A 62,382-nucleotide genomic window follows, 5' to 3' on the forward strand; every position below is an offset into this window, starting at 1 on the left:
GACCTTTAAACTTAAGCAAAAAACAAAACCAAAAAACCTCCAAGCCACCGTGCTCAGGGACAAAGCAGACTTCTCAGGCACACACATCTCAGATTTCTTTCAAAATGGACTGTTCCTTCAAGACTACAGCTGTAGTTGCACTTGCAAACCTATCTGATGAACCCTCTGCATGCTTGAATTCCCAGTTGAAATTCTTCCCCTCTGGGAACCTCTTCAAGGTGGCCTCTGCTGCTCTGACAGCTTTAATGTGAAAAAATGAAGAGATGAACCTTCCTTTTCCACTCATCCAAGAATTAACAAACCTTTAGGAAGCATTGACTATTCAGACAAATGACCCCAAACCATTTTGTCAATTAGGGAAGGGCAAGTCATCTCCATGAATGCTAATTTCTCGGGTTCAGAAAGTGAATTCTCTCTCAATATATATCCTCAATAGGAGGGTAGGTAAAGAACCTAGGGCTAGGATATGCAAAACACCAGTGGAAACAAGGACAAGCAGAACAATGGTGAGGGAAAGAGAATCAAGAGGCCAAGGAGGTCCCTAATTAGGAAATAGGGAAGACCTTAAACCTCTTAATTCTAGCCAAAGGTCTTAAATCTGTTTGCCTCCATTCCCTGTCCCGGGGCCAGATGCAAACCCAGTGGAAAGAAAATCAGGACCTGGACTCTCCTCATTCTATTATGTCTTTCACCTGAGACCTCTGGGACTGTAGCCATTCTTATTCTCCTTCACAACCTAGAATACTGGCTTTGCCTCACTAAGATCGAGGAAGCACTGAAACTCAAAGTTATCAAGAAAGGCACTTTTAACCCAGCTCCACCTACTCAATCTCTGGTTTAGAGAGTGTTAATAAGTCTAGCTTGGTCTGGGACTCACTTTCACTCACCTACACCAGCCACGATCTGACTTTGGCCTGATATAGTTAACCAGTCTACAGAGTCACTTATTCCCTTTGCACTACTAGCACTGAATTCCACATCAAGAACTTGCTATTCCAAAAAGTAAACAAGTGGTACTTCTCTCTGACTCACATATCAGTTCACATTCTTTGTTCCTAACATTCTGATCTAGTACTGAGAACTACGGTAATATCTCTGTCACTCGTGGATCAAATAACTGGTACAGTATACGACCAGGCTTCTAACACCCTAGGCTTATGGAAAACTCATCACGGGCTTCCCTCTTTCCTTCCCCCTTTAACAGGGTTCCACATTTCAAACAAAGGTTCTCATTTGGATTTATGCTTTTGGCATTAAAATTTGTATTGTTTTTGTAGTTAGTACATTTTTTAGTGCTTTGGGGACAGGAATTTGAGGTCACATGTAACTTCTGAGGAGAAGAAACCCAGTGTTCTGATATTTCCAAAGATCCTGATTAGAAGCCACATTCCCTGGAATGATTCTCTCTTTCCTTCAGGCCTGTCCATTTTATGTGTTATTTTATATGCCCTCACCAACATACCTGGAGTGTTTTCATTTTACACAAAGCAGAACTGGGGGCATCAAGGTGACCCTAGCTTGTGACCATATTTATAGGTTCCCTGGGCTGCTTTCCCCAACTCCCATGAACCAGTCCCCACACCAGCAAGGCAGGGTCCAACAGTCAGGCAAGCACAGGTTAGACAGACAGGCAGACACATCAATAAGGCAAGGTCCCAGAGTTATCTAAGCACAGATAGGCAGATAGCACCAGTGAAGCAGGGTATGGAGAGCCAACCAAGCATAGGACAGACACATATACACACAGATATTTGGTAGACAGCACTATTGAGGCAGGGTCCAAGAACTGGCAGAGAACAGACAGATAAGAGAAGCAGGAAGATTCAGTTTTCAAACCTACCTTTGAGAAGGTGAAACACTAAAAAACAGGAGGGGGCAGTGGACGTGGAATTAAAGAAAAAAATGAGACAGATAGGAAAAGATTAGCAATAAGTCCCTAAATCCACTGTAAGTTCTTTGCAATAGGCCTAAAGAGAAAGATGTAAACATATTACTTGTTGAACATAGATCATCCCCTAGTCATAGGCAAGGATGGCCCCCCATAGTATAGGAATTTAACCCTCAGGGACCTACAAGCACAGCAATGGTGACTTTCTAGACAGTGTCTTTAAGGGAGGAACATGGTTTGGTTAAGAAACAACAGGGAGTATAGTAATGGGACCCAGACTTTGAAGGCCACTGATGTACTCTAGTAGTTTCAGTAGCTTCTAACTAGCCTGAAAGACACTTCACAGTCTGTAAACAATGACTGAAGTTACCTTGGACTTTCCCCTAGAAACCAGTCCCATCTCTCAAGCCCAAATTAACTTTAAGTCCCCAGACAGAAGGGATGAGTCAAAGGTTGTCCATAGTCTCCTTTTGCCCCACCCCCACCTTCCTCCCACAGATGAGATATATGACCTTTGGGTTGTCACCCTCATAAAAAGAATAAACTTTTAATGATTTTGATTTAGAAGGGCCTTGGGACTGAATGGGAAGATACCCAATAGTCTTTAGGCTTGCTAAGAGAAGGACATTGAAATAAACTCAGAGCCCAGATACACAGACAAGATCATTTCATATGTGCCTACCATTCCTCATACAAGCTCAAGCTTCCTGTGTTCAGTATATAGATATTGGTGTCACACTCCCCAATATGTCAACCTACCCTTATTTGAGAGGAAATGGGAGAGGACGAAAAAGGCTGCCCTTGGCTTTGAGGCATGGACTAAGGAGCCAAATCAACTACCTCACCTCTTATGCTTGACAGTGATGCCTTTCTGCTTCAGAGCTGTCTCATTGGCCATATGCAAGAGCTGGATCTCCTTCCTGGAGAAGAGACGGATGGCAAAGGATTTGTCCAGTAGCTTCTCAGGGGATACTGTCTTATCAATGTCTTTGACAAACATACGGATATCGTGCTTCACATTGTCTGTTTCCACAGGCTGCGCAGCTCTTGCTTTGCAATAGAACTTGAGAATTGCCAAAGCAACTCTGTAGAGCACCTTGTAACCCTCAACCAGGAATACATCAAAGACTCGGGCAAAGTAATTGAGTGGCAGATCCCCAAAGAGCCACCGATGCCAGTCACAGTAGACCTGCAATACATCCTCTGACAATTCTACCAACAGTCTGTGGGCTGCCTGGCAGTATTTGTTAACAAGGTCCCCAAATGTCATACAAGAAGACTCAAAGGCAAGGAAGCTCTGGTCAATAAACCTCTTGCTGGGGTCATTGCAAGCCAACATATGACAGGTTTTCTCAAAACACTCTGCTTCATCAATGCTATAGTGCAGAAGTAGAGCAACAATGGCTGGAAGTGTTGGGCAAAAGGAAATGTCAGGAAACTGGTTAGCAATACACAAGAGGATCTTTCGAACAGCTTCTTCTCCCTGTGCATTCAGGCAATAGCTTGGGACCAGACTATTGTCCACAAACTCGGGCAGAGGGAGGTTAGTGCTGGTGTGTTTGCCCACAATCTTTCCCACAATGTCACTGTACACACTGGCATCTGGTGTGACTGTTCGACATGGAATGTCCTCAATCAGCTTCTGGTAAATCTTCCCCCTGAGAGTGTAGCTTCGGGACCAATAGCCCTGGCGAGCCAACTGTTTTATCTCCTGGAAGTCTGTGCTTATCATCTCCTTGGGTCCTTGGTCTGGGAGCATAAGTTCCATCTTCTCTGGATCCACAAAGCGGTTGTACTCTGGAGCATCCATGACTGAGAGAAGTTCCACAACAGAGGTAGTAGGGGGAATGGCCTTATCTTAGTAGCACAGCCTTGCACCTGGAGAAGAAAAAACAAAGGCTCTAAAACTCCACCCATCTTAGAGATTTTTCTATTTGCCCCACTGTAGAGCCCACATATTTGGGGGGAATTTTTAAAGTCTTGAAGATAGGGTTTGTTTATTTAAATGTCAGATGTTTAAAAACATTTAAAAATAAAGATGGCTTTAAAATGAGATTTTAAACCTCATAGATCTCCTTATGAATATAGATAACTATGAAGTCATAAAGTATTTGGTACAGTATATTTTGAATAAAATAGGACTGGAACTAGTTTATTTCATTGGTATAAAAGAACTCCCAAGCGAGAAAACTCTCTTTACCAATTCTTAGTCAATATCGTTCTCTGCAACCTTATAGTCTTAGATAAGTGTGCCTATCAACACTGATAGGTTAAATGGCTTGTCTAAAGTTTATAAGTTAGTATTGACGAGAAGAAGGACCTTAAACTCAGATCTTCTGAGACGTTCAAGTCTAGTTCTCTATCTACTATATACACTACCTCCCATATTTATGAAAAATTTCCTAAAAAGTGCTAGCAGCAAGTCACAACAAAAGGATTACCACAGTCTCCTCCACAGGTAATTGAGGAAAACCAAAGAAAATACCTCTACTTGATTGAGTATAAAAAATTTCATTAGGCAAAAAGATGCTTAAGTTAGTTTGTAAACTGAAACATTAACTTTAATTGTGCTGGGGGGGTAAATGATTTGACATTCAACCAGTTGAGTATATAACATCTAGATGTGGAACATTAAAGTATACTGAACTTTGGGAGCATATAGATGGATTTCAAATTAGATTGATCAAATGACCTTTGTTTAACTTCTATCACACTTGGTATAGATTTAGTTCTTTCTTTATTCCATTCAGGAGCTCTACTTCTGTGAATAATGAAGCAGTTACTTTTGGCCTAGGAATTATAGAATCACATATATAGTTGGAAGGAGCTTTTGGAGTAAAACAAAACAGAAAACTAAAGAGATTATTAGTGTCAGTTTCCAAACTATGGATGTTGTTGCTGGATATAACATGCTCACTCATACAGTGATGAGAAGACAGCTGAGCTTTGCCTTATCTGTTTCTGCACAGAAAATAAAGCCTTTATCTCTTAAAAGGTAAAGTTTCAGGTAGGAGATGTAGACAATTATCACTACTCTTTCCTTAACCCCTAATAATTTGGTTTTGTTTTTTGTCCCCCATGCAGCTGAAACTGTTATCTTCAAAGTCACCAATAACTTCTTTAATTACCAAATCTAATAGTTTCTTCTCCACCCTCACACTCCTTGACCTTTCTGGAGCATGAGCCTATTGACCTCAGCCCTGTTTTCTGTGTTTTCTCCAAAGGCAATCTCATCTACTCTTATGGCTTCAATTATGACCTTGAAGTAGCTAACTCCAAAATGCATATATTCACTCTGACCTCTACCCTGAGTTTAGGTCCCGTATCTCCAAATGCTTTGTAATTACCTCCAGCTGGATGTCCCAATATCTGAACCTTACCACTTCTAAGATGAAATTTTTTATGTTTTTGCTGTAGGTTAATTATTAGCCAAATATTAAGTTCTATATGTTAGCTAGGTGCCTTACAGACATTATCACCTCATTTGGGTCTCACAACAAGAAGTTAGGTATTTTGATATCATTCTCATTTTAGAGTTAACAAAAATCAGGCTCAGAGAGATTAAGTGACTTGTCTATGGTTATTCAGCTAGTGTCAGAGATAGAATCTGAACTCAGGTCTTCCTGATAGCCTCTCCAGGACTCATTCCTTCCATTATGCCACTCTGTCTATCCTAACATGTTTATTTTCAGGACTTTAAGAGCTCATCTGTGGATCTTAATAGATACAGATTGCAAGCCATCTATGCCTCCTTACCTATGCAATTCTCGTCTGTGTTCTTGCCTAAGTCTTCCATAAAATATCTACCCAGTGCTGTCTTTTACTATTTCAGTCACACCAATATAACATTCAGACTATTCATCTGATGCTCTCCATACATAACAACTCTACGTTCTTTCTGTTCACACATAATCCTGTTGTCTTTGACTCTACTTGCTTGTAAGTCACCACGGGTAATATGCCTCAAGTATCAACACCAATTATATGATTTTTATATTGTCTATTAGATGAAGTATACCCTTTTGATTATTGATAATGTAGGTATTAGTCTTAATTTGTTACCATCATATCACTGGGATAAAAAAGTTTTATATAAAACGTTGCTTTGGCGGGAGGGCAGCCAAGGGTGGAGCAGTGGATAAAGCACCCGGCCCAGGATTTCAGTGAGGACCTGAGTTCTAATCCCAGGGCCTCAGGACACTTGACACTATACTAGCTGTGTGACCCTGGGCCAGTCCTCTTACCCCTCATTGCCCCCCCCCCACACCAAATAAAACCAAATAACATGTGCTTTGGCATCAGGGTAGCCTTGCTCTATCAAATGGCATTTGTACAGTTTTCCAAATATGACCTAGCACCTTTTCATTTATTCAACATGGGTTTATTAAGTTCCCATTACATTTAAGGTATGGTGTTGGTTGGCAATAGGTATACACAGATGAAATGTAAAACAGTTCCTGCTCTCAACAGGCTTACATTCTAACATTTTCCTATTCAATTCTAGGCCCACCCAACTCACTGTCCATCTGCAGCACTTATTTAATACAAAGAGTTTCTCATCTAACTTCAAAAGTTTGGGCAATATACATTTTCCTGTGTGGAAAGGAAAATTTCTTTAGGGTGATCCTGGATCCCATGGAGGAGGCCCTGTAGAATTCTAGGGTTCAGTGCAATCTGCACAGTTATCTGTAAACAGGAGCATATAGACCACTTCACTATCTACAGGGTCCATTAAGGCTTTGACAGGACATCTTTCCTAACACCTTTGTGGAGAGCAGGCCTATTTTGATAGTTACTTTATACTAACAAGATAATTAAATAAAAATTCTGTTTGTGGTTATAGCTATCAAGGAATCTTAAATGATCTTAACATATGCATGGGACAATACCTTGTGGGAGAGTCTTTAAGGGTATACTTTCTCCTACTGAGCCAAATATCTTTTGCAAACAAAAAAATATATATATATAAAGTGGGGTTTTGTATTCTCTATACCCAAATCATTTGTATGACTGATGATGTGATCTACTAAAAAGAATCATCATTTGGTACTGACTAAGAAAGAGGGTGGTGGATCAATGGACTAGATTAGGCACAGAACACACAGTAGTAAATCACTATAGTAATGTACTGTTTGATAACCCCAAAGACTCCATCTTCTGGGATGGGAACTCAGTATTTGACAAAAACTGCTGGGAAAACTGGAAGATAGTATGGCAGAAACTAGGCACAGACCAACATCTTACACCATATACTAAAATACAGTCAAAATAAGTACATGATTTAGACATAAAAGGTGATACCATAGGTAAATTAGGAGAGGAAGGAATAATTTACCTCTCAGATCTATGAAGAGGAGAATAATTTATGACCAAACAAGAGAGAGAAAATATTATGAAATGCGAAATGGATGATTTTGGTTACATTAAATTAAAAAGGGTTTGTACAAACAGGAGCAATGCAGTCAAAATTATAAAGGAGGCAGAAAGTTTGGGAAACAATTTTTACAGTCAGTATTTCTGATAAAGGCCTCATTTCTAAAATATTTAGGGAACTAAATCAAATTTATAATAATGCAAGTCATTCCCCAATTGAGAAATGGTCAAAGGATATGAACAGGCAGTTTTCAGATGAAGAAATCAGTTATCTATTGCCATATGAAAAAATGCTCTAAATAACAATTGATTAGAGAAATGCAAATTAAAACAACTCTGAGGTACCACCTCACACCTAAAATGACAAAAAAAAAAAAAAGGAAAATAATAAATGTTGGAGAAGCTGTGGAAAAATTGGAACGCTAATGCATTGTTGATGGAGCTGTAAACTGATCCAACCATTCTGGAGAGCCATTTGGAACTATGCCCAAAGGGCTATAAAGCTGTGCATGCCCTTTGACCCAGCAATACCACTATTAGGTCTTTATCCCAAAGAGATCATAAAAAAGGGAAAAGGACCCACATTTACAAAATATTTATAGCTGCTCTTTTTGTGGGTGGCAAAGAATTGGAAACTGAGGGGATGCCATCAATTGGGGAATGGCTAAACAAGTTGTGGTATATGAATGTAATGGAATACTATTGTGCTGTAAGAAACAATGAATAGGCCTATTTCAGAGAAACCTAGAGGACTTATATGAACTGATGCTGAGTGAGATGAGCAGAACCAGAACATTGTAATCAACATTGTGTGATGATCAACTGTGATAGACTTAACTCTATAATTCCAAAGGACTCATGATAGAAAATGCTCTCCACATTCAGAATCTAGATACAGATTGAACCATATTGTTTCTACTTTTTTGTTTTTGTTTTTTGTTTTTTGAGGTTTTTCTCTTTTGTTCTGATTCTTCTTTCACAACATAACTAATGCAGAAATATGTTTAACATGATTGTATGCATATAACCTATATCAGATTTCTTGCTGTCTTGGGGAGGGAAGGGAGAGAGGGAGAAAAATTTGGAACTAGAAATCTTATAAAAACAAATGTTGAAAACTATCTCTACATGTAACTAGAAAAAATAATAAAATACTTTTGACCAAAAAAAAAGGTTTTTGAGAGGTCATGAGGGAAAAAAAATCATCTGCTACAGCATGCCTATTGCCTCTTCATATTTTTCCATCAATGATAACCTTGATGCATAAATGGACCATTCTTATATAAATCTTAGAGAGATAAGTAGGTATATGAATTGGTAGTTAATAATGTCTTCTTAGTCACTGTTTTCAAAAAATGGATTGTCTATGATCTTTTCCATTCTTTTGGAATCTTCTCCTTAGATATCATTAAGAAAAAAAATCCCTGAGTATCTTTAAAATCATGTTACCTCCAAATGGATTTCTTCTTTAGTTATTTGATCGGGTCCAGCCACAATTCCTAATTTAATTTTCTATAGTGCTATTTCTGATTCCTCATTTTCTTCCATAATATTTTTATTACTTCTACTACTTCATTACTTAAGAGGTACCAAGGTGGTGGCAATCCAAATATTATGGTTGTACTCTCCCAGATTAAGAGAATAAATCACTATTGAAATTCTGGAAGACTGGTTCGATCTTACATTTATTTGTTGTCTTCCTTCCAACTTTTATCTTCAATGCTCTTACAATGTTCTGCAAATGCTCTTAGAATAATCTGGTTTGGTTGGGTTTCAAACCAAGTTTTCTGAAAGTCTGCTATCCTTTTCTTTTTTTCTGTTTTATTAAATGATTTTTCTTGTATTTTCCCCCTATTATCTTCCTCTCCAATAGTTTGCAAACAAGTTAGTACTCTGGTGTTGCACTGGGTTACCATGTCTCTGAATGGAGAGGTGATCTGGTGTTTGTTGACTAAAGGCAAATGTGTTATATTGGTTAAACTTCTAAGTAATAGTCATAATGAAAAGTAGTGATTTTACTTATGCCCATTTCTACTTTTTCAGAGGCAACAGATTGTCAAAACAGGTTTGGAGCTGTGTAATCATAACTCATTTTTATCCTTTTTTTTTCCAATCTCTTAATTTTGATCTATGTTTTAATAAATGATCTGACTCCAGATTGATTCTGAAATGACCTCCATAAAAGTAACCAGTCATTTCTTATCTGTTAAGATGTCAATTTCAGGGTTTTGGTTTGGTGTGTGTGTGTGTGTGTGTGTGTGTGTGTGTGTGTGTGTGTGGTGTGGTGTGCTCATGTGTATACTCTTCAGGTTTATAACACCTTCCTGCTTAAAAATATTAATTTTGTTCTATCATCAGTTATTTTTGGATATAATATACAAAATGAGCTCTTTCAGGGAACAAATAAGAAACAGTTAAGCAAAACCAACAAACACATGAATTATGGCTGCCAGTGTATTAAACATTATACACCTGATTCTGTGGTCCTCCTGTGGTCCTCCACTTCTCTACTAAAAGGAAGGAAGTACTTCCCTCATCTCTTTTCAGGAAGCCAAGATTGGTCATAATAATTACTCAGCATCTGGCTTTGTTTCAGTGTTCTTTTCATTTACATTATTGTAGCCATCATATACATTGTTCTTTTGATTCTGCTTACTTCATTCTTTATCAGTTCATATGAGTCTCATGTTATCCTGAACTGCTCACCAGTTTTGAACTTTGGGGGGGGGGGCGGGGCAATGGGGGTCAAGTGACTTGCCCAGGGTCACACAGCTAGCAAGTGTCAAGTGTCTGAGGCCGGATTTGAACTCAGGTACTCCTGAATCCAGGGCCAGTGCTTTATCCGCTGTGCCACCTAGCCGCCCCCTGCTCATCAGTTTTAAAGCAAAATGATCTTTCATTTGATTTAATCAACTACAATTTGTTCAGTCACTTCCCAGTTGATGGCACTCAAAAAAGTTCCATTCTGAACATTTTGGTATATATATATATATATATATATATATATATATATATATATATGAGGCCACTTTTTCTGTCTTTTACCTACTTGTGGGATATAGTCCCAGTAGTAGGAGCTCTGGGGCAGCTAGGTGACAGTGATGGCTAGAGTGCCAGACCTGCAGTCAGAACAGACCTGAGTTCAAATCTGACCTCGGACACTACTTACTAGCTCTGTGACCCTGGGCAAATCACTTAACCCTGTTTGCCTCAGTTTTCTTATCTATATAATGAGCTAGAGAAGTAAATGGCAAACCACTCCATTATCTTTGCCAAGAAAACTCCAAATGGGGTCACAAAGAGTTGAACACGACTGAAAAATGATGACCGAACAACAACAAGGAACTCTGGGACAAAGGGTATGAATAATTTAGTGATTTTTCTCACATAATTCAAACTGTTTTTCAAAATGGTTGGGTCAAACCACAGCTCTAACAGTATATTAGTGTGCCTTTCTTCCCATGGCTCCTCCAATACTGACTATTTATTTGTCTTTTGACATCTTTGCTAATTTGCTAGGTTTGAGATGAAACCTCAGAATCATTTTAATTTTTATTTTAGTATTTAGGAGCAACTTTCTACATGATTATGGATTTGAGGATTGCGAAATTCTTTTGAAAACTGTATCAAGGAGGAAATGGTTCCAATTCTCTTGTTAAAGAAAGCATACAGTATATAAAGATATATATATATATGTATTCATATTTATGGGTGGGGATTTCTGAGTTATCTATCTGTAATCCTTTGGCCTCTTTCTTTTCTTAATTCCAAACCATATTTCCAATATATTTTTGCCATTCTCCGCTTTTGCCCTTCTTCACACTGAAGTCACCAAAATGTCAAGGTATATGTTGACTTCGTTTGGAAGTTTCATCAAGTTCTTTGCTGACTCTATTACACAATGCCTCTGCAACAGATGTTGGTACATAAGCCACAACCACCTTCATGAAGATCATGAAATTACATTTCTTTTTCTCTGTGGGTGCAAGATGAAACCAACTTCACCAATTCCTTTATTTGTTTTCTGAGGAGAAAATAGCTGAGACACTCTTTCATTTAGCTATAACTTGTTTATATCATTGTATTTGAAATTTATAGTGAGAATGTCAATGTGCACGTGGCTTAGTTCCTCCAATAATGTATCAACTCAACTTTTCATTGGATTCGAAGTTTTACATTTAGGAGTACCAGTTTAAATTAATACTTATGGATGCTTAGTTAAAAATGTATTTTTGTATCTTTGTTCCTATCTTAGTCACTTCCTTGCAGGATACTAGAGAGAGCTTCAGAGACCCAGGCACCAGTTTTGTAGTTTTATCTGTGTCATATTTTGCCATGACTGCAAAAACCCTATTCTGTTGCTTATCATAGCACAGGAATGACCTGAATTCCTTTTTTCCTTAATTCAATTTCATTTTATTTCTAGTTCTGAAGCCTTCCTTTTCTCCTCTCCCTTCCAGACTAATTGAGAAGGTAAGAAAAACAAAACCCATTCCAAATATTATAGTCACGCAAAACAAATCCCCACATTAGCCATGAATGGCCTGAAATTCTGGAAGGCTGGTTATTCTAACAGAATTAAATCCCCAGGTGGTCTACAAAAGTGAAGAGGCTTTGGGTTTAGAGGCAGCCAGGTGGCGCAGTGAAAAAGCATTGGCCCCTGGATTCAGGAGGACCCGAGTTCAAATCCAGCCTCAGACACTTGACATTACTGGCTGTGTGACCCTGGGCAAGTCACTTAACCCTCATTGGCCCCCGTCCCCCGCCCCCCCAAAAAAAGAAGTTTTGGGTTTCATCTCCATGTCAGACCCTAACTGAGCACCAATCCAGCTAAGTATGGAGAAGCTCATTCAGAGGCTGGCCACCAGACAATTGATTTCTTTGGCATAAAATATTCTATAGACATTCATGACGATGAAACTTTGAAACTGACCTTTTGAATTGGGAGATTGTTAACTTTGTCCAATGGTGTTATAAATAGCGGTTTCAGTTAGCTTCAGTAAATAACCAGTTCATCTTTCAGATTTCTGATGTATCTTGGAAGTTCATCTGAAAAAATTAAAAAATCATTCCACTGTTAAAATGTTTTGCTTTCTAAAAATGAAGCCAACATTTCTTTCCTTCCCTTCCCTTCCCCTCCCACAGAACCTCCTTCTGATCTCAGAAGATAATGAATCATGGTTATATCAAATTCAAGAATGTATTTTCTTATAAAAATTTTATCAAAATTGAGGCATACAGACTAGTGATTGAATAAGTTTTATTTTAAATCAATTTGTCTTGAAGTCCTTCTGAAAGAAGTCCAGCAAATTTACCTATACTTGATGCTAGGACAAGAATTATCTGGCTCACACCAAAAGAGCCTTGAAAATAGTCAGTGTGTATTTCTTTTATGTATCTGTATTTGGGATAAAATCAGGCTGAGATTTTCTTTCTCTCAGCTCTTTGTTAAATGTGTGTGTTTTGGGGGGGCGGGGATCTGGTTGCCAAGCCCAGAGACCCTTTAGGCTGACAGCCAAGGTACTGTAGGTGAGGGAATAATAATAACTGGGAGCCTTACCTCAAGGCCAAAACTATTGTGGAGGTATTGGTGGCTAAGGTAGTGGACTCCAAAGTGGGGACCATGGAATGATCCTCAGAAGCATGTATTCAACTAATGAAATAGTGGGAGTAGGAGAAAATGATCATATTCTACCCTTCCCTTGATAACCTAGCATGGGCTTGTCTCTAACATAAGAACCACTCTCTTTTCCATTCTCACTCACAACTCCCCTACTTTTGCCCCCTTCCACCTCAAAACTTCCCAGCTCTAGCTCCTTCTACTTCTGGCCCTATTCATCTACATCAGCTGCTTTGCTGCAAGCAAAATGTCCTATTCTATTGCCAGTATGCCCACACCCTGCCCCTCAGTTCACATCGTGACTGCTACAGGAACTCCTCAACTGGCAGGCTCTGAGCTTTGGAACAGTAGCCGCCGAATAAGAACTACTCCTGGGGGGCAGCTAGGTGGCGCAGTGGATAAAGCACCGGCCCTGGATTCAGGAGTTCCTGAGTTCAAATCCGGCCTCAAACACTTGACACATACTAGCTGTGTGACCCTGGGCAAGTCACTTAACCCCCATTGCCCCGCAAAAAAAAAAAAAAAGAACTACTCCTTCCTATCTCCTGTCTTACTCTCCCTAACTTTTGTTTTGGGTGGAATAAGTGAGTCACTCAATATTCGCTGACATAGGTGGCCTGTGATTGTCATTACTGATCTTGTATAGTCTGCTCCTCTCCCCTCCCCTCATCCAAGCCACTTCCCTCTTTCAAACTGTCCCCTTTCTGTGAAGATACCATCAGTATCTTTCCAGTTACCCAGGTTTTAAAACTTTGTATCATTCTTAACTACTTGTTTTCCCTCACTCCATATATCAAACCTGCTATCAAAATGTGTCATTTCTACCTCCATGTTTCTCAAAGCCACCCCTATTCATGCAACCACTACCCTGATTTGGGCCTTCATCAGCTTTACCAGGGCTATCACCAATAGCTTCCCAATTGGTTCCCTTGCTAAAGTTTCTCCCCATTGCAATCCATCCTCTACACAGCTGCAACGAATTGATATTCTTAAAGTGTAAATCTGACCATGTCTCTCCAGTGGCTCCCTATTTATTCCAGTATCAAATATTGTTTTGTCTTTACCTCATCCTTTTTAATCTGTGTGTGTGTGTGTATAAGTTTTATAGGGATAGGGACTAGACTGATTTTATTGTCATAGGGAACTTCCTGACAAGCAAACTCTTCTGCCAATAAAGGTTGGCACCTTTTCTGCACCTACCAGTATTAAGGAGTTACCTAGAGTACAGTGAAGTTAAATTCCCAAGGTCACAAGTATGTGCCAGCATGTGGTAGAGGTGTGAACCCAGGACTTCCTGGCTCTAAGGCCACATATGTATCCACCAGACCAGTGGTTCTACAATTTTTTGGACACAAGACCCTTTTATACTCTTAAAAACTGGAAACTCCTCAAAGAGCTTTTGTTTATGTGGGTTATATCTATTGATATTTACTATATTAGAAATTAAAGTGTCTTAGTATTATGAAAAATTTTTAACTTCAGGGACCCCCAGGGACACCTGGACCACTTTTTGAGAATTGCCAAACTATGCCATGTTGCTTCTCATAAATTTTATAATATACACAATTATTAGTATAATAGTGAATTCTATAACTTACAAATAAATATATACATAATAATATATACATAAATATACATAATGGAAGATACATAATAAAATTTTGTTACTAATGAGGGAGCATGATCAAAAATGTTACAGACTATTGGGCTATAGGTTGGAACCACTCAGGGTAGAATTGCCTACTCTTTGTAAAGTGTAGGACTATCTTTTTTCTCTATTTACAAGAAGTCTCAGTTCAGCTTAACAGTCTTATTTTAACTTTATTGCTTCCATTCTCTTCCCACCCCCACCCCACCAATTATTCTTCATAATGGCAAGCATATTTATAAACAAGACAGGCACTAGCCAGAAGAGTATTAACCTTCACCCAGCTCTCCCCAGATTCAGGTTGAATATTAAACTAGAAACTCCAAAGCCACTTATCATCCCTTAGAAGTCTCCTTTAAAAAGGAATGACTAGGGGGCGGCTAGGTGGCGCAGTGGATAAAGCACCGGCCCTGGACTCAGGAGTTCCTGAGTTCAAATCCGGCCTCAGACACTTGACACTTACTAGCTGTGTGACCTTGGGCAAGTCACTTAACCCCAATTGCCCTGCACAAAAAAAAAAAAAAAAAAAAAGGAATGACTAGAAGAAGCAAAGCTGGAACTGTGCTTGCCAGAGTATAGGCAAGTCAGGTAACCTGTTTGCAAGGACTTGCAAATGGCACGGAGAAGTTATCCAAGGCCTTCTTGTTATCCCGGACTTTGTTCTGCTATCCAGGTAATGTTCTTTAGGCAGGCAGGGACAAGAGATTTTAGATCTTCTGTGGTTTTTATTAAGGGGAAAAAAAGAAGGAGGAAAGCTTGAGATCGCAGAGAAATGCTATTAGTGGACATGTCATCTGGAAGCAAGAAATTATCCTAGCTCTTTTTTGTGTTGGCTAAGAATAGGAAACTAAGGGGTTGCCCATCAGCTGGAGAATGGCTGGAACAAATTATGGGTACATAATGTGATAGAATGCTATTGTGTAGCAATAAACATGGGGTGGGTGGTTTCAGAGCAATATGGAAAAAATTTCTAGGAATTGATGCAGACGGAATGAGCAGAACCAAGAGATACAATTTCTACAAACACCAACACCTTGGCAAAAACGAATGACCTTGAAAAACTTACAGAATAGTGGATCATATGCATGACCCAGGCCGGAGATTCCAGAGGGACCTCTGTGATTTTCATGAGGAAATATGCTAAATGCTCCTGACCAAAACCTAACAGATTCAGGGTACAAATTGAGACAAATATTTTTTGGACATGGCCAATGCAAGAATTTGTTTGTCTTGACTATAAATATTTGTCACACACATAAGTGATGCTCACAGTCATCTAGAAGTGGCTGAAAAAAAATCCTAGCTCTTGTTTATTTCCATATTATTCTTCCTACAGAAGATAATACTGGTCTAATAAACCTCAAACAAGCCTAAACCTACTTTTTTTTTTTTAGTAAGGCATTTGGGGTTAAGTGGCTTGCCAAGGGTCACACAGCTAGTAAGTGTTAAGTGTCTGAGGCCAGATTTGAACTCAGATACTCCTGACTCCAGGACTGGCGCTCTATCCACTGCGCTACCTAGCTGCCCCCTAAACCTTCTTTTGATACTCAGGCCAATAATCCTCTCAATTTTGAAGGAAGTAGAATTTAACTTACTGTTTTAATATAAGCACACAGACTTGGCAAAGTGCCCAGACCTGGCACAACAAACAAGGAGGCATGGAATGTGAAAAAACATTAAAGTCAAAAGAACTGGCTTCAAATTTTACGTCCTATTGCTTACTGCCTTTGTGACCCTGACCAAATCGTTGACCCCCCCTGTGCATCAGTTTTCTCAACTGTAAAAATGAGATAGGTGGCATAATGGATAGAGGGCAGTGCCTGAAGTCAGGAAGGACTTATCTACCTGAGTTCAAATCCAGCCTCAGACACTTACTAGCTGTGTGACCTGGGAAAGTCACTTAACCCTGTCTGCCTCAATTTCCACCTCTCAAAAATGAGCTAGAGAAGGGAAATGGCAAACCACTCCAATATCTTTGCCAAGAAACTCCCAAATAGGGTCATCGAGTCAGACATGACTGAAATGATTGAACAACAAAATCTTTTATAGTTCTAATCTATGACCCGGGAGGCAGCTAGGTGGCACAGTGGATAAAGCACCAGCCCTGGATTCAGGAGGACCTGTGTTCAAATTTGGCCTCAGACATTTGACACTAGCTGTGTTACCCTGGGCAAGTCACTTAAACCCTCATTGCCCTGCAAATAAATAAATAAATAAATAAATAATAAATCTATGGCCCTAGGCTCAAGCTTATTTCTTAGAACCTTCAACTTGGCTCAGGCAATTCCTACCCTAAATCCTTAGCCATGCTACCCCATTCCTGCCATAGTCTAGGCATTGCTTACAAGAAAACAAAAAGGGGAGGAGAAAAAAAGGGCTTATTTTAAACTTTTGTTTTGCCAAATGAAGCAGATTTCTTCTCTTCCATCCCCCAGAACACCCTTGTATTCAAGTGCCGTATACCCTCACAAGTTGGTTATTCACGGTGCAGGGACAACCTAGGGACCCTAGACTATACTGGGCTGCTTTGTCAGCCTCCAGACCTATCAAGTTCATAACTAAAGATAAAAAATATAAAGATCAGTGAAAGGTATCATAAGAAGGATGAAATATACCTCTTTTGTTAGCTTACAGTTATTAATGCTTAAATTCTTCCACCCTAAATTAAGGGTATCTATGAGAAATTTCTATATGAGAACTTCTTTATAATGGTTCTCTGTCCTATGAAAACAGTTCTTTATTGGCAAGATTTGGACCAGAAATTAAGAACCTAGCTGCTTTTCTACATGTTACACAATTAGAGGTTCAAAATAATGTGGCAACATGGGAGAGGTAGTTTTAATTTCCTGCAGCTGACAAGATTCTAGGGGACCGAAGGTCAAACAGCCAGATAACTCAGTAGCATACATCAAGGGCAGGTACAAGAAACTTCCCTACATTTTTGTCCCTCAGGCACACAGGAGTCTAGGACAACAATGGGCAAATTTCTAATCAGATGCTGTGAGGGTTAAGAAAAAGTGTCATAAGCAAACCTTCCCCAGGTTCCTCTGTCATCCTTTCTTTTCACACATGAGTGTTGGTATTTTCATAGTTTATCACCAACTGCAGAAACTCTCAATTCATAACCATACCCTCTGTCTATGCATACTCCTAACTGCCTAATTGTGATAAGGTTGTTAAGAGTTACAAGTACATCTTCCAGTGTAGGGAAGTAAACAGTTTGACCATATTAGATCCCTTATGTTTTCTTTTCCTGTTTACCTTTTAAGCATCCCTAGAGTCTTATATTTGAAAATCAAATTTTCTGTTCAGCTCTGTTCTCTTCATCAGAATGCTCGAAAGTTCTCTATTTCATTGAATATCCAATTTTCTCCCCCGAAGGTAGACGATTCTTGGTTGTAATCCTTGCTCCTTTGCATTCTGGAATATCATATTCCAAGTCCTCCCCATCCTTTAATGTAGAATTTGTTAAATCCTATGTAATCCTGACTGTGGAATTGTTTCTTTCTTGCTGCTTGCAGTATTTCTCCTTGACCTGAGAGTTCTGGAATTTGACTATAGTATTCTGTGGAATTTTTATTTGGGGATCTCTTTCAGGAGGTATTGGTAGATTCCTTCAATTTTTATTTTATCCTCTGGGTTCTAGAATATCAGGGCAGGTTTTTCCTTGCTAATTTCTTAAAATATTATGTCTAGGCTCTTTGTTTTTTATCATGGCTTCAGTCCAAAAATTCTTAAATTATCTCTCTTGGATCTATTTTCCAAGTCATTTGTTTTTCCATTTCTCATTGGAAATTTAATTTTCTTCTATTTTTTTCAATCTTTTGATTTTGTTTGATTGATGCTTGATGTCTCATAGGTTATTAGTTTCCACCTGCCCAATTCTAATTTTTAAGGAATTATTTTCTTTAGTTATCTTTTGTACCTCCTTTTCCATTTGGCCAATTCTATTTTTATAAGTTGTTTCTTCCGTGAAATTTTGTACCTCTTTTTTTTTTTTGTGCTTCCTAACCAAACTGTTGATTCTTTTTTCACGATTTTTTGCACAGCTCTCATTTCTTTTCCCAATTTTTCTTGTACCTTCTTATTTGATTTTTAAAATCCTCTTTATGATCTTCCAGGAGTTCTTTCTGGGCCTAAAACCAATTCACATTTTTTTTGAGACTTCACATGAAGGCATTTGATATTGTTATCCCATTCTGAGATTTATGTTTTGATCTTCCCTATCACCACAGGTAACTTTCTATAGTTAGGGTTTTGCTTTGGCTTTTTGTTTATTTGTTTTTACTAATTTTCCAGTCTATTTCATGACTTTTAAAGTTGAGCTCTGCCAGGGCCACTAAGCCTGGCCATTCAACCTGCTATGGTGGGGGCTGGAGGTCTCACAGCTGGCTACTCTGCCTGTGGGCTGCTGTACCAGGGCTGCAAGGGCTCAGTTTGCTGACCTGTGCTGGGGCTTAGAGACTTGCTTGGACACTGATTGCATTGGGCTGCTTTCTCCTTTTACCCAAAGCCAGACAGACCTTTCCTGCTGACCTTCTAAGTTGTCTTGGGCTAGAAAATGGTTTCACCTTACCTTTTTGTTAGTTCTACCACTCCAGAATTCATTTTGAGGTATTATTTTATAGGTTATTTGGGTGGAATTTGGGAGAGTTCGAGAAAGTTCCTGCCTTATGCCACCATTTTGGCTCTGCTATGACCCAACCCACTGCCAACTGCCCACACTGAAAACACAAAAAGGCTCTACAAGTTGTGTAGCTAGGTACCCAAAACTTCATTCTTGTAAACAAATGAGCTTTAATTTTATCATCATAGTAACTAAAAAGGAAAATTCCTGATAGCTCTACTCTAAGGACCTGAGAGACCCCATGTGCTACTACCATGCCTGCTCTATCTAGGTTCAGCTCTTTCCCCACTTAACACCAGGGTTTCCAATAGCCCCAAAGAGTACCCAGGAACCTGGTTTCCATTCCAAATGTCCAGTAGAGACCCATGTTGTATAACATCATGCTGTTTTTTCCCCATCTTATTTCTTTTTCTTTTAAAGCAACACTTTGGGAGTGACTCCTACAGCCAAAGCAAATTTGTTGCTTCCTGCATAGCTGGTAACCTAGTTTTTTCCTTCTAAATTACAATCCATCTCTCATCATCCATCACCTTTCCCTTGTAGTCCTCTTGACATTGACCAAAACCTTTTTATACAATTCCCAGTCATGGCTGAACATACTTCATTGTATGTTCCTACCTTGTATCCTCTACTAATGCTGAGTCACAAGACCCATAAAATTTTCATCTATAAAATGGGGAGCACAACTTTCCTAATTAAATTTGAAAGTTTTATTTTCACATGACAAAGATAGTATACACAAATTAAGCCTGATTGTATGAAGTAACACTATATGTGGGGTGATATACCTAACCATTAATTCTCTTCAATCTGTCTCCAAGGAGCCTTCAGGGTAAGGAAAAAAAAAAAGATGCAATCAAAAGCCAGTCCTTAATCTCCAACCTCCACAGGAACACCCCACCCCCCACACCCCACCCCAATGGCTTCTGCTAGCTAGAGGCAGAGGCCTGGGGCATTTTGACTGTATTTCCCTAAAATACTTGCAGACCTCACACTCAGACCCCCATTCCTAACTCTTGATCATCTTTTCCAAGGCCAGTCTTAGAACCAAGATGATGGGCTTGGATGTATGCTGAAGTTACAACTGTGATCCAGGTACCCTCATATTCTTAAAGCTAACACCTGAGGTAGAAAGTCCACATCCAGGGATTCTCTTTTTTCTATGTCTTTAAGGGCCAGAATTTTCACATGTTCACAGTCAAGGAAGTCCTACAGTTCTACAGAGCTGGGTTCCTCTTCAACCTTTTACATAACAGATATCCTTAAACACTGAGGTTTACTATATTAATTAATCAACTTACAGCAATTACATGACTGACATTTTTATTCTGATAACCTTAGACCTGTGGGGAGTTGCATTAGTTTGTAAAGGTCCAAAGCAGGAGTAACCAAAACCTTAGCTGCTAGCCCTCTAATAATTCCTGTTCTCTAAGCCTGGAAACCAAATAGGAGTTGGGAATGGTATAGAGTGATAAAAAGGCAACAGCATGTTACTGACAGGGGTGGGGCTGGGGGAGGAGGGAAAGTAAAGGGAGAAGGGAGAGAAAACAGGTTCTCTTCAATGTTAAGAAATTTAATTCTAATGAGGTATTTCTAAGAACAATGGGCACCCAAATTATTAAGACTAACAACACCTAGAGGAAACACACTGTATTTGTTTTGTGGGGTTTTTTTGGGGGGGAGACACACTACATTTGAAAAATAAAGGAAGTAGAGTTTGCTAACTAGTTAATCTTTGGTTAGGGTTAGAATTAGAGCCCCATAGAATTGCCAGGCCTGGAGACAGGAAGACTCTTCTTCCTGAGTTCAAATCTGGCCTCAAACACATACTAGCTGTGTGACCCTGGGCAAGTCACTTAACCCCATTTGTCTCAGCTACTCATCTATAAAATTAACTGGAGAAGGAAATGGCAAGTCACTCCAGTATCTTTGCCAAGAAAACCCCAAACAGGGTCACGAAGAATCAGACACGACTGAAAAACAACTAAACAACCAATCTTTGGTTACAATAGTGCTATTTCATAGTGACAACTGATGGCAAGAAATCAACTATAAAAAATTTTAAAATTAGCTTTCTAAAAAGGAAAAAAAAAAGTTCTTTTAAAAAGGTGAGTATCCTAAATCATGTCTTCTCTTTGAAAATGCTATCAAAAAAGAGGGGGAGGGGCAGTTAAGTGGCACAGTGGCTAGAGCACCAGCCCTGGAGTCAGGAGGACCTGCGTTCAAATCTAGCCTCAGATACTTGACACTTACTAGCTGTGTGACTCTGGGCAAGTCACTTAATCCCAAATGCCTCACCAAAAATAAATGAAATCAAAACAGAGGACATCAAAACGAGGGGGAACTGTGAATTTTTGCAGCTCTTGGACAATGTGGTTCTATACCTATACACTTAAACCATTTTAAACAAGCAATGATAGAAGTAAAAAAAAAAAAATCACAATTAGTTGAATTGGCAAAATGAACATATATATATATATATGGGACTTTCTTGAATCTATTATTAGTAACAAAAAAATTTTGATTTATAGAAGACAACAATAGTATTTAATGATTTTTGTATTGGCAATGTTATGACCAAATAAAAGTATAACTGTTTTTCCTTTCTCTTGTTCTTTCTCACTGACAGAAATAAACTTATGAGTGAGTATGCACCTCATGGAATAAAGGAATAACAAACTATGTGGCTTTGGGGAAATCAGTTGACTCTTCTGGGTTGCAATTTCCTCATTTGTAAAAGAGAGGTTAGACACATATGGAATGGAGATTCCTGCCCTCCAGGAGCTCACATTCTAGAAGGTGTAGAGGAAAAGTAGCTTCAATAAAGAACAAAATAAATAGGTATATAGGAAAAGGCACAAATAAGACATTATAGAAAAGAGGAAGAGAACAGAGTGGGAGAATTAATCCTGATCCTTCATCTTTCATAGGATCAATCAATCAATCAAAATTCATTAAGCACCTATTATGTGTTAGGCATGGGGATACAAAAAGAGACAATTCCTGCTCTCAAGAAACCATAATTTAATGGGGAGGCAACAAATATACACATATATATATACACACACAAAACCCCAAGTTACACATAGGATAAATAGAAAATAATTAATGGAAGGAAGTCATGAGAATAGAACAAGGAAAACTTTTTCTCTCCTCATTCCCCATCCAGCTGCACTCCTTGGGACTTCTCCATCATGCCCTCAGAAACCCTATCATTGGGAACTCTTATTATCCTATAAGATCAAAATAGCCTCAATACTCACACCTCATCTCTTTCCCACTGATATACTCTTTTGGACTCTTCATTGTGCTCCTTTCTCCTTCCCTTCTCCCAATCCCCTCTCTCCTGTCTGCTTTTCAGTTTCCTTTTGTGTGCTGTTGTCCTCCATTTTGTTGTCTCTCTCTTTTTTTTTTTTGGATCTGTATCTCAAGCACTATGCGAAGACAAGTACTTGGCACATAGTAGGAGCTTAATGAATGTTTATTGACTAACTGAGTGACTGTTGGATGGTATTCTGGTAAGCAAATTCAACTTACTCCCTCAAATATGCTTTATTCATTCAAAGTACTCATCAAGACACAGAATGTAGCAGATGCGTGAGGTATGAAAAACAAAACAAAACATGGGCTCTTCACTGACTTGCTGGGGGAAAAGCATGCCAAAACAAGCAAAACAAAAAAATAACTACAAATCACTGTGGTCGCAAATGTATGATGATTCATTGATATATGCATATCTTGAGAAAACCCTCAAAATTCATACCCAATTAGCTACCGGGTCCTTTTGATTCCCAGAACTTCCAAATGAGAAGGGAGCTCAGTGGCCATCTAGTCCAATCTAAATCTGAACAAGAATCTCCTCTGCAACATATAACAAGTGCTCAGCTAGCCTTTGATCAAAGGTCTCCAAAGAGAGGTAACCTACTATCTCCTGAAGCAGTCCATTTTACTTTTAGCTAGCTCTAATTATCTCAAAAATATTTAAGCCTAAATCTGCCTCTCTGCAATATCTATCCAGTGCACCTATTTCTGGTCTCTAGAGCCAAGCTGAACAAGTCTAATCTCTCTCCCACATGACAGCCCTTCAGATACCTGAAGAAAGACGTCATATCCCTGCTAAGTCTTCTCTTCTCTAGGATAAACATCCCTAGTTCCTTCAATCAGTCTTTATATATACATACACACACACACACACACACACACACACACACACACACATATATATACAAACACATATATACATACACACACACAGATATAGATATAGATATAGATATAGATATATCATGAACTCTGGGCCTCTCAGCATCCAGTTCTTCTCCCTCAATTTGTCCGTCTGGTGCCCAGAATTGAACATAATACTCCAAATACGGTCTGACCAAAGCAGAATGCCTTGGAACTAAACTAACATCTTTTTTTTCTTAGAAACTAGGTCTTTTAATGATGCTCGAGATCACATGAGCTTTTGTGGTTGCCACATCACACCACTGACTCATAACGAGCTTGCAGTCCACTAAGCCAAGGCCTTTTCAGATGAATTTCCGTTTAGCCATGCCTACCCCATTTTGTACTTGTAAATTCTTTGAACCCGAATATAAAATTCATCTTAATAGAGTTGGCCAGTATCCTTTCCTGCTAAAGTGTTTCACTGCGTTAGCTTTGTGTCACTTGCAGACTTGATAAGTATTCCGTCTATTCCACAATCCAAGTCACTAATAAAAATGTTAAACAACATGGGGTCAAACATGGATCCCCAGGGAATTCCACTGGATACCCCCCCTTCCAAGATGACACTGAACCATTAATGGCCCTTGGGGTTCAGACATTTGCTAAGTTCTGAATTCATTTGATCTCCTATTGTCTGACCAAAATCTCTGCATCTATCCAAAAGAGCAGGTAAAGGATATCTCCAACATTTTCCTAATCTACAAGTCTGGGAAGGGAAGGTAGTTTGGCATGACGAGTTCTACTTTCTCCAAGATCAGCAATAACCTCTTTATTGCTAAATCCAATGGCTTTTGCTCAGTACTGACACTACTGAGCAACCCCTCCTCCTTCTGGATACTCTCTCCTCCCTGGGTTTTCATGACACTGCCCTTACTTGGTTCTCCTCCTACCTGTCTGGTCACTTCTCAATCTCCTTTACTATATTATCATTCATCAACTATCCCTGATGTGTGGGGGTGACTACTAGGAGTCTGTCTTGAGTCCTCTTGCCTTCTCAGTCTCCACTTTATCTCAGTGATCCCATCAGCTCCTATTCGTTCAACCATCATCTTCTTCCACATGACCCCAAATTTACAGATCCAGTCCTCATTTCTTTCCTGACCACCAGTCTCCCTTTATCAACTGCTGTTGGATATTTCTATTTAGATGTCACAGACAGCTCAGACATGTCTAAAACTGAGCTCATTTATTTTTTTTCTTAAACTCAACTCTTTCTTTTCACTTCTCTCTTGTCAAGGATACCACCATTCTTCCAATCTAGAAGCTACCCTAGAGTCTTACTCTCACACTGTAATCCAATCACTTGCCGAGCTTTGCCAATCCTACCTCCACAGCTTTCCATTCATACTCCAAGAACCCTAGTTTAGACCTTTACCACCTCTCACCGAGACTACTGCAATAACCCTCCAATCGCTCTGCCTTACATCTTTTCCCTCTCCAAACTCTCTTTCATATATAGCTACCAAAATGATCTTCCTAAAATAACAAATCTGCCTCACTCCTCGGTACAGATAGCTCCAGGCTCTCTTTTGCCCGTAGGACAAAATGTAACCTCCTCCATTTGGTATCTAAAGTCCTTTCATAATACTGCCTTCAGCCTATATTTCCTGGCTGATTTCACATTATTCTCCCTTCATGCACTGTTCATTCCAGTCAAACTGGCCTATTTAACGCTTACATTAACACAACATTCCGTATCCCATCCCCATGCCTGTAATACTCTCCCTCATTTACACCCAATGCTTCAAGTTTCAACCTAAGTTCTGCCCCCACCTTCCAATATGAGAACTTCCTTGATTCCTTCAATTATTAGGGTCCCCCCTTCTTCAAATTGCTTTGGATATTTTGTATATTTACTTAAGTGTGTACATATTACTTTCCTTCAGTAGAATATAAATTCCTTGATGGCAGAAACTGTTTTTGTTTTCTTTTTTGCACCCCTGACATCTATTGGGTGCTTAAAAAACGTGAAATTAAACTGAATTTCATCAAATTATCTTCGGCAATGGGAACATTTTTTCCCATTTCAGCTTAGATTTCTTCCCATGAGAACATACACTATTGCATACAATGTTATTCTTCATCTTTTACCTATCCTGTTTATTTTAAATAAGGTATATTCTTAGAACTACATTCCAGTCATGGGTATATTCCACCAAGGTTTAGGGATCTCTGTGAGGCCAAATGTGCCTTCAATATTAGAACCTTCTTTCTTGTTAGTTGCACTTTGTCAAACAAGTAACCATCTTATCCACCTTTACCACTTGCATTTATTCCTTCTTTATTCCTACTGCTTCCACCCTAGTATTGTCTTTTTTTTTCTGCCAAAAGTTTATTTAGCATTTTAATTGTTCAAAGTGAATAAAAAGAAGTAGAGAGTAAATATATTCTTTTCTTTTTCTTTTTTTCTTTTCTTTTCTTTTTTTTTGTGAGGCAGTTGGGGTTAAGTGATTTGCCCAGAGTCACACAGCTAGTAAGTGTCAAGCATTTGAGGTCAGATTTGAACTCAGGTCCCCCTGAATTCATGACTGGTGCTTTATCCACTGGGCCCTAGTATTGTCTCTTATTAACACCCAACCGAATGTGTCATTACCTCCTACTGGGTCTTCTGGACACTACTCTCTTCTTCTCCAATTTATTATTAAGACTTCTGCCAAAAGAATTTCTCTTCTACAAAGAGCTGGTTACATCGCTCCTCCACTAGAAATCAGTCGTTTTCTATTGCCTCACTAAACTTCAGTCTTCTTTGACTGACATCCAAGGCACTCTACAATCTGGTCCCTTTCTTTCTAACCTTATATTACCTATCTTACATAAGCAATATGCTTTAAATTTTCTGTTCTTGGAAAATTACATGTACCTTTATACCTCAGTGACATTGTTCATACTGTTCCCTATGCCTGGAATTCCTTTGTTGGCTGAATTCCTAACCATCCTTTAAAGCCTAACTTAAATCCTATTTGTTCCAGCTTCCCTGATCACATCATGCCCTAGTTGACAATGACTTTCCCACCTTAGCCCTCACATGACACTTTGTTTTGTAATTATCTAATGACTTACTACATAACATTATGACATAAATTTGTGAAGCATTTGGCACAGTGCCTGGCACACAGTAGGTGCTTAATAAAAACTGTTCCCTTCCTTCCCCCATCATAAATATCTGTACTGGGAAACTTATTACAAAGTCACCAAATTAGGAAAATTGGAAGAGATTTCAGCCAGTTTAACCTATACATGAAAGAACCCCTGCTATAACATATCTGACAGGTGGTTGTCCAGCTTGTTTGAAGATTTCCAAGGGGGAAACCCCACCACCTCTTGAGGCAGTGCATTCTACTTCTGGACAGCTTTAATGACCAGGAAGTTTTTTTCTGACATCACTACTAAATGGGTTTCTTTACAACTTCTACCCACTTCTGTTGCTTGTGGTTCTGTCCTCTGGAGCAAACTGAAGAAATCTAAGCCTTTCTCCACATGATGGCTCTTGGAATGCCTGGACACAGCTGTCACATCCCATCCAAGTATTCTTTTCTCAAGACTAAAAATGCACATTTCTTCTGTTATGAACTCAGAGACCTTGACCATTCTAGCTGCTTTCTTCTGGACACTCGAACTTAATTATGGCATTCAGAATTGTACACAATTCTCCAGCTGGCACAGGACAAGTGCTGAGTACACTGGGATTATCACTTCTCTGTTTTGGGAATCTATGTCCCTCCTAATGCAACTCAAGATTGGATTAGTTTTTTGGGGGCTGTCACATCACACTGCTAACTCAAACTGAGTTTACAATCCAGTAAAGATTTCAGATCCTTTTCAGAACTGCTGCTTACCCATGCCTCCCCAATCTTATATCTGTAGAGTTAATTCCAGGCAAGACTTTACATTTTTATCTATTGGGTTTCCTATTAGCTCAGTGCTCTAGCCTAGAGGTGTCAAACTCACTTCACCAGGCCACACCAGATTAAAATGTAATTAGGAGGGGCAGCTAGGTGTCGCAGTGGATAAAGCACCAGTCCTGGATTCAGGAGTACCTGAGTTCAAATTTGGCCTCAGACACTTGACACTTAGTAGCTGTGTGACCCTGGACAAGTCACTTAACCCCCATTGCCCTGCAAAAAAATAAATAATTAAAAAAAATGTAATTAGGAAATGTTTAACAAAATAAATTAAAATACAGTACAACATACATAATGTAAATTTGTGGTTTTCTAAGTCAATATGTGGCCTTCAAGGATCCTTTTCTATTTGACTTTGACACCACTTCTCTAGCCTGTCAAGATCTGTTTGGAATCTGCTTTTGTCATTTGGTGTACTAGCTGTCTCTTTCAGCATTGTGTCATCTGCAAATTTTTTGAACATATCATCTATGCTTTTATCTAAGTCATTGATAAAAATGTTTAAAACAGCACAGGATCAAGTGGAAATCCCTATGGAACTTCCCTGCAGATCTCCTTCTACACTGAAACTGAACTATTAACATACTCTTGGAGTACTGATATTTAAGTTGTTCCAAATCCATCTGGTTGTATTATCATCTGATTTATATCTTTCCATCTTCTCCAAAAGAACAGTATGAGATATTTTATCAAAAGCTTCGTTAAAATCTAGGTAAAAATATCCATAGCATCCCCTTTATAAGCTAGTTTGGTAATACGGTCAAAAAAGATGATGTTAGTCTGGCATGATTTCTTCCTAATGGAGTCACTATAGTTCTCGTTCCCTTTCAAGATAGCATATTCACATATGATCTTTTTTGGGGGGGCGAGGCAATTGGGGTTAAGTGACTTGCCCAGGGCCACACAGCTAATAAGTGTCAAGTGTCTGAGGTTAGATTTGAACTCAGGTCTTCCTGACTCCAGGGCCGGTGCTCTATCTACACCACCACCTACCTGCCCCTCACATATGATCTTTTAAAGATTATTCCCAGGAACAGAAGTCAAGCTCACTGGCCTGTAGTCTGCAAACTCTGTTCTCTTCCCTTTTTTGAAAATCAGGACAACATTTGCCCTTTTCCATGATCTTATTTAACACTGACAGTGGTTCTGCAATCACATCTGCCAGCTTTTTTAGGACATGAGAATGTGGTTCATCTGAGCCAGGTGACTGGAACTCATTAAGGCTAACTAAGGGCTCTCTTACTATCTCTTTATTTTGAATATCAAGTCCCTGTTGGACAAAAGATAAGTATAAAAGAGTAGCATCTCCAGGATAACAAATATTTTCCTTGGCAGAGAAAACAGAAACAAAATCAGAATAGAGCAGATCCACCTTCTTGGCTATCAGGGATTATTATCTGTCTAGTCAGTAAGTCAAAAAGATTTGTTAAGTGCCTACTATGTGCCTGTCATTTTACTAAGTGCTAGAAATACAAAGAAAGGCAAAAGACAATTCCTGTCCTCAGGAGTTTACAATCTAATGGAGGAGACAACAGGCAAACCACCACGTACAAACAAGCTATACACAGGATAAATAGGAAATAATCAATAGAGGGAAGGCACTACTGATTGTCAAGAGGGATTGGGGAAGGGCTGTAGAGGTGGGATTTTATCTGGGACTTGAAGCCAGGGAAATCAGGAGGTAGAGAGAAGGAAAGGGAGCATTCTAAACATGGGGAACAGCTATAGAAAATGCCCGGATTTGAGGTCTACCCAAAGAAAAGGTCATATCATTTCTTTGATCCTCCCTTTCCCCCCCCCCAATATAACTTTAAAAGCCCCCTTTGTTGTCATTAGTCTCCCTTGACAGCTTAAGGTCATTCTGAGGTTTAATAATGCTGGCACTTTTTACAGGACCTTGTTACTCTTTCACTATTACCTGGTCTTTTTTTAATTAAATTTTTTTTAAATGAGCAAAATCTATTTTCTCTTTTTTACCTTTACCCTATTAAAAAAAAGAAAGAACAACACCCTAGTAACAAATATTCATATTCAAGCAAAACAAATTCCTATATTGGTCCTGTCCAGAAAATATACATCTCATTCTGTAACCTAAGCCTATCACTTCTGTCAAGAGGTGGATAGCATGCTTCGTTATTGATCCATCGAAACCATGGCTGGTCTTTGTTCTTGTCTTGTTTTTGTCTTTATAATGTACATTTCTGTTTTCAAATCTAAATTGGTTAGTGAATTCACTACATAACCATATATAGGTCTTCCCAACTCCACGAAACCAGTTGAAAATTGGAAAAATCAAATTGATTCTCTTTTGTTATTGATTCCATCCTGTATCACCGCTGACATTTTTGTAACAGCTTCAATCATGTTTCAGTTGTCTCGGAGTTAGGCTTGAAAACTCAGTTTTCTGTAAATCATTCACTATTTCTGAGTTAAGTTTAAAAGTTCAAGTCTTCTGCTAATCATTGTTTTATCCTTGCCTCAAGGAAATCTGTTATCCTTGAAGGATGAAAGTGGATGCCAGGGAGTCTGGTCTGTTATACAAAGTAGTGTAGTACACTGTGGCTAAAATGTCCTTGCAGATGGACTCAAACAATAAATATTTCTTAGTGACAGGATTAAAAGAGGGATTGTTGCTAGCCCCCCATTCCTAATTTCTAGCCAATCATATTGTTTCTCATGCCTGTGATGCTTTAGACTGTGTAACCAATCATATTGTTTTCCCCATCTATGATGCTACAAGCTTTGTAACCAATCGTATTGTTTTTCCACCTATGATGCTGCCTGGTAGCTTTTCGATGCTCCTCCTTTTGTCTGTAAAAATGATCCATCTGACCTCATTCAAGGTCTTTTTGCTTGTTGAGGACCTAGAGACTCCTTTTATTGGTACCTGCTAGCCTTACCAATAAGCTGAACATGTGTAAAACTTTGAGCCTCAGTTTGCATTAATTTTAATCATAGCTTATCTAAATCTTGCATATCCCTTAATGTTTTACATAATATTTATACATAGTAGGTACTTAATGAATGAAGCAGAGAGGGTGATCAAAGCCAGTAGGATTAGCATGTGAAGGTCCCTTGGAATAATCAGTCATACTTTAATGTGGCAGATGTTGAATGAGAGAAGAGATGGTCTGAGGATTGCTGGGGGCTAGGGGTGTGGGAAGAGGGACGGATAGGAAACAAAATAAAGGATTATAGATTTAGAACTCAAAGAAACCTTAAATGTTAACTAGTCCAACTCGATCAGTTTATAGCTGAGGAAATTAATGTCCCACAACTGGTCCAATGCCTTGGCAAAGGTCACACTGGCAGTAAATAGCAGAGTTGGAATTTGTACCCAGATCTTCTGATTGTAAATCCAATGCTCTTTCCATTGCACCACACTGCCTCACACTACTGAATACGAAATAGTAATATAGTAAATAACAAGATAGTTAAGAGCCTTAAATACCAGGCAAGGAAGATTGGAAAGAATTCTTCAGGCAACGTCCAGAGTGGATTCTGAACAGGGGAATAACAGGATAGAAAGCAGTATATGAATAGGATTCCTTTGGTAGCAATATGGAGGATGGTATGGAAGGGAAGAGACTGGCTACAAGGGAAGAAAGAAATCAGCTAGGAAGATATCCAGGTATAAGATGAAAACCTAAGACTAAGCAGAGATAAGAAGAGTAAATAAGTGTCACTAAAGGAGAAAGGAAGGAACTGGAGAGAGAAGAAAATCTTGAAATAGGATGATGATGGTGGTGGGAGTGGGGGTGGGTGGCTAACATTTATATAGTGCTTACTATGTAGGGGCCCTGTTGCTAAGCACTTAATCATTACTTCATTTAATCCTCACAACAACCTTGAGCGGTAGGTGCTATTATTAGCCCTATTTTGCAGATAAGGAAACAAAGGTAAACAGAGGGGAAATGACTTGCCCAGATCACACAGCTAGTATGTATATCAGAGTCTGAATTGAACTCAGGTCTTCCTGACTCCATGTCCAGTATTCTATTCACTGAATACCTAGTTGCCCAGTATAAAGCCAAGAACTCAAGGAAGATGAGTATAAGACAAGACATTAGGAATCAATAACTACTTATTATGTATCTACTAAGAGCCAGGCACTATGCTAAGTGTGAAATGCTAGAAAGAGGACAAGGAGACTGATAATCAGAAGATCCAACAGATGGCAAGGACAATGTGACTAGTAACCGTAAAGAAAAGAGATTTAGTAGATTGATGGGGAAAGAGGCCAGATTAGGGTGAGGGAGGATTTTTGAGGAAGGAAGGGTAGGGTAGAGAGAGAAGAAAGAGAAGGATGGAAGGGAGGAAAGAAGGAAGGAAGGAAGGAAGGAAGGAAGGGAAGGAAGGAAGGAAGGAAGGAAGGAAGGAAGGAAGGAAGGAAGGAAGGAAGGAAAAATAGAAAGGAAAAGAGGACAAACACATAGAGGAAATTCATTTGGGAAACTTAGCCCTAAAAGGTAGGTAAGATATGGTATCATAGTGGTTCGGTTCTTTTCTTTTTAACATTGTGATTTGTAATTGATTATAATAAAACTACATTTCTGTGCGTCTGACATAACATCTAACTGGCACAGAAATGAGCTAAACATTTCCAAACTGATTAGTTCACATACTTGCATTATTTTTTACATTTCTATCAATATTTTAAATAATATGAATTTGTTTTTATATAAAAAACAGGCAAGTAGTTTAAAAACTGCCATTAGGGCATTTAAAAGTTCAAGATATTAGAATAAGGTCAAAATTTCTCTTTCAAAATGTAATCATTAGTTTTTATTAAACTAAAATGCAAGGTGCTAAGTCTCCAGCTCCTAAAAAGAACCAACAATTGATTTTTTTTTTTTTTTAGTGAGGCAATTGGGGTTAAGTGACTTGCCCAGGGTCACACAGCTAGTAAATGTTAAGTGTCTGAGGTCGGATTTGAACTCAGGTACTCCTGATTCCAGGGCCAGTGCTCTATCCACTGCACCACCTAGCTGCCCCTAAAAATTGATTTTTACATTCTAACTTTTCCTAACTAGAATCAGCAAAAATCAATGGACAGGTTCCATCCTATCTCGATTCTAGAACTACTTGTTCATGTCAATCTGCATTCAGTCATGGCAATATTTACTTCTAGGTCCTCATCATGAATATAACTATTTACCCTAATTCAGAGCAACAGTTCTGCTGCTTTCTGTAGAGATCCAAGATCTTTGAGATGAACCAGCCTTAAGCCGAACCCTCCAAAAAAAAAAGATTCTCATTTTAGCAACCCAACATTACAATAGTTTTCTGTGCTTATTAGCTCCAGAGGAAACATAAAGGTGTGTGTATGTGTATGTATATGTGTGTGTATGTACACACACACACACACACACACACACACACACACAAACCATAGTGGTTCTTTCAAAGAGCATTTTCCAAGGTAATAAAGTATCTGTGTACATTTAAAGGCATAAGGCACTAAATCAGTAGGCACTAAAGAGGGAAATGACAGGAGAATTTGTTTAGATACTTTTCTTTTTTTGTTTGTTTGGGGTTTTTTTTTTTGGTTTAGATACTTTTCAAAGAAAGAAATCCAAACTATCCACAAGAATATGGAAAAAGACTCCAAATCACTAATACTTAGAGACTGTAAATTAACTTTTTTTAAAAAGTGAGGCAATTGGGGTTAAGTGACTTGCCCAGGGTCACACAGCTAGTAAGTGTTAAGGTGTCTGAGGCCGATTTGAACTCAGATACTCCTGACGCCAGGGCCGTGCTCTATCCACTGCACCACCTAGCTGCCCCTTGTAAATTAACTTTTAAAAGATTATGAAAAGGAAAATGTAAACTGTTATTCAGGAAAACAGGAAAACACAGCGCATTGTTTGATGAAGCTGTGGATTAGTCCATAGATTCTGGAAAGTAATTGTAACTATGTCCCAAAAAAAAATTACTAAACTCCATGCCTTTGACTCAGTGATACCAATAATGGTCTATACTCCAAAGAGAGCATGGAAAGAGAAAACAATGGTATAGTTCTCTCTTTCATAGCAAAGAACTAGAAGCTAGAGGTAAGGTAGGGGAAGGGTGGTCCCACCAACCGAGGATTGCTGAACAAATACATTATGGTATACAAATGTAAAGGAATACTACTGTGCCATATGAAATGACAAAAGGGATGGCTCAAAGTACCAGGGAAGGACTGATAAAGAGTGAAATGAACAAAACCAGGGGGGAACAATTTATATAATAATGCATTATAAAAGCAAACAACTTTGAAAAGCTTAGGAAATGAATGCAGACTGTTAATGGTATACACAGTAAAGGGGGTTCTGTCAATAAAGAATCTTTCGGATGAGAAAAGATGAAAGCAAGGAAAGAAACAGGAAAGTTGCTTTGTCCATGATTCTCTGCCATCTTAAAGAACAAAAAGGCGTTCCAGTGAAAGAGGCTAGCTATGGATTGTGAGGGATCTTCAAAGACAAAAAGATTCAGAACCGAGTCAAGTATAGAAAAAAAACAAGCAAGCTTTAGACACCTCACAAAAGACTAAGTATCACCTGGTGAACTACTTAAGTACAGGGAGAAAACCTCCTGCCCTGGAGTACTTAGGGCAGATGCCAGAGTGAAGAACACTGCTCTCAAAAGGAAACAACAGCCGGTCACTAAAAGGTAGATAAGAAGTTCCAGCAGTGAAGAGAAGCCAGAGGTCCATATGTAGGAGATTTGATACACGCTGGGGTGCAATACTGTAGCAGGAGCGATAGAAGTGTTTCAAATATTCATATTGATTAGTAATTCCACAGGTATTACCAAGTAGCTAATTAACATGGACTCAGTCCTGCCCTGTACTGGTAGACAGCAGACAATGAGGGGCCACATGCTAGGTACCAGCATGGGGGAGATGGTACCACCTAAGGAGGTGTTAGTCTCATAAAATGCAGACTTACCACAGGTAGGAAGGTTCATACCAACAGTCAACCGTCGGGTAGGTCATAGGATCCAAGAGAGGAACTGGGGGCTCAGTCCCAAGCCCATGGTGCTTGAAGCAAAGAATTTCTGGGCCGTCTGGAGATCCTATAGGACCAAAAGTAACAAGGAACAGGGCACATTGTAGCACTCAACAAATATTCACGGTTTCTGTGCAGGGGCACAGAATACTCCCAGTAAATAACCTATGATTGTAAGAATTATCCAACTCTGGACTCCTATCCATCTTGCTTCAATCTTCTTTCTTTCCCTTACGTTTTTTTACCTTTTTTTTTTTTTTAAGTGAAGCAATTGGAGTTAAGTGACTTGCCCAGGGTCACACAGCTAGTGTCAAGTGTCTGAGGTCAAATTTGAACTCAGGTCCTCCTGATCCAGGGCCGGTACGGTACTCTATCCAATGCACCCATCTAGGTGCCCCTCCTTACATTTTTAAAAAATCAAAGATAAAATCTATTTGAGAATCTCTTCTTAAATACTTTTTGGCATGTGAGTCCTGCCTTTAGCACTTAATTGATGAAAAGGCAGAACTTATCTTTCTTGCCTAGATACAGTTAAATCATAGCCCAGGAAGAAGGAAAACTATGACGTAGGCCCAAGTGCGATAGTATTCTACCAGTTGACTGCAAGTCATTTGCTGAAAGAATCCAAACCATCATCTATCAACCTTTTCAATCTATGATGCCATGTGGAGATACAGGTTGCAAGCTCTGAAGCAATACAAACCTATGGGGAGAAAACAAGCTTCTGAAGGTATTTTCTCCCACCTTGTAAGACATCTGACTTATAGGTTCCGGTACTGGTGGTCAGTTTAGTCGATCCATTAGCCCACAAGTTAGTATCTCTTAACCATTGTCCAGCATGGCCTAATCTGTGAGTTACCAGGCAGAATATGGGTTCCCTTGGCTAATCAGATACTCAGTTCAGGCAGGTATGTTTCTTATCCTCAGGCTTCATTACTGTAATTTATTCTGATAGATATAATCCATTCTCCATACAGGATACCTCTATTTCTACAAGACAAAGGGAGAACAAAAGGCCAACTAATTCTAAAATTCCACTCAACATTCTACTTTCTCCTTTCTACCTGTCTTCCAAAAGAAGCAGTAATGGTTTTGTAACAATGCTGGAGTGTAGCAAATGGAACCACAGCTGGCCAGTATAACAGAGCGCTCAAGAGGCCTATAGCAGGAAAAGGTGAGAGACTGGGGAAGAAAGTAGACCAAAGCTGGGATACAGCAGATCTCAGAAGAGCTAGCCTGATGGTAGAGGAAATTTCCACTAATCAAGATAAAACAGGATCTTAAAAAAACATATACTTCTTTGGGAATGAAGTATCAAGGTATCTTTTAAAACCTTGAACATGGAAGAAAAATAACAAAGGAAAATAAGAGCTGAAACATTCCCCAAGATTGATACAAGACAAACTTCTATGAACTAAGAATTTGCAGCCATGATGGTAGATGGTCTATAATCACAACTATCAGGGAGGCTGAGGCTGATGAGTTCAAGGGTTCTGAGCTCCAGTTGGCTAAAGCAGATCAGGTATCCTCACTCAGTCTGGCACTAATATGGTGGCCTCAGGAACAGGGAGTCACCAAGCTACTTAATGAGAGAAGTGTTCAAAAGTCAGAAACAAAAACAGTCAAAATTCCCATGGTGATCAGTAATAGGATTGGACCTATGAGTGACTGCTGTACTTCCAGTATGGACAAAATAGGGAAACCCTGTGGAGGGGGGGGGAGGAGACACACACACACACACACACACACACACACAAAGACAGAGGAGGAGGAGGAGAAAAAGAGAGAGATTGAGAGAGAGATCTGCCGCTTTGGGCTAAGGTTAAGATGGCTTCAGCCTCAGACAGGGGATTAAAATATCCAGTACTGTTAATTAGAATCTCTGATGAGCAGATTAAAAAATGACTTTTATAGGAGATAGGAGGGCACAAAACCAAGACCAAGCACAAAATCAAGAATCTGTAAAAAAAAAAAATGTCAGGAAGACCAAAGTCCAAAATAATTTAAGGCCGGTTAAAAATGCTAAAGGGCAAAAGTTTTACCTGTACTGGGGACAAGAGCAACAAGGAAGGAATGGGGCTGTGATGGGGGAAATCTTAGCAGATGGCAGAGAGAAAGCAGAATTACTCAACTCCAATTTTTCTTGTTTTATCAATCAAGGAGAATGATCTCCAGACTGGAAATGACAGAACAATAAAAGTCAAGAGAGAATTGAAATTTAAGATAAGTGAAGGGGATAATAAAAGGGCACCACCTAGTTAATCTAAATAAATTCAAGTACCTACCTTGGACAAATTATACCCCAAGGTAATAACATACTACTGTATGTTATCTCTAAGCATACAAGTGGAGATGGGAAAATAACATCCAGATAATCGAATATTTCAGTTTTTGCAATTGTGGATGGGTTAGTTTGACATCCACATTCAGCAAAATTTTATGAGAGGATCAAATGGATGATTTTCAAACTTAAGAAAGCAAACCTCATACTACAAGACAGAATGAGTCTTGCCAAACTAACCTGGTTTTCTTTTTTGACAGAATTATTGAAAGATTGTCAAATACAATAATATATGTGGATGTCAGCAGGGAATTTGACAAAGTTTCTCATGGTCGAAATTTTTAAAAATAGGCTATGATACTACAATTAGATGTATCTGAGAGTGATTTAAAGACCTAACCCAGGACAGCTAGGTGGCGCAGTGGATAGAGCATTGGCCCTGGATTCAGGAGGACCTGAGTTCAAATCCAGCCTCAGACACTTGACACTTACTAGCTGTGTGACCCTGGGCAAGTCACATAACCCCAATTGCCTTACACACACCAAAAAAAAAAAAAATACCTAACCCAAAAATATCAGCTTGAAAGACAATCTCTAGTAACGTGTGACTAGCTATATCGGTAATCGGTCTCTTGGGCTTATTAATGAATTAAGAAATAAATAGAATACTTTAAAAATTTGTATATCACATTGGGTTGAGAAGCATAGCTAATATTTGGATAACAGAATTGGGATCCAAAAATATATGATAGGCTGGAACAATGAAGCAGACTTCAGACGGAATTTCTTAAGGATAAATGTAAATTCTTAAACAGTTTAAAAATATCCATCGTACAAGTACAGAATACTGAAGATGTAGTCCAGCAGTAATTCATGTGAAAAGAGACTAGTGGGCTTAATGGACTTCAAGGTTAATATGAGTCAGTTGACTGCTGGAAAAAAAAAAAAAAGGAAATGGATTCTTAGGCTGCAATAACAGACATAGATAGTGTCTAGAATAAGGGAGGTGAAAGTATCACTATGCTCTGTGCTGGTCAGACTAATTGTATTCAGTTCTGGGTATGACAAACTAGAGGCAGATAACTCAAAACCATGTTATTTGAGTATCTATTTAAGGAACTAAGGATGTTTGACTTAAAGGAGGAAATATAATGGAGGCATGATAACCCTTCACATTTTTGAAAGATAGCTATCAATCTAAACATTTAAATGAAAAGTAAGTGAAAGCACTGTCACAAAGAAAAGGGATTAGAGTTATTTTGCTTGGCCCTAGAGGACAGACCCAACAGGCCCAAAAGATAGAAGTACAGTGACACATAGCAGTTCCAAATTGGTAAGAATTTTCTCACAATTAGACCTGTTAAAAATAGAATGGACTATCTCATGAGGTAATAAGTTCTCCATCACTCCAGGACTTTGGGCTGGATCTCTAATTGATAGAACTCTTAAAAAGAAGATTCCTCCATCAGGCAAGGAGTTAGATTAGAAAACTCTCTAAGGTCTTTTCAAGTATGATCCTATGAAGCAATATGAGATTAGCTAATATGCACACATTCAGTGTGAAAGCTGTAGAAAAATATTAATTGTAAGGAGTCTGGGCACCAAATGAAAATATGAAGAGTGTTATCTATATTCGAAATTGAAAATCCAAAGCAAAGGTCCTATAAGGGACTGACAAGTCAGATTTTAAAAGATTAAGTTAAAGGACCCAAGGGGAGTGGATAATAAAGACGAAAAAAAGCCTGACTACCATCCCCTAGTCTGACTCGGGCTGATCAGAGAACACAGGACCCTTCAAAAGTAGTCATTCCTGAAACAAATCTCATTATTAATAGGCATACCGCACCAAAATGTTTTAAAACCTGCCAATAATCCATCAAGTTACTAACCTTTAGTAGTGTCAGCCCAAGGATAGGAGGGGAGCAATCTGGGGTGAGGTGGGCAGGAATGGGAAACTCAATACCAAAAGCATTTTGATCTCTCCCTGTCTCCAAAGTGGTTTCTATTTTAGCAGAAACAATAGGATCAGTATGAGTTGCATGGATGGTTTCAAGTCTGGTTAAGATGTAGTTTCCTCCTTGAGAGCTTCTGCTTAAGATTGGTCAGATCAATTTGTGCAAAGTCCTCAAATGTCATCAAGAGTTTCTGGCATTGTGCCCAGGAACAGCTAATAGTAAATAACGGATGGAAGCAAAGATTCCTAGGATCAGTGAGTCTCAGCTTTGTGGAAGCCCATCTGTTCAGGCAGGAAATTTCTCTAGATTCTAGCGTTCAGAGATACTGCTGATTAAAGTATGGGGTTCTCAAAATTCTGTCATCTCCTCTGGCCAGCACCAGATCCCTCCTTACTGAGAGGGCAGGGGAGAGAATAAACCCAAAATAAAACATGGAAGTTAACTCAAGGAGGAACTCCTGATGCCTGAGGCCTTCTAGTCCTATTGGGCATCCACAATGTCAGCCTGTCTGAGATGTAACCTTCATTGCTGTTGGTCCACCTAAGTGGCTTCCTTTTTGCTATGGTGGAAGGCCTACCTATAATCACTTGGGTTTTTTTCTTAAACCCTTCAGATTTAATCTTGTTTCAGATCTCATTTCCTTGCTCCAGATCAAGAAATCTACTTTTTCAATCCCCCACTTAGCTCCAGGTTATCCTTTTATCTCTTCCAAGAGACTCTAAACAGAAACGATTAGGGAAGGTTGGAAGAGAAGTCACATCTACTCCACTTCTATTGAAACTAGAGCAATAAGCCCCTCCTTCTGAGCTTTGAAAAAAGGAACTCTGCTCTGGAAGAGACTAGAAAATGGCTGACAACAGTTCTCAATTAATGAGGGGGGACAGTGTTCTCATTTAATGAAGGAGATCCACTGTTTACATCTGGCTCCTTGGAGCAGGCAACAGAGCTAGTACCTGCTCATCCAAGGGGTTTCCCCAACTCAGCGGTTAAGGAATTTGGTCTTCTCTATTAAGGGCATCACAAGAATAAGCCCTACCCTATGACTAATTCATCAAGGGTAGTTGGTCATGCTGAGTGTCTGACCATTCATACTTTGAATCAGTCTCTCTTAACTTGGGAGGCCCTTAGAGTTTAGAGAGATTCCTTGCTTTTTTGTGACAGCACCTAGCTTTCAGGGTCGTGTGAATACCCAGAAGCAGCTGTCTTGAGGAAATAGCAAATGACCTGACCTGATAGGTTATCTGACTGTGCAGTTATTTAACTGCTCAAGCCTGTTGATTCAAAGCCTCTTTTCCCCTTCAGGCTATTGGACAAACACTCACAACACTCACCCAGAGCTCCTTGGATTAACCCGCACTTGTCACCCCTGTTTCCACAACAGACCCTGGCCAGGCACTGGATTTGGCCGATGTCTGGCCCCATCTGACAGTTATGCTCTGTTCAGCCATGGTCTCTCCCTCCCCAGAAAGATGAAGAAGACCTCCTCATCCCTGTCCAGTCCCAATGCCCTGCTCCGTGGGGATCTGCCTCCTCTCACCGATCGACTCCCCCACCCCCATTCGAGCTCCCTGGTGACCCACAGTTCTCCCCATCAAAGCCCCGACCTTCTCTCAAGCTCCCCCCACACCACATGTTCCCCATATTCCCCTCCTCTTTTGCCAACACTCTTGCCCTCTGTGCCCCCCAACATCCTGCTATGAACCCCTCCTTCCCCCGCAGTTCTCAAGGCCTCCACATCCCCCCTCAGACCCCTTGAAGCCCCCAGCTCCCCTGAAGCGTCGCCACGCCTAGACAATCTGCCACCCATCAGAGCTCCTTTTGCCTCTCCTCCGCCCTCCCACTGGCACCTGGACCCCTTAAATCTCTACTGCTGAGACCCCCATCCCCTCATTCACACAGTGCCTCACCCAGCTCCAAAGGTCCGTTTTCACCTCAGCTCCCGGACCGACAGCGGGCAGATCGAACGCGCAGGCGCCGTTTTAACTGACCCCGCCCCCGCCCCGCCCCCTGCCGCGCACGCGCCGCCCACGGACTCTCGCAAAGCGAGCCTGAATACCTGGCCTCGAGCATGCGCATTATTGAACTCTTTCCCAGTGCTCTGTTGCGTGGAGAGAGCATGCGCGGCGCTGCGGGAGCCAGCCACCGGGAGATGGGGGGAAGGTGGGGGGGGGGGGTGGAGGAGTCGAAGTGTTAGGGAGTGGGGAGGAGAGCGGAGGAGGAGGAGCCAAGGAGACCCCGGGTGGAAGGAGATGGGGAAGATATAGGCCTCTCTCAGAAAGTTGTCCCTCGGCCCGCCTCCAAAAGTTCCTTGATGATCATTGGCATGGGGACCTTTGACCTTCTAGCTGGGGGCCTTATGGAAGGGAATCCAGCACTGCTCTTAGACCTTTTAGAAAACCTGAGTCCGAGGGTGTTACGTTTTAGCTGTGTAACTTTCAGCAAGTCACTTAACCATTCTGGTCTTCTGTTAGCTCACAAAAGGTGGATTCTTCACCTTTTTGGAGTTATGAACCCCATTTGACAATATGATGAAGCCTACAGGACTCCTAGAATAATTTTAAATGCATAAAATACATAGGATTACAAAGGAAACAATTATATTGAATTAGTTATTAAAATGGTCTTTTTTGGGGGGGGGTGAGGCATTGGGGTTAAGTGACTTGCCCAGGATCACACAGCTAGTAAGTGTCAAGTGTCTGAGGCTGGATTTGAACTCAGGTCCTCCTGAATCCAGGGCTGGTGCTCTATTCACTGTGCCACCTAGCTGCCCCTATTAAAATGTTTTTAAAAAGAGTTTCCACACACACACCCCTCCCCCCTTTAAGAATTCCTGGACTAGCTGGTATCTTAGTTTCCCTTCCAGCTTTAATACTCTGGAAATACTCCATTTGCCCATCTCAACACTTACTATCTGTCTGATCTTTCTCCTCCTCATCTCTTCATTTATTCAACAAGCACTTATTAAGCACTATACATCAAGCACATGGATCTAGGCACTGAGCATACAAAAGGTGACTACTACAGTGTATTCTGTTCTTAAGGAACTTATGGTTTGATTTTGTCTTTCCATTGTTTAGCACAAAATGCTTGGGGCATAATAGGTGTTTGATAAATGTTTGTTGATTGACTAATAGAAGAAACAAAATCCACACAATTATAGTACAAGGATGAGTGTGGTAAGTGCAGAAAGAGAGATGTAGGCAAAGTGATATAGGAAATTTGAGGAGAGTCAGCTGGAAATTAGTGGTGTAAGGGAAGACTTCATGAAGGTGTTACCTGAGTTGGGTGTTAAAGGAGGAGAAGGATTTCAACAGATGAACAGTGAAAGGACTCCATTCCAAGAATAGGAATACTATGTGGTAAAAATTATTTGGGGGGGGGCATCTAGGTAGTGCAGTGGATAGAGCACCGGCCCAGGATTCAGAAGGACCTGACACTTACTACCTGTGTGACCCTGGGAAAGTCACTTAACCCCAATTGCCTCATCAAAAAAAAAATTATTTGTGGTAAAGACTAATATTCCCGTTTTTAGCTAACTCATTTGGGAGGGGCCACACCTGGCCCACCTCGAGGTTACATATGCTAACGGTCTGAGGAGTGCATAGGTTAAGTTTAGAGTTAAGAGCATTGTATCAGAATAACCGTAGACCCTATCAGAGAGATACAGAAAGAAAGAACCAGAATCAAAGTAACCAAGGTCTCCCTCAGATGGGGACACAAGATTGACAAGACGAAGGGGAGGGTGAACCTAAAAGATCCCTCATATTTCTGGGACCCCAATATTAAGGTGAGTCACCCAAATAACTCTCTGTATATCAAATTTTGGCCCTCACAAAACTATATATTATGTGAACAAAGGCATGAGATGAGAATGAGCAGGAGGTAGAGGATAGCAGATTTGCCTAGAACAGAGTATAAGAAGGAAATAATATGAGATAAGGCTAAAAAGGTAGGTTGAACCAGTTTGAGGAGGACCAGGATCTGGGATTTGTACTTTATTTCATGGGTCATGAAGAGGAACCATTGAAGATTTTATCACCTAGTCTGTTTCTCTGTCACCATTATCCTTCTCTGGCTTTTCCTTCTTAATCATTATAAAGGAATTTGCTGAAAATAGTCACTAACCAGTGTCCATAGGGAACTTAGCTTTTGAAATAGGCAGTGTCATGGGGACCCATCTACCAAGAAGAAAGTCTGCATGACCACAGTGCCCAGTGTCCACAGTGCCCATAGTACTTATTGTGTTTCTAGTGACCACAGTCTTGAAATGCCCAATGTAATTATAGTGTCTTCAGAGACCACAGTGACCTAGGACATGTGAAGGAGTGTTAGGCTGCTTCAAGGAGAGCCAATTCTCATCACAAAATGAATGATGTGGACAAAGAAACGGAAAAGAAAGAAGAGACTAGGGATATAAAGAAAGGCACAGAACTACACACAGAGACAAGAGAAGGGAGAATTGATTGGAGGGGTGTGTTTTGGGCCTTGTTTAAAATTTTCTGCTTCCTTTAATTATTGCTTCCTATTGAGGTGGGGCACATAGGCTGAAAGACATGGTTGGTTGCTCCTTGCCTTACATATGGAGATGGTACCCTCTCCCTTCCTCACCAAATATCAGTTCTAAATGTGCCTAGACTTTGTCCTACTCCAAACTTTTTTTTTCTTTTGGGTGGGGCAATGAGGGTTAAGTGACTTGCCCAGGGTCACACAGCTAGTAAGTGTCAAGTATCTGAGGCTGGATTTGAACTCAGGTCTTCCTGAATCCAGGGCTGGTGCTTTGTCCACTGTGCCACCTAGCTGCCTCCTACTCCAAACTTTTTAAGCATAGAATTGTCATAGGAGGTGATGGGGGTCACTCCGAAGTTAATGAGAGTAGAACAAGAGAATGACCAGAGGACACATAGGCTAGAATCTTGCCTTAAGAGGGGACCATGATGGGAAAGGGTGATTAACTGTGAGGATAAGGAAGGATGGATTTTGGAGGGGTGTCTACTGAGAAAACTCAGAGGATCTCCATCATCATTATGGTGGAGGAAGCAGGAATGAAAGGTTTTCATGTCTTATGGAAGTTTTATAATTGGATATGTGAATGAGTCTTGGTTTGGTGAGGGATATCTTCTGTTAAAAGCCCTACTTTCTATCATAAGGAAAGGGACAAGAGACGGAGAAGTGTGTGTGTGTGTGTGTGTGTGTGTGTGTGTGTGTGTGTGTGTGTGTGTTGTTACTGTTAGCATTTGAGAAATTAATCTATGATCACCAAACCAGCATGGCTTCATCCAGAACAAGACATGCCAATCTAACTTCATTTTTTTAACAAGGTTTCTAAACTAGATACTAGAGGTAGCATAGTATAATGGATAGAGATCAGACCTCAAAGTCGGTAAGACACAGGTTTAAGTCCTATCTCTGACTGACTAGGTAACTTTGGGCAAGACACAACTTCTAAGTGCCCAGTCAACTCAAAGATTATAAGTTGTTGATAGGCACCTCTTGGCTGTTCCAGGAACACAACACTCTATTTCCTGATTCTGGGGATTTTCATTGGCTTTTCCCCCATACCTGGAATGCTCTCCTTCCTTGTCACTTCCTTTTGACTTCCCTGGTGTCCTTCAAGCCTCAGCTAAAGTTCTACCTTCTGCAAGAAGCCTTTCAGGATCCTCCTTAATGCAAGTGCCTTTCCTTTGTTGTTTACCTCCAATTTATCCTGTCTATATTTTGTTTTATAGGGTTGTTTGCATATTTCTATAAGCTCCTTGTGTGCTCTCTCTCTCTCTCTCTCTCTCTCTCTCTCTCTCTCTCTCTCTCTCTCTCTCTCTCTCTCTCTCTCTCAGCACTTAGCAAATGACCTGGCACATAGTAGTGATTTAATTAATGTTACCTGACTGACTACAGGAAATTCCTGACTGACATTTCCCTAAACTGTCAAAATCATAAGTGCAGTCTAAGACTAGACTGTTAAAACTGTTAAAACTCCCTAGACACAATATACTTGGATTTCAGCAAGACAAAACAATTTCTCATGATGACCCATTTGGACAACATGGATAGATGTAGACTAAATGATAATATAGTTAGGTAGATAAACAACTGGTTGAACAACTTGGCTGAAAGAGTGGTGACTAATGGGTAGATCTAAACCTGGAAGAATGTCTCTAATGGAATACTGCTCTTTCCTTTAGCTTGTTCTAGTAAACCTTTTTAAAAAGTGACTTGGATGAAGGCCTAGGTGGCATACTTATCAAATCTGAGGATAACAGAAAGCTGGAAAGGATTCATGATACACTTACAGCATAAATGGGATCCAAAGAGATCTTGACAGGTTGGAAAGATGGGCTGAATAGAATTAAGATTAAATTTCATTCAGTTAAATGTGAAGCTCTACATTTGGGTTAAAAACAATCAACTGCACAATTTTTAAGATGGGGCTAGACATTGCGCCTAGACAATTATTCATTGTAAAAGGACCTGGAGATTTTAGTGGACTGCAGGTTTAATAGAAAACAGTGATGAGGTAGTCATAAAAACTTATGTGATTTTAGGCTACATTGGTAAAAGCATAGTGTCCAAAAAGTTATAGTTCCACTGAACTCTTCTCTCATCAGACCACATTAAGAGTATTGTGTGTGGTCAGTCTTTGGTATCATACTTAAGAAGGGATATTAACTAGCTGGAGAGGCAGCAGAATGATATTAATAACTAGTACTTTAGTCTGAATGACAGAAGAGTTAATGAGGAAGGGAGGAAATGACAGCTGGCTTCAAACACATTGTAATAATTTAGCAACCCAAGAGTAGAATTTGTGGGCTTGGGAGGTAGTGTATTAATGCTCAATGGAGATCTTTGAGCAAATGCAGGATGATCACTTGTTAGCTGTATTGAGGTCCCTTCCAACTCTGGGATCCTCTGAAACATCTAAAGGAATTTGTTTTGCTTAGACTCAGAAGATCTAGGTTCAAATCTCAGCAGTTTGTTGTAGTGGGAAAAGCATTGGGTTCAAATCCTGGCTCCATCCCTTATGAAACTTCCTTTTTCTGAACCTTTGTTTTCTTATCTGTAAAATGGGAGGGTTGGACTAGGTTATTTCTGTTTCTTCCTAGTTTTAAATCTACTCAGCCAGGAGAGAATAACAATTTTGCTTTACATATAACGATCCATTTACTCCTCATAAAATAAAGGGTCAGGCAAGTGCTATTATTATCCCCATTTTATAGATGAAGAAACCAAGGCATGGAGAGATCAATTGACTTTCCCAGAGTTATACAGTTCATAAGGGTTCTGAAGCAGGATTCCAGCTCATGTTATCCTGACTCCAATATCTGTGTCCTATGCACTGTACCACCTAGCCACCTAAGATCAACAAGTGTCAGATAGAGAGGTAGATTTGAACTCTGTATAAAGGGATGGGGTTGGTGAGAGAACGATAAACTTCCTAGCAACTAGAGCTGTCCCAATATGGATTGAGCAGTCTAGTCTAGCGGTCTAGCAGCAGTGAGTGAGCTACGACTGGAGGTCTTCAAGTTGCAAGGCCACTTGCCAGGTTATTAGTGACCCCTGAGGTTCCTCTGGGGCTATAAAACTATAAGAAAGAGGAACAGAGGTAGAGTCCGGAGGAGATGGCGGCGATACAGATGACACTAGACACAACGACATGGCGATGGATACATCGATACAGGGATCAGTACAGCAATGGATACAGCAGTACAGCTATACATAAAGTGATACAGCTACTGATACAGTGATACAGAGCTCAATACAATGACTCAAGGACACATACAATAAAGACCACACAGCGGGACCAAGACCGCCGGCGGTCGAGGTATTTACAGTATTTACAAGCAGGGTTTTCGGGCGAGGACTCCCTCTCTCCAAGGTCCTGGCCCACTGTCTCAGGGCCCCGCATCCTCATGACCTCTCCGGCCCCGTTCTCCTATCCTGTGGCCACTCGGTGCCCTCACACACGCGTCTGCTCACTTACACACGTCCCCAAGCGGCGCCCCTCCCCACCCGTGTCCCTGCTTTGATGCCCTCCCTTCCTTCCCCGTCACGCCGCCCCTCCACAGCGTCCCTGCCGCTCCCGCCGCTGTAATTTCCGGAGCCTCCGAGCCCAAGCATCCCGCCAGGGGATAACCAGACTGCCCCGCCCGGCGGTAAGTCCCGCCCGCTCCCCGACCCCGGTTCCCGGTCCTGTCCCACCCAAGATCAAGTAACTGTGCCCCGGGTGCACGCGTGGGCAGCGACACGCCAGGTCCCGCGCGGGAACCCATAGGACGCTCTCCCCGCGCCTCACGCGCTCTTCACGGCTCTTGTACACGGACACCACGGACACAGAGAAGCGCGTCCACGAACCGACGGCCTCAGCGGCGCCCACTGCCACCTGCACCGCTGGGGTGGGGGAGAGAAGGAGGGGGTCACATCACGTGGGAGAGGGGCCTGGAGAAGAGACCGGACAGGGGGTGGGCAGGACCAGGGTAGGGAGGGGCAGGGCCAGAAACAGACCTAGGGCGGAGCTAGTACTGACTGGGGCGGGGCCGGATGGGGAGGGGGTGGGGCCTGTAGATGGGGCTGGGCAAGACTAGGGTTGGGGGACCCGGCAGGGAAAGAGAAAAGAAAGGAGATGTGGGGGTGGGGGAAGAAATAGGAGGTCTGGGAAGGATTTTTTAAATGGGAGGGACCAAGACGGGCTGGATTCGTAGGGAAGAGAGAGGAGTCAGGGAGGGGAGAGAATCAGAAAGGAAAGGAAGAGAATGTGTGCTTGGGAGTGAAGCCAATTTTGAGGGTGGGTCAGGAATGGGCAGGACCAACATTTGGGGGCGGAGTCTGGATTTTGAGGGTCGGGAGAGTGGAATGGGCGGAGCTGAGGAAGGGCTTAGTGTTGGGGACCTGTCAGTGCCAGGAATAGCAGAGTCAGCTCATGTGTGAGTGTGAGGGGGACCCGGTGTTAGAAGGGTATGGTACCATAGTCTTTTCCACAGTATTTCTTCAGGTTGATCCTGTAACTCCCTCTGGCTGGTTTGCAATGAGAGTCACAATCTGGGGGCCAGGAAGGGAGACTTTAGGGTCCAAAGTCTCATAGCTCTTCCCTGTCACCATCCCCCTTCCCTGAAACTCTACCCCATGAAAACCGCCCCCCTCCTTACTCCCCACCAATCCCCACTAAACCCTTTCTCACTCACCCTCAGGGGCCACAGTGCTGGTCGCTCCTGTGGGTACCATAGCTGGAATTTCTATGGGAAGGGGAGAAGAAGCTGAGCTTGAGCAGATTCCCAGACCCTTCTGAAGAAGACTGGGGGCCAGGAGGGTTCTTAGGGATTCTGTAGGCTCTGGGGTCACTCACTAACTCAAGGGCCCAAGGGATCTCTGGAAGCCTGGGGAGAGACTGGGGAGACCTATGTCACTAACAGATGGCCTTTGGAGTCTTTGGGACATTGGAAATATGGGGACCTAGGTCACCACCTGGCATCCAGGAATATTGGTGACTGGGCCATTCACTGATGCAGGATGCAAAGGAATTTGATGGGAACTCTAGGGATCTGTCTCCTTGGAATTGCTCAGTGGCAGAAGGGTATGTGGGTGATCACTCACTGACACATGGTGCTACAGGTGAGCGACTCTGCTGGAATCCAGGAGCACAGCGGTTGCAGGTAAGGCCTGTCACTCCATCCTTGCATGGGCACTGACCGGTCGTCTGATTGCAAGTTTTGCCAGCAGCTCCAACAGGGTGACAGTCACAAGCTGGAGAAAGGGGAATGAGGCATGGTCTCACCCTTGCAGGCAAAAGCCCCTGGGGGTCCCAGGGCCAGGATTAAGGGATAGGGCTGGGGGTTAGAACCAAAGGTTAGTCAACGTTGGCGGTCAAGGGTAGGAGTCTCGGATCAGTACTGGGCTTTAGGAGTTGGAGTCTCAAAGTGATGGGTCATAGCTTAGATTTGAGAGTATGCAGTCAAGGACCAGGGTGAGGTCTTACCCTTGCAGGCACGGCGGTGGCTTAGGACCCGGGTCTGGTCTCTGTAGAAACCCTCACGACAGTAGTGGCAGTGGCGCCCTGCTGTATTATGCCGGCAGTTGAGGCAAACACCCCCACTACGCCGCCCAGACAATCTGTACAACTCCATGTTGAAGCGGCATCGACGAGCATGACCATTACAGGAACAGGCTGGGAGGATTGGGGGCCATGTAAGAAAGGGGGAGACGCAGACTGAGGAACAAGGGGTTTAGACTAGGATGGGGACAAGAGGGTGGGTAGAAGGAGCAGGCTGGGGCGTTGGGGGTGCTATATGATAGGCAATGGGGACTCATCTTATTGTTCACTTCCCTGAAAGCTTTTCCTGGGAAGGCCAAGGGAAAAGTCAAGGTTGGGAGGTCACAGGGCCCAGTAACAAGATTAAATGAGTTAATAAAAGAAAGAACAGGCCAGGAAGTCATGCAGTAAGGGACTTGTGGGACCCAGACCAAACACAGGATGCTCTTAAGGGTCCCCCTCCCAGGGGTGGAACTGGGGCTGGATATGCATGGCATGGCATGTTTGCCTCACCCAGACAGGCGTGTGCCTCATGGGCAGTGGCCCGCTGCCAGGGCCGGTCGCAGTAGAAAGGCTTGCAGCGCTCACAATCCGGGCCTTCAGTCCCATGCCTACAGTCACACACCAGGCGGCCCTGGCTGTCCACCACACAACGAGATGCATGTCCATTGCATTTGCAGCGCCCACCCACCTGGAGTTCACCCACAGAGTAAACATATGGTGCCACAACCCCACCCTCTGTAGCCCTTGGCCCCACTGGTCGAGTGAGCACCACACGGATGTCTGTGGCTGTGACCCAGTCCTGTAGCACAGGACTGGAATCCAAGTCCTGGCCAGGTGGGAGGCCATCCTGCATGCTGAAGGCTAGGAGGGGACCAGTCCTTGGTGGAGGTTCAGAACAAAGTGCTTCCGGGCCTCTAGGGACTACAGAGCCCAAAGAGGCCTGGGCAGGGGCCTGTCCCATAGCCCGGCTTGGCCTACCGTATACTCGGTTACACTGTGAGGAGAAGAATCGTAGTGGTGACCAGCTGCGGCCATGGTCTTGGGACTTGAAGACAGCAGCAGAGTCAGGCCTTGCCGAGCAGAAGTGTAGACTCACATAGACTACCTCAAAGGCCTTGCCCAGTGGCAGTGTCAGTGTCACATTTAGTGGTGTTCGAGTCAGTGTCTCTGAGTGCCAGCAAGTTCGGTCAGCTGCTGCACTTGCATCTGTCAGGAAGGCTGCAGGGTGGGTCTGCCGAGGGTCTGTGCTGGAAGCCTGCACCTCACGCCCCAGGGCTGCATTGACAAATTCTGGTATACAGCGCTGTGGGGCTCCTGCCTCATCATAGCAGGGGTCTGTTGGGACCTGTGGGCTAGCATTCAGCACTGGAGCCAGCAGCCAGGCAGCCAGCAGGAGCCACAGCATTTGGCCCAGCATGGCCCTGGTCCCCAAGGGGATCTGGCTGAGTGGGCAGGACATGGTCAGGGCTGGGAGGTAGGTTAGAGGGAGGAGGTCAGAGGAGAGGAGATTCTTATATAAGGTATGCCTTCCTAGGTTGCAGCAAGTGGAAATTGGATGGGATCTTCATATTGACAAGGGGGGGTGGGAAAGGGAAAGAAGGACAGAGACAGATATAGAGACAGAAAGAAACACACACACACACACACACAGAGCAAGCCAAAGGCAGAGGGAGATAAATGCAGCAAGACAAGTGAGAGAGGGAAGGAGAAAGGGACACAGTAACAGAGAGACAAAACCAAGGAGAGATAACGGAGAGACAAACGGAGATACAAGACAGAAACCCAGGGAGAAAGACAGACACGGCAAGACAGACGCAGGGAGAGGAGAGAAACAATCAAAAGCACAGAGACAGACACAGGGAGATGGAGACACAGCAAGACAGAAACAGAGACATACCGGAAAACGAAGACACTAAGAGACAGAGACAGGGAGACAGACAGAGACGTGGGCGGGGAGCGGGAGAAAGGTGGGGGGAGAATGGGAGGGGCCGGAGACGATTGGGGGGACACGCCCTGGTCAAAGCAAAAGAAAAGTTTTTTCTTCCCCTAGCCTCGGCCTGAGAGCAGGGGAAGAGATGACAAGAGCCACCCACCCACCCACCCACGCCCACCCCCACCCCCTCGTACCCCAGCTGTTGCTGCTGCTGCTGCTGCTGCCGCTGCTGCCGCCGCCGCCGCAAGTCGGACTCACCAGAGGCAGGTTGGGGGGGGGGGGGGGCGGGGGCCAAAACGGATCTCCCTTGAGCCCCCGAGGGCGGGTCTGGGGCTCGCACCCTTCTTCCTCCCTCCCTCCGCCTGGTCCCTCGGCAGTCTCCTCCGAGCCTCGCCAGCCCAGCCCAGCCCAGTCCAGCCCAGCTGCTTCAAGAGCCGGGAGAGGGCGGGGAGGGAAAGCGGGCAGCTGGGGGAGGGGGGAACTGAGACCGCGCGGGGAGGGGGGGGAAGTAGGGGGTTAGGGAAGAGGGGGAGCCTCGGAGGTGGGGGAGGGGGCGGGGAGCTAAGCCCGTGCTAAAGGAGGGGCGGGGAAGGGGGGCCAGGGAGCTGAGGGAGGGGGGTAGGGAGGAGGGGGAGAAGGAGGAGGGGCGGCCGCAGTCTCCCCGCGGAAATCAGAAGCAGATTTCAGGACTCCAGGGAGGGGGGCTGTGCGCGCCGCCCCTAACCCTCGCCCCGCCCCTCCCGGTCCCCCTCCTCTTCTCCATCCCAGACTCCAGCCCCTCTGCGTAGGGGGAGGCCACTGGGCAACTGTGTCTCTGGTGCTGGATAGCGGGGGTGGGGGTGGATTGGAGGGAGCACGGAAGAGGGACCATCCTCTGGGAGATGGGAGGAGTGGGGAGTGAGGTGGTGGTCAGGTGTTCGGAAGACGGGGTGGGGGCGGGGGAAGGGGGACTTAGGTGGGGCTGGTAATGTCCCTGCCATCCATTAGTAGGACCAGAGGTAGAGTCCTGACCACCCCCTTTCCCCTCCTCCCCCGCAAGATTAAGAGAAAAACCTTAGTGGTTGAAAGTGGCAGAGTGGTCCCAACCCACCCTACCCACCTGACCCCACACTTAGAGTTTCTAACCCCCGAAGCTAAAGGGTTCTTCTTCCCCTGTCCAAACTTAATGCTTCCAATTTCCTTTCAGTCTCACGGCTCATCCCCACATGCCTAGATCCCCGTGTCCTAGTCTCAGGGTGTTCCTATCCAGTGCCCTGTGAATCCGGGCTCTGCCACCTCAGAAAAATCTAATTCCCGACATCTAATCCCCAGTCAGATTCCCAATTTTACCCCTAAAATATCTCTCCCATCTCCTACCTGCTTTAAATTCAGCAAGTAATTAAATCCCACTATGTGCGTGGCAATTTTCTTCATAAGTAAGCAAAGATAAGAAATGAGTCCCCGACCTACAAGAGTTTACAGGGGATGGAGGGAAGGTACCATACAAATTAATATAATAATGCAATAAAAGGCTGGGAGTGAAAGGGGCAAGGGAGAGGCAAAGCACTGTAGGAAAATTTGAGAAATGACTAAAAACTGATAGGGGCCAGGGTGGGCTTCCTGGAAGATGTGAGCTGAGGACTGAAAGAAGTATGCATTTGGACATGTAGATGAAAAGGTACTATATTACAGGCATGAAGGATGGATAGTCTTAAAAGGAGAGGGTGGATTGAGTTTGGTTGGAAAAAAAATTACCTCCAAACACAGTTATCTAGTTCCTTAAAGTTTCCACTCCAACTGCAACAGTTCTAATTTATGACCTAATTACTTCTAGAGCATTATAATTGTTTTCAATATATCAAAATATTTTTTAATAATAAACATTTTCATTTATAGTTTTTAGTTCCAAATTTTATCCCTCCTTTGTTCCCTCTCCCCACTCCCTGAGGCAGTAAGCAATCAGATATGGGTTATACATGTGCAATTACATAAAACATTACCATATTAGTCATTTTGTACAAGAAAATGTGAATAAAAGAAATATTTTGTTTTGATACAACAGCCACTTCCCTCCAAAACATCCAAACTGCTCTACAAAGCAATAGTCCTCAAATAATCTGTTGATTGTTAAAAGAAAGGAGACATTTCTTTCAGCTTTGATAATGTGCTATCATTGATCATTGTATTTGACCAGACTTCTTGTCTTCCAATGTTATCACTATAGTGATCTGTATATTGTTCTCTTGGTTCTTCTTTACTCATTCTCTTCATCTGTGTCTTCCCAAGTTCATCCAAGTTCTTCATATTCACCATTTTTCTATAACATTCTTCTATTCCACTTTGTTCAACCATAATGGATTGTTAGTATTGCCTACTAACTGGACCTTATATCACTTAACAAAGTCAGCTCCCTAATCACATCCCTCCCCTGCTCTAATGCATCCAGCCAGTGGCTCCACACTGTCTTCAGAATAAAATATCAATTTAAGGCCTTCCTTCACTAAGCTTTAACTCACCTTTACAGCCTAGTTCATATACTACTCTACTATTATTTATACACTCTGCTCTATAGCCATACTATTTTCTGTTCATAAATCTGGTCCTACCTTTGATGACATCTTTGTCCACTACATTCTCTTGCCTGGAATAGATTCTGCACTCTCCCTACCTCTAGTCTCTACCTACTAAAATCCTTTTCCTTCAAGGCCCAGTTCAGGGGCTACATTGTCCAAGTCAGGGTTCATGCCCTTCCTTGACTCCCTCCTCAGTCTCCCAAACTAAGAGAAATTCATTCTTTGAACTTCCCAGTCCATTGTTTGATTAATCACTTCTAGGAACTTAGTCATTTTCCATTAGAGTTATTTATGTACATGCCTCATTTCTCTACTAGATTATAAACTCCTTGAGGATAGGGATTGTTCCCTTTTTCAATTTTGTATCTTCCCCAGAACTTAATACTGTTCCTAGCACAAAGAAGGCATGTACTAGATGTTTGTTGAATTGCGCAGGCCCCCAAATGCCCAGAGCCCCTTGTGCCTAGTTCTGTTGACCTGGTGCCCTATTTGTCCTATCTGTGTGGTTCTGAGCTTGTTGCTGTAGCCCTGCATGTTGTTCCTTTATCCTATCAGGCGCAGACTTCAGCTTCCCTGTGGTGACACTCTAAGAATGATAGAAGATACATGAGAGGTGAAGCTTGTGACATTGGCCAGAGAGCATTTGGTATTTGGGTGTAACTTGGATGGGATTAGTCAAAAACAAATCTTTCTACTTGACATGGAATCATAGAGTTCAGATTTGGAAGAGACTTTGAAAGTCAACTCAGCTAAACCTGACCATATCCTCTACAAACATCACCAGATAAGTCATCCATCCTTTGCTTGAAAACCTCTAGGGAGAGTGGATTCAGTACTTCTCAGCCCTGGCATTCCATTTTTAGATAGCTCCAATTGATAGGAATCCAATCCAATTCAACAGACTGATTAAATGCTGACTAGGTGCAAAATACTGTGCTAGGGGACATTACAAAGAAGTACTCTCAAAGATCTTGCATTTTGCTCCTGGGGAGGAGGTAAGCATTAAAATATATTTTAAAAGTAAATACAACATTATTTGAGGGATGAAGGCTAGTGTAGAAGTAGTGTTTTAGCCAAATGTCCAAAGAAGATGAGGATAAAAAAGGTAGAGTTGAAGAGGTCTTCCAAGCAGGAAGACCAATTTGTAGAGATTCATAGGATCTTATGGAAGGGGTGTTAGAGGGCGTCTAGTCTAACTTATTTACAGATGAAGAAACTGAAACACAGAGTAAGTAAGTGATTTGCCCAAAGTCACACAGGCACTAAGTGGCAAGACCAGGATATGAACACAACTCATCTGGGCTCTAAAATACTCTTGCTGCCTTACCATGATTCCTCTCAATGTGCAAAAGACAGGTGGGAGATACAAAAGGAAGCACTAGAAATCCATTACACTGGTTTTTTTTAGAGTGTGTGGAGAAGAGAATGTAAAATAAGTTTGGACAGATAGGTTAGCGTCATTGTGGAGGGTTTTAAATGCCAGGCTATGAGGTTTGCCTTTTTGCTAGAGGCAATAAGAAGCTAGTGAAGAATACTGAGGAGAGTGATACAGCTAGGAAAGCTATATAATCTTTAAGTTTTGCCAAGTGTTTTATGTATGTTATCTCACTTGATCCTCACAACAATACTGTGTGGCAGATGTTATTATTATCCCCATTTTATACATAAACTGAAGATGAGAAAAGTTAAGCGACATACTCAGGGTCACACAGCTAGTTAAATGTCTGAGGATGAATTTGAACTCGGGTCTTCCTGAATCCAAAGCTACCACTCTAATCACCATACCACAGAGATGTCCTGTATATCAGGCTTTTGCTCTAAGAAGATTATTTTGGCAGTTGTATGAAGGATTAATTGGAGACAGGAAAGATGGGAAGGAAGTGGTAACCTGGTATTTGCCAAGGACCTTGAGTAAGGGGAAACCCATTACATTATGAGGCAGCCTGTTTTATTTGTGTGTGTGTGTGTGTGTGTGTGTATGTATGTGTGTGTAGGGTGGTAATTTAATCATTTTATTAATAGGCCAACAGGTTATTAATAAAAGAATGGTCAAAGGAAATCTCTCTTAGAACAAAGACCAGCCTGTTTTATTCTTGAAGGGAATTCAATATTATGGAGCTTTTCTTTTCTACTTCTGCAATTTCTATTCATTTTCCCTAGTTCTGCTATGTGAAAGCCAAGTAAAACAAATATAATCTCTTTTTCACACACTTGAAGACAGCTATCATGTCCTTGAAGTCTGCTTATCTCCAGGCTAAACACCATCACTTTCTTCAGCTGATCCTCATATATCATGCTGTCTTCCTAGATGGACACTAGTTTCCCAATATCCTCTCAAGTATGTGGTGCCCACCGCTTAATACAATGTTCTAGACATGGACTAACCAGGGGAGAGTAGAGTAGAATGATCTCTTCACCCTCCTTTTTTGTTTGCTCAGCCTCTCCTAGTGCGATTTAGGATAGCATTAGCTTTTTTTAACTCTCATGTCACACTGTTGAATCATACTGAGTTTGCAGTCCACTAAAACTTACAAATATTTTTAAAAGTCTAATTCAGAATGTTCCCTTTCCCTACCCCATTTTCTGAATTACTCAGGCTTTACTGAATAAGTAAATTTCTAAACAAGAGTTCCAAAACTCCAAAAGGGAAGTAATATATTCTGTCCTTCAAAAAAAAGTCGTTATTCAATCTGTCATAAAAGGGGGATTAGAAGAGATATACCACCAAGCTATGCCCTCCACCACCACCACCACACACAGGGCAAGACTTAGATGGCTGCCACTATGAAGTCTACTCCCTATATTATCAGATATTAATCTTGGTTATATAGTTTAGGAGTTAACCAGGGGACTGGATGGGAAGTAGCCAACAAAGAACAAGGTTGCCCTTCCCTTCCCTTGATGTTCCATTCCATCCCCAGGTCTAGGATACAGGAAGCTTTTTTTCTCCAAGTTGATGCTTTCTTCCTCTGCCTGGTCCTACCTCTTCCTCATAAATATAAGAGAGGACTTTATTTTTAAAAAGTATATCTTTTACACTATGACCAGGTGGGATTTATACCAGGAATGCAGAGCTGGTTCAACATAAGGAAAACTATTAACATAATCAACCACATCAATAAGAAAACTAACCAAAATCATATGATTATCTCAATAGATGCAGAGAAAGCTTTTGACAAAATACAGCATCCATTCCTAATAAAAACACTAGAAAGCTTAGGAATAGGTGGAGCTTTCCTTAAAATGATAAGCAGTATCTACCTAAAACCATCAGCAAGCATTATATGCAATGGAGATAAGTTAGAGGCCTTCCCAATAAGATCAGGGGTGAAACAGGGATGTTCATTATCACCCCTATTATTTAATATTGTACTAGAAATGTTAGCTTTAGCAATTAGAGAAGAAAAAGGAATTAAAGTAATTAGAATAGGCAAGGAGGAAACAAAACTATCACTCTTTGCAGGTGATATGATGGTATACTTAAGGAATCCTCGAGAATCAAGTCAAAAATTACTTGAAACAATTAACAACTTTAGCAAAGTAGCAGGATATAAAATAAATCCACATAAATCATCAGTGTTTCTATACATGACCAACAAAGTCCAGCAGCAAGAGATAGAAAGAGAAATTCCATTTAAAGTAACGGTAGATAATATGAAATACTAGGGAGTCTAACTTGCCAAGACAAACCCAGGAACTCTATGAACACAATTACCAAACACTCTTCACACAAATCAAATCAATCTAAAATATTGGAGAAGATATCAATTGCTCATGGATAGGCAGAAGCTAATATAGTAAAAATGACAATTCTACCTAAATTAATTTACTTATTCAGTGCCATGCCAATCAGATTACCTAAAAATTATTTTACAGAACTAGAAAAAATAATAACAAAATTCATCTGGAAAAAACAAAAAGTCAAGAACATCAAGGGAAATAATGAAAAAAAAGATGCACAGGAAGGTGGGTTAGCTGTACCAAACCTGGAGCTTTACTATAAAGTGGCAAGTCATCAAAACTATCTGGTCCTGGCTAAGAAATAGATTGGAGGGATCAAATGGAATAGGCTAAGCACAGGAAACACAGTAGTAAATGACAGTAGTAATGTAGTGTTTAATAAACCCAAAGACTCCAGCTTCTGGAATAGGGACTCAGTATTTGACAAAAACTGCTGGGAAAACTGGAAGATAGTATGGCAGAAATTAGGCATAGACCAACATCTTACACCTTATACTAAAATAAGGTCAAAATGGATACATGATTTAGACCATAAGAGGTGATACCATAGGTAAATTAGGAGAGAAAGGATAGTCTACACCTATCAGCTCTTTGGAAAGGAGAACAATTAGACCAAACAAGAGATAGAGAATATTATAAAATGCAAAATGGATGATTTTGATTACATCAAATTAAAAAGCTTTTGTACAAACAAGCAACACACCCAAAATTAGAAGGGATGCAGAAAGCTGGGAAACAATTTTTATGGCCAGTACTTCTGGTAAAGGCCTCATTTCTAAAATATATAGGGAACTAAATAAAATTTATAAGAATCTAAGTCATTCCCCAATTGAGAAATGGTCAAAGCATATGAACAGGAAGTTTTCTGATGAAGAAAACAAAGCTATCCCCATATGAAAAAATGCTCTAAATCTCTAATGATTAGACAGATGCAAATTAAAACAACCTGACACCTGTCAGATTGGCTAAAATGACAAAAAAAGGAAAATAATAAATGTTGGAGAAGCTGTAGAAAAATTGGAACACTAATGCATTATTGGTAGAGCTGTGAACTGATCCAATCATTCTGGAGAGCAATTTGGAATTATGCCCAAAGGGCTATAAAGTTGTGCATACCCTTTGACCCAGCAATACCACTTTTGGGTCTTTTTCCCAAAGTGATGATGGAAAAGGGAAAAGGACCCACATGTACAAAAATATTTATAGCTGCTCTTTATGTGGTGGCAAGGAATTGGAAGTTGAGGGGATGCCCATCAATTTGGGAATGGCTGGACAAGTTGTATATGAATGTAATAGAATACTATTGTGCTGTAAGAAATGATGAGCAGGAGGAGTTCAGAGAAAACCTGAGGGTCTTGCGTGGGCTGATGATGAGTGAGATGAGCAGAACCATAAGAACATTGTACACAGTATCATCAACATTGAGTGTTGATCTACTGTGATGGACTAGATTCTTCTCACCAATGCAATGGTTCAGAAGAGTTCCAGGGGACTCATGATGGAAGAGGATCTCCAAATCAGGAAAAAAAACTGTGGAGTATAGATGCTGATTGAACCATATTATTTCTTTTGTTTTTGGTGCTGTCGTTTTTCTATTTTGAGGTTTTTCCTCATTGCTCTGATTTTTCTCTTATAACATGACTAATGCAGAAATATGTTTAATGTTATTATATATATATGTGTATATATGTATGTATATATATACATATATATATATATATATAACCTATATCAGATTACCTGCTGTCTAGGGGAGGGGGGAGGGAAGGAGAAAAATCTGAAATTGGAAAGCTTGTATAAACAGAAGTTGAGAACTATCTTTACATGTAACAGGAAAAAAATAAAATACTTTATTAAAAAAAAGTATATATTTTCCCCCATTGTATTCCTCCCCTAAGTCCCCTTCTAGACAGCCATCCTTTATAACAAAGTATGAAGAAACAAAGAAAACAATAATTCTGCAAAACTAGTAAACATATCAAAAAGGTTCAGTATATATGGTATCACACCCATGGACTTCTACTTCTGCAAAGGAACAGGGAGAGGTGATATCCTCTCATATCTCTTTTGTAGGGCCAAACATGGGCATTATAATTTCACAGGATTAAATATCGATTGTCCTCTTCTTGTTGTTCTTTCCATTTATTTAGTTGTAGCTATCTATATTGTTTGCTTGGTCCTACTTATTTCACTTTGTACCAGTTCATATACATCTTTCTATCCTTCTCTGCATTGATAATTTTTACAGCACAGAAATATTCCATTATGTTCTTATACCGCAATTTGTTTAGCTATTCTCCAATCAATGTGCATCCACTTTGCTTCCAATTTTTTGCTACTACAAAAGTGCTGATAAAAATATTTTGATGTAGCTTGGGCCTTTATTTTTGTCATTGGGAAAGGGGCTTTAAATTCTGCCTTAGTGTGTCAGAATAAGAATCCTCTTTGTAGAGGCCTTGAAAAATGTGGACCTTGTGATGGAGAGGTAAGTAAGGGTCAAGGTAAACAATAAAAGCAGCTGCCTAGAGTTCAAAACTTGTCAGTCCAAGGTGAAAATGTGGTATATTTGGGTCCAAAGATTAGTGTCCAAGAAGAAAGTATCCAAAGTCCAAGACCAAAAGTTCACATGTAAAAGAACAGTAATGGTCTGAGGCCCAGTAGGGAGCATCTTCTCACCAGTGTGGGGTGGGTTCAGGGTAGTCCCTAATACCAAGTGTCCAAAGTATCCTGTGACTATGATTGCATCCCTTCGTATCTCCACTACCACCATCCCTACACACCCAGCATTTTAACTATCAGTGATTAAATATCAGAACAGGAGGGATCTTTAAGATCAACTTCTACCCACAAACAAATGCATTTTGTAGATAAAGAAAATGGGACTGAGGGAGGGGAAAAGTTACTTGCCAAGATCCCACAGTAAGTAAGTGGAAAAACTAAGACTAGATTTCTAGTTTTTTGGTGCCTGGATCAAGGCTTATTCTTCTAGTTATATGTCTATTTGGATAATTTTCTGTGGCCTTCTGGGATATGTAGAAAGAAGAAAGTAGAACAGTGCTTAGAATGGAAGAGGTTGTGGGGAACATGTTTATATGACAGAAGGGTGGGGATAGAAGAGCAGAAGCCAGAGAAGGAGGCTGGAGTGAGTACTATTCAGGATTTTCCAGCACGGTCAGCAAAGTGGATGTGGGTACTCCATCCAGTACAAGGTATGTAGCCTCTAGGTGCCCCCTAGTGGTCACCAGGACAGTCTGTCGCTGTCCATGGCCCAGTCTTCAAGAACCTCCCACACACATTTTTTGGGGGGGGGGGGGTGTCTATGACAGATTCCACCTTTTGCAGCAACCACCCCACATGCTCATTCCATCCCGCTAAAATCCTATTGTCTTATCATCCATCCCCTATAGGCTTTGCAAACTGTGTCCTGGACTATTGCTTTGGTTACTCCCAAACTCATCTCTGAACCAAGGTTGAGAAAATTATTACCCCACAAGGGGCTTAAAAGGTTCAACAAGCATTATTAAGTGCCTACTATTTGCAAGGCATTATGCTAGATGTTGGGAATACAAAAACAATATGAAAAATAGCTCTCTCAAAGAGCTGACATAGCTACTGGAGATACACACAGATAAGTGAATGTAACTTCTATCCTAAAGGCCATTGGTATAGGACTCTCCTTATTGGTAGAAAATTAGTTTATAATTGCTAGAGATGTCTATTCTGTCTCCCTTAGAGCTGAGCCACATAATGACAGTCCTTTGATACTGGTGGGAAGGGTTGAATCAGACCTTGCCACACATGGGGCCTTATAAATAGTGAGCTCTCATCTAGGGCCCCTCTTCTGTTACATAAGTAAGTATATATGTGTGTGTGTGTGTGTGTGTGGTGTGTGTGTGTGTGTGTGTGTGTGTATATATATATATATAATATATATATATATATTTTGGTGGGAGGTGTTGACAGTTGGGGTGCTACCAAAGGGGGGCTGAGGAGATTGTGGATCAGAATAGGCCCTCTCAGTGTGCAGGTGTCTAGAGGTACAGCCAGTTTTAGAGCAGGTGCTCTGTTGATTACCTATGTGATCTTGGGGCAAGTCACAACTCCTTTAGGGACACAGCTTATTCTTCAAAAAAATGAGGAGGATAAACTAGAAGACCTTCTAAGGTCCCTCAGTTTTATTCCCACCTCTGTCTTTTGCACGAGCTCTTTCCCATCTTTGGAATTCTCTCCCTTCTACCTCTGCCTCTGGAACTCCTGACTTATGGATTCTCCGAGTTGTTAATACTACTACTGACACCCATAAATCATTTGTGTTTATTTTATAAATAATTTTATGTATTTTGGTTAGGTATGACTAGAAACTGACTCTCTTTCCCTCCTCTCTACTCACAATCCCTACCTCTTTGGGAGGGAAACCAGAGTTCCCACTCTACTCTAAACCCTTCTTCCCTGCTATGGTTGGGCTAGCCCTTTCAACCTGCTCATTATCAGAGAGTCACACAACTACATTTCTTTTGTAAAATAAAGGACCACTAAATTGTGAATTGATTCAATGATTCTGGCAAGTAATTTGGAACTATTTCCCCAAAGCCATTAAACTATGCATGCCCTTTGGTCCCAGAGATACCACTAGTAAGTCTATAAATCTAAAGAAAGAGGGGAAAAGACTCCTACGTACAAAAACTTTTATAGTGGCTCTTTTTGTGATGGAAGGAGTAGGAATTTGAGAATGTGCCCATCAATTGAACAACTCATGATATATGAATATGATAGAATATTGTTGTTATTGTAAGAAATAATGAAGGGAGATGGTTTAATAGAAACCTGAGAAGACTTTGTATGAACTGATGCAAAGTGAAGTTAGAAGAACAGGAGAACAATTTATACAATAATAATGCAATAAAGATAAATAATTTTGAAAAAACTTAGAAACTATGATCAACATGATATCAATCACAATTCCAGAGGAATAAGGATGAAACATGTTATCTCCTTTCAGAGAGACATCCCGAATGCAGATTGAGGCATGGATTTTTTTTTAACATGGCCAATGTGGGATTAATTTTGTTCAATTGTACATAGTTTTCTTTTTGTCCACTTTTTTGGGGGGTGGAGAGAGAAAAGTTGGACCTGAAAAGAAAATAAATTTAATTCTAAGAAAAATAGAACACCCAGTAAACCTTTCATCTGCTCTGTGGGCCACTGGGCTCTTACCATCTGTCTTGTCAATATACCCTCCAGACCCACAGGCATTGCCATCTGACCTACTAATGTACCCTAGGGACCACAGGCCTTTCTAGTCACCCTACAGCTGAACCCTCTTACATGTGTTGTCTCCCTCAGTTAGAATATGAGCACTTAGAGAGTGCCTCACTCATAGTAGGTACTTTCTATGTCTATTCCTGTAATTTAATAAATGCTTTTTATTCATTTATTAATTACGACATTATAATATGAATGCAAGAATACTAATCAATTAAAGATACTATACACAACATAAACTTGTCATTATAACTTAATGCTTACCATATTAATTAATCCAAACAGAGATGTCCTTCATTTTGTCCCTTTGCTTCTCCATCATTATATCTAGTAATCAAAGATGCCCAGTGACAATATAGC

The 62,382-nt window shown here is 41.1% G+C and overlaps 2 protein-coding genes across 4 annotated transcripts in view; both read right to left on the bottom strand.

Moving 5' to 3' along the window:
• The window catches only part of TBC1D24 (TBC1 domain family member 24), a 10,817-nt gene extending 7,079 nt beyond the window's left edge, over positions 1–3,738 (bottom strand). The window contains exons 1-2 of one of the 2 annotated variants that reach the window (XM_043971789.1): positions 2,734–3,738; positions 1,841–1,858 (exon numbers count right to left, since the gene is read on the bottom strand). In XM_043971789.1, the coding sequence (XP_043827724.1) occupies positions 1,841–1,858; positions 2,734–3,698 (983 nt within the window). In that variant the 5' untranslated portion in view covers positions 3,699–3,738. The remainder of the gene's footprint in view (positions 1–1,840; positions 1,859–2,733) is intronic. The other variant, XM_043971799.1, reaches the window with a different exon arrangement.
• Positions 3,739–12,192: 8,454 nt separating this feature from the next.
• NTN3 (netrin 3) lies at positions 12,193–50,603 on the bottom strand. Of its 2 annotated transcripts, XM_043971769.1 has the most exons (8): positions 49,045–50,603; positions 48,478–48,666; positions 48,096–48,245; positions 47,687–47,737; positions 47,469–47,543; positions 46,338–46,895; positions 44,801–44,846; positions 12,213–12,310 (listed from the first exon to the last, which is right to left on the bottom strand). In XM_043971769.1, exons 1-6 carry the CDS (start codon positions 49,991–49,993, stop codon positions 46,555–46,557), a joined length of 1,755 nt encoding a protein of 584 aa, XP_043827704.1. In that variant the 5' UTR covers positions 49,994–50,603; the 3' UTR covers positions 12,213–12,310; positions 44,801–44,846; positions 46,338–46,554. The 2 variants fall into 2 exon arrangements, with proteins under 2 accessions (XP_043827711.1, XP_043827704.1); XM_043971776.1 differs by lacking the exon at positions 44,801–44,846 and having other exon boundaries at positions 12,193–12,310.
• Positions 50,604–62,382: the final 11,779 nt, after the last annotated feature.

This window comes from Dromiciops gliroides, chromosome 1 (genome assembly GCF_019393635.1).
Source record: "Dromiciops gliroides isolate mDroGli1 chromosome 1, mDroGli1.pri, whole genome shotgun sequence".
Lineage (NCBI taxonomy): Eukaryota > Metazoa > Chordata > Mammalia > Microbiotheria > Microbiotheriidae > Dromiciops > Dromiciops gliroides.

Excerpts from the sequence above, each read along its gene's own strand:
- NTN3 (XM_043971776.1), bottom strand. The coding sequence starts at position 49,993 with ATGTCCTGCCCACTCAGCCAGATCCCCTTGGGGACCAGGGCCATGCTG. Across the intron at positions 48,667-49,044 it reads TGAGGCACACGCCTGTCTGG|CCTGTTCCTGTAATGGTCAT; the intron begins GTGAGGCAAACA and ends CAATCCTCCCAG. Across the intron at positions 47,544-47,686 it reads CAGCACTGTGGCCCCTGAGG|ATTGTGACTCTCATTGCAAA; the intron begins GTGAGTGAGAAA and ends CCTGGCCCCCAG.